Below are 58704 nucleotides of genomic sequence, written 5' to 3'. Positions count from 1 at the left end.
GTATATAGACCGTCAATTAACTGTGTAACATCAATATAAACCGTCTGCTAACTGGAATATCATTACATCATTACCCCAATCCGCCGTCTGTGTCAATGTGTAAACGTATCCAGGTCGTAGGTTTACGTCTGTAAACAAAATCCTAGTCGTTTGTTTACAGTTAGTATACGTATACCTGTCGTCTGCTGACGAGGCATAGTATTATCTATAAATAAACCTGACTATGACGTCAGAAATCGTACACCAGTCGTTTTACTATCATGGTATAAATATAGCCGGGGTTGTCTTTGTGGACAGACACAATGAGACAGGTGGACAACGAGGTACGTAGACCACTTTATATTTTTGTTTTTATGATATTTTGAAAATGGAAAAAGTTTTGGCTTGATTTTTTTATCTTGGAAGTGTATAATTAATTGTTTGTGCTTTTGTTGGGGATCTTAATACCAAAACCCTGTTATATGTATGTTAATCAAAAATGATCATTCTTCTCCATTTCAACCACTCAGTTTTGTCTATTCATTAATAGATGGTAATTTTAAAATAACATGTAAAGGTTATTATTTTCCAGAGTTAGAATACTTTCATAAATTCTGTATCTTAATAAAATAAGAACCATATATTTCTGTCTAACATCTTCTTGTTGTTTTAAATCAATTGTATATGACGAATGTTTTAACATTTTGAGTGAAAAATATTTTTTAGAAAGTCTGAATTTCAAAACCTATGTGTAATACATTTTAGCCTTTCTATTACGTTGCAACAAATCATTTTCGTTTGGGTTTTTAATTGCGTTGGGTTTGTATGGAAGTCTTGAAAAGCCATTACAGCTTTAATTTTCAATTGAATTATTGATGAAAATTATTTGTATTAAAGTCAGTATCGTACATCATATCAAGAAACCTTATTATTAACATAATGCATTTTAATTTCCTTTTGTTATAACATTTTTTTGAACGATCGTTTAATTTGATACGATTATTACAATTTGATACATATATTTTGGAAAAAGTCTGAATATTAAAAAGTATGGCTAATATTTCAGAGGTGTCCACTAGATGGAGCCCGTGGTCAGGTCAATCGCTTGACCTCCTCGGATTCGTGAATAGCCACGCCCACTTTGACGAGGAACCAAGGCACGTGAGCTATGAAATATTTGGGTACAAAGGTCACACTGGTACCTCCTGTTTCTGTCGACGTGTGTCTCGACCCCTTTACCGCCGGGGTAGAGAAATCGTGGATGGAAATGGTATGGACAAAGCAGTGACATTTGTCAGACAAGGTGATATATGTTATGACAAAGAGCTTAAAAACAACGATAAATCAAAACATTTTAGGATGAAAAACGTTAAAACAATGAAGGACAAGGGAGAAAGTAATTTGCAGAGTGAACGTGAAAACACAGACATGTTGGATAGATAACGATAATGCACATTTCACATAAATTTTATTATTGTCAGCAATGCACGTTCTGTGGAACGATTGTGTTCGGGATGAATTGATGTTTTCATAACTTTGCTAAGAAAGAATTCAAGGATATTTGCACTGAGTGACGTTTAACACTGAATAGCATCAAAATTATGGAATTTTACACGATGAATCCAGTAAAACATTTTCATCGTCGGCATGGCAACCATAACTTTTAGGATTTATCTTCTTTTTGATGACAACACTAACATTTCATCAACTACCAGCGAAATCATCAGCACGTTGGGATACAACATTATGTACATTAAATCTCAGCCTATGATCATGAAGTGTACAGTCAAGATATGAACATGTCTGAGCTCAATACAGAACCATCGAACCATTTTAATGCAACAAGCAAAGGATTTCTAACATACTTTCAAATATAACTGAAGAAAAAGTAACGCAGAAATATGGAATTGACCGTGTAAGAAGACGTGTCTGTCAAAGATGACAATTTCATTATCATTATTATCGATTCCTTGGATTATAGTTGGATTATAGAATAATTACATGACAACAACATAGGAATAGATTCTTTATTTGATTATTATTTACATACTTTCATTTCCTTCGTACTTCAAGGTTTATATTTGCATTCGCTCTACCAAGACAATCATAGAGGGACAAACTAACCTGAACTGAGTTGGAGCTAACTGATTATCTTAAATCTCGTAATTCGTTGTTTGCATGTCGATGTGATGACCTTTCGGTTTGCGTTAAGAATCAATTCGTATTTTGAGGTACACAAACCACATGTGGAATGAATCCCTTCTACACAATTGTTTGTCCGTGTTGTAGATTATTTTTTTATTCTAAGTTGAAAACAAATCAAGTGTTAAATTATATTTCCAACAATCAGCCAGCTAGTGCAATCAGTGAAAATATTTACAGCGTTATTTCTAATAATTTTCTTCGTGTTGGAAAGCATGAATTATACAATGATATTGTTACAGAACCAGTGAACATTGTATGTGTGTGTCGATTCGATGTCTAATACGATGTATACGATGTTACATTCCTCAGACAAAGGACAAGGCAGCATAAACTTAAACAGAAAGGTGTAAAAGTGTACGAGTTGTCTTTGAAATGAAAGTCAAACATGTATGCTCAACGTCGGAAGTTTGTGTACATACATCACAATGCTCTACCGTTATATAATGGTTGCTTAATATCTTGTGATATTTGTGCGATAATCTGGAAAAATCCAGATCAGCTGACTTCCACATCAACATCACCGATGCCAGTAATAACATTGAACTCACTTATGAAGAAGAAACCGACAGCAATATGGCTTTCCTAGACACCTTGAAAAGAAGACCGAAAAAGTATTGGTACATAGGGAAAAGACTCACTCAAAATATCTAAACTTCAATACCAACCATCTTTTAATCAGAAACTAGGCGCAGTGCGTACATTGCTCCATAGATGTGAGACCGTTGTCACAGAACAGCAGGACAAGTTTGAAGAACAAAACCATATATCTAGGACAATAAAAACTTTTTATCATTTTATCCCTCAAACGGGTACATAAACAGTGTCATAATACAGAGAAAACCAAAAGAAAACCAACAAAGGATAACACCAAAATCAAAATCTAAGTCGTCACCTCGTAGATCAGAGGTATGTCTGAAACCTACAACGAATAAGCATACCCTGCCTTCACTCCATTTCTAACAGGAAATGTCATCCGTGAGAAATATTCTGTCCATCATCCAGAGTTACGTCATCGCAGCTATCTGAAACCATCCAGAGAATATACTGAGACTATGACATAACAACAGTCATGACACTACTCAGGACAATCCACATCATCCTATAGTACATCCTAAGGATAAAACATGTTACAGAGTGTGTCTACAAGATCGGATACAAAAACCGCGATGCATCGTGTATAAGAGAGAAAAAGAAAGACGCTTTGAGGTCGGCCTTGAAGAACAATTGTAAAATGCGGAATCCCAGACTCAATCTGAAAGAAAACAACAGTTTCAGTTCAACAAATCGACTGCTTTAGACCATGTCACATAAAACCATGTGATGGACTGGGAGTAATGGACAACGAGAAAGATATCTTCAAGTGAATACGCCGCAGTAGCCCAGTATTAAATCGAGACGAGGGGACACACAGTCTTCGCACATATATGATCAGATATTAGACAAAGAGTAGCGAGATAGAGTCATTTCGGCCCATTACAATTCTACATCATAGTACTGTATACTCTGCAGTGCCGAAATATTTATTAGGCAACGGTGTTAGAGTTTCATTTTAAATACAGCTCGTACACTTATACACCTTTGTGGTCTGATGAAAGTGAAAGGGTACGCATCGTTCTAGTCACCGGAACGCCACACATAACATTATAACGGGTTGTTTACCAATACCATTACACATTTTATGTTAAGATTTGAGTATTTCCGAAATTATAAATTTTATGTGATGACGGGAAATCATGTTGACTTTCACTTTTTCATATAGCATTGAGTAATTTTAATGTTTTTATTCTGTTTGTTAGCAGGGCCCAGTTTCATGAACATTCCTAAACTATAGAAAATCATTACAAAAATTAAAGAAAAAATCTGAAGTTAAGGAGCCTTCCTTAAATCTGTAATGTTTTTCTATGAAGAATTTTAAATTAATGAATTCCTTAAAATTAAGGAATGTTCATAAAACTGGGGGCAGTTTACAATTTATTTTGCATGTGAGGTGTTGCTTTATTTAGTTATAGTTGTTTTCCAGTACAGGAACATCAAGTTCCTCTACGCCGGAATTGTAACATTAATCTACAATGTATTTAAAGTTCGTTTATGGTGCCTTATAATAATCTTAAAATGGTTTTGTATCCCCTTTTAAAAGTAATGAAATAACATTTTTAGTGCACATTTCATATAAGCTTGTGTAAATGTATAATGAACCTCAAATACTCCCCTATTTTTACAGAGATTAGAGAACATTTACAGATCAACAGAAATTAAATTAACATTCACTTTGTTTTTTATAAGATTTAACTTTCTGTATCTTTTTGTATTTTCGTTTTATACACCTGGATTACCGTGGTACACAAACATGTCTGTGCTTAGTTGGAGTAAATCGTTCATACCAGTTGAACTGATTGATCCATGTCCACCTTTCATCTTGGTGTTTTAACATATATTTTGTATTTTGAGATGTATGATTATATAGAGTAAATATGGGCGAAATCCTCCATGACAATAATACAAGGCGACTGTAGTTTAACATTGTTATTTGTCATTATTTTATCCAGATTTAAATTGTATTAAATTTGATGCTGCAAACAATCAGCCTCTATGTGGCGATAGTGAAAATGTGTGATATGGCGACTAAGAATATGTCTGAAATCATTAATAATGTAACGTCCGGAAATGATATCACAAATCTTACAACTATTAATGATATCTTAAGCTGTAGATTGGCTTAAATCGAAAGGCAATGAACTGACGCCGAAAATGTTGACAGACCATAGGTCGATGATTCTCCAACCCCAACATAGTTAGACATTTATTTATCATAAAGTCTAGTGTATATAATACTTACAACACTTTGTTGTCATTCACCAAAACCAAACTATTAATATTATTGCATCCTCAATACCTCAGGGATCACTATCACTGTCGTTATATCCACCAATGGACAATGTCATAACAGTTCATGGAAGGACTAATACTCCTGTCACATCTGTTGTCATCCACAGGACTGTGTCATTGTAATTGTCATCTACAGGACTGTGTCATTGTAATTGTCATCTACAGGACTGTGTCATTGTAATTGTCATCTACAGGACTGTGTCATTGTAATTGTCATCTACAGGACTGTGTCATTGTAATTGTCATCTACAGGACTGTGTCATTGTAATTGTCATCTACAGGACTGTGTCATTGTAATTGTCATCTACAGGACTGTGTCATTGTAATTGTCATCTACAGGACTGTGTCATTGTAATTGTCATCTACAGGACTTGTGTCATTGTAATTGTCATCTACAGGACTGTGTCATTGTAATTGTCATCTACAGGACTGTGTCATTGTAATTGTCATCTACAGGACTGTGTCATTGTAATTGTCATCTACAGGACTGTGTCATTGTAATTGTCATCTACAGGACTGTGTCATTGTAATTGTCATCCTTTAAACCAGTGTCATTGTAATTGTCACCCTTTAAACCACTATAGGAACCGCAGAATCAAACTTAAAATATATTATTGAAAATCTCCATCCGGGCAGAAGGTGAATGTTTCAGAGCCTACTGCATGGTTGGTTATTCAGAGTGCATCAGTTTCAAATGTTTAATGTGTAGGTTGGGCAATACATAGATCTTACGTAGATGTTAAATGCATAAAGATTTTGAAATTCTTGTCTGTTTCTGACAGGGGAGGAAATCAAGAATTTTTATTAGGCATCCATATATTGCAATGCAATACATATGAATTATAGCGACCTAGTTACCACGGCAACTAACATAGGAGGAGTTTACGGGACAGCAAAACATGTGTATAACTATAAACCAAAATCAAAATGTCATCTGATGTATTGAAAACTATGACCGTTCTATTTTTCATCCTTAAAACAACTACTGTATATAGCAATTATCAGATCAATTCAATATTATCAATTTTTTAACCTGTCAGTGCCCTCCGTTATATTTCCACTGTAACCATGTTATTTGCAACACTGGTCCAAAGACTAATGGGTTATTGACAAATGCAAAGTCTTTGTAATGATCTGGTTTCCTTAGTCATCAAAGTTGTCATGAAATAAAGTCTTCTTACACATCTACACACCGCCCAAAACATCACTTTTAAGTTTCATTGAAATTATAGACAAGATTTCCGGACGACAAACTCAAAGAAAACAGACAGACACACAGACAGATCAATGAGAAAGTGATAAAAATAATACCAGAAATGGCATATCTTATCAGATTTCTTCAGAATCAAGAAGCAATTAAATGAGCTCCACTGAAATATTTAATATCATGGTTGAGACTAAACAATATTATAGTTGATAAATGATTGAACTTTCCTAATGTTGATATTATTACGGCACATTCAATACAAAGTCACAGTACCATCCTCGAGACTCCAAGGGTTACTATCACTGTCGTTGTATTCACCCTTTGAATAGGTCACAGCAAACTTGAAAGCTCTGTGGATGTAATCGGTAAACTGTTGACTTATGGTTTCGTTCTATGTAACATGTTATAGTCAAAGGAAGTCTGTGCGAGTCTGTGATTGATCAGTTGTTTTCTCCTGAACTGCCTTCAGTGATAAGGAAAGTGAACAATTGTAAAAAAAACTGAGGTATCGAGGATGGCACATTGCTAGTTTGCACAGATGATGACACCGGGGAAGAGGAGATAACTTACATGCTTGTGACTGATATTTCATTAGAACGACAGGGGTATGTATATATGGATGACGGAAGTCAAAAACAGACTTTTACCTAAGTTACATAATAACTGATGAATACCACATCGTTCCAAGCACATTCTTTGGAATGAAGAAAAGCGATAATATTACTCCGAGATTATGTCTTTTCCAATAAGTTGATAATATAAAAGTTAGCTTTAAAGTTAATTTATTGTGATGCAGTTAAAGATGCTCCAACGCTGATAAACAGTATTGTTTCACCATCAAAAACAAGAGCAGACGATTTACACCATTACCACTATTGGAAAGTTTGAGCTTCTAATGTTAGTTCAAATAAAAATTACAAAATACAATTAATTGCATCCCGAATACATTCCATGGCACTATATCCTATATGGAATGAAGTACTGATTGCACATGTACCAAAGTGAAGCATCTTTAAACAGAGGTGACTTAATTAGATATTAGCATGCATTATGACATATAACAATAATTGATAAGGTCACGAACAGATTGACAAGAAAAAATAATTAATAATTCGTTTATTTCCCATTTTCCAATGAGTTTATGATGTCTTTGTATCACTACTGGTTTTGTTTGTACTGATGAAAAGCTTAAAATCAATACAATTAATTAAACATAAATATCGTTATGCTGCACAAATGTGTCAGAAACAATCTGGTGGTATGAAGGTCCTAAATGATGATTAATTGACTGAGATAACTACGTGTGTACGTGTTATGTCAGTCTTTGCTAAGTTATAAAAAATCACCGGTAGAAATATTTAACTGATTAGAAGTGAAAGTTTAACAGTTCTGTGACACTAAGCATTGCCAAACCGCCATACTTCGATAGTTGCTAACTAAAACTTATCTAAGTCTGCGTTCTTCTCTAAATGGACTTCACTTCAAACCTATTTCGTAACTAACCACAAAAAAAACAGCTAGATACAAATAATTCATGATATTAACAATATTGAAAAGTCACTTCTAAATTATATCATATCGGAAAGCGCTAAAATAAAACTACCGCTAAAACAAGTCTGATATTTTATTAGAACGACAACGGACTGGAGTAGATCTACAGCACCATGCCGAAAGTGAGTCAATTATGTATAATCCCTGAATATTCTATTCTATATAACTACTACAGTTACTTTTGAATTTCTTCTGAATTTCCCCGGTCTCGATCATCAAAAAATGGATAATGAATATATGATTGTTTAATATCATTCTGTTACAAAATTATCTTATGTAGCAAATAGACAGGAAACAATTATTCTTAACTCAAACAATTTGTTACATTATGGTATTCATTTATTAAAGATCAGATATAACACTGTTTTAAGAATCAACAAAGTCATGTTATTATGCTATGCGGCCAAGATTCCCATAAAATTGGATGACGGAAGTCAAAAACGGACTTTTAACTAAGTTACATATAATAACTGAAAAAAGTGATTATAAGTCGGCGCTTTTTGTTTCGAGAAATTTGGATCCAATTTTAAAATGGGGATCTAAAAATAGCACATCGTTCCAATATACACTCAAAGGTGGTCAATACTCTATGACCAAATAATGACTGAAGCTTAGGTATTCTAGGATTAAAAGAGCTTTGGAATGACGAAAAGAGATAATATTGCTCCGAGATTATCTCTTTTCCAATAAGTTGATAATAAAATTATTAGCTTTAAAAGTAATTTATTGTGATGCAGTTAAACAGAGGTGACTTGATTAGATATAAGTATGCATTATACCTATAATAACCATAATTGATAAGGTCACGAACAGGTTGACAAAAAAAAATCAATAATTCGTTTATTTCCCCTTTTCCACCAAATTCATGATAAAATGTCTTTGTATCACTACTGGTTTTGTTTGTACTGATGAAAAGCTTAAAATCAATACAATTAATTAAATATAAATATCGTAATGCTGCACAAATGTGTCAGAAACAATCTGGTGGTATGAAGGTCCTAAATGATGATGGATTGACTGAGATATCTACGTGTGTACGTGTTATGATAGACTTAACTAAATTATAAATTATCATCGTTTTTTTTTTTTTTTTTTTTTTTTTTTTACTTGAATGGACTTTAATTTAAAAAACTATTTCGCACTAAATTACAAAATGGACTGAATACGAATACTTCAATTTATAAACGATATTGAAAAGTCATTTCTAAATATATCATATTGGTCATACTTAACGTCTTAAACTAGAAATAACTCATTAAGTAACGGATTACAAATATAAGTGCTCAAAGTTGCAAATAATTGGCGTTTTCAAGAGAAGCTTCGATATTTATCCCACCTTTTCCTATCCTCCTCACCAATAATGGAATTGTACGGTCAATTTTTGCGGTTTTCATAAATTCATGTACAGCACCTGTAAACCTGGAAATTTTTTTTTCTTCATACTGTTCGTAAATGTTCATTACATTTTTTCATGCTTGTCATTTGTAAATAACTAATATCACAGTGCAATTGCTGAAAAATATCCCAGATGATAGGTTACCTCTGTCATTTTTCATACTGTTCGTAAATGTTCATTACATTTTTTCATGCTTGTCATTTGTAAATAACTAATATCACAATGCAATTGCTGAAAAATATCCCAGATGATAGGTGTGAAAAAATTCCACTACTATATGTTTATCCAACAGTCAATACATGTACTTTACTGCTTTGTTACTGCTATGTTGCCGATAAAATGTAACAGCACTATGTATATGACTTGTAATGTAAGATTTCCAACATAATTGGTATCATGATTAATTCGTCAACTTCACTATTTCCGTGTAGATATCAACACAACACAAAATAACACAGCGATTACAGACTGCATATTAATATTCCCTCAATGTTTTCATGTTCAAATAGTATACAAGTACAGTTTGTATGACTTTCTTTTCTTTAAACAAGCTGAAACAAATGAACAAAGTTCCGTTCTGATTCATTTGTGATCACTACTTTATCCCCCCACACGGAAATCGCCCTTGGTCGTTCTATTCCATCTGATGACGTCAGCAGTTCCCTGACGTTGGTTCCGTCCCCAGACATCTGTATGACGTTGTGGGAGTTACACCCACAAACATACACGTTACCCTCCCGGTCTACGTCTATACCGGTTGTATCCTTCACGACCCCGACCTTCAGTACATCTGTGTGTGTCCCGTCAGACAGTCGGGTGACGGCTACAGCGTCAGGGTCAGAGGTGTGGATGCTGCCAAAGACACGTCCATCCCTCTGATCACTGGCGAGATGCAGACATTTAGCTTTAATTTTAAGAAGCATGGTAGCTTCACCTCCATTTTGTGGTACACTGAAAAGTGATGTTACTGTACCAACAACAAACGTGTTGTTATTGTATGTGACACCAAAACAATTTTTAGTAACGTTTTGAATCTTTATTTTAGATAGGACGGTCAAGGTTAAATCCGTTACATTGACTGTACATATGGATTTATCTGTGTACAATGTCACTGCCACGGTGTTGTCATCAACACGGCAAAGGTCGCACAATTGTTCACTTATTTCTATATCACATTTAAAATCACCGTTTTCCGTAAATAGTTTTACTTTGTGATTTGCATGGTCTCCTACAACAATACGACCACCAGACAGGAGGACTACTCCATTCAGAGTACAGTCTTTCTCGTCAGTGGGAACTTTGATGTTGATCTTTCTGGTCATCTTCAACTGACGTTCGGACAATGGCTTACATACCACAGCAGTCGGTAGTTTCCTCTGTTGTTGATGGACGAGTATCGTCCCCAGGGTAAGACTGGTCTTTGTGTCCAATGTGAGTATGTCAGGGTTATACTCGTGTCTCAGACTGGTAGACCTTGACGACTTCTCCAACTCCTGTATCAGTCCCTTACACGACTCGACCTCCGCCTGACCTCTCTGGAACAGACTGATCGTTCCCACGGTGTCCTCCTTCAGGCCGGGATCCTGTGATGACGTCAGAGTCTTCTGCATAGCGAACATCAGCCGTTCACACTTCTTCCTCGATATATCTAGGTTTCCTTCTCCTCTTTGAATGATTATGTGAGTTTGTCTGTAAGTTCTTTCTGAAGTACATCAAACCGCTCGTTAATCTTCGTACGTAGATCTATTAAACTTTCTAGTGCGGTGACTTGGTCTTCTGTCATGGACTGTAGCTGTTCCTCGACATCTTTTATCAGTATCTCCATGGAATTAACGCATTTTCGAAGTTAAGTAAGAAGATCCTCAATTTTCGTGGTTTGTATCTTGTCCCGGAAATCGTCTGCTGATGTCACCGCCTCACATTTCCGATGATCGACGATGATACACTTGTGACATCCAAGGATCTGATGATCCTCACAGTAATACTCCAGTTTCTCCTTATGTTTACCACACCCAGTAGCCGACATCTTACGTCGAATTGTGGCTGATTTGTTCCTTTTGGTGATATTTTCGGGTTCACAATTCTCGTGAAACAGGTCATGGAAGCCGACTTTACAAGATTCACAGAAGTATGATTTGTTTTGCTCGCACCAAAACTTTGCCGGAATGTTAATGTCTCCTTTCTTCTCACAAGGTTTACACATGATCAGCGTGCTTGTATTTTGTAAATGTTGGATCATCTCTACCGCCAGATTGTTGGTAGGAAATTGTTCGGCCCAACGTTGTTTGTCTTCTGACTGGTTTAACGGCTCAGTGTCCCTACGACATACCGGACACGAGAAAGAAGACGCCGACGCCATCTTACCTGACGATTCATTGATGATGTAGCTAGCGAGACACTCTTGGCAGAATGAATGAAGACAGGGGAGGGACTTGGGATGTCGGAGCTGTTCTAGACAGATAGGACATTCAAGCATCAAAGTGTCGAGAGATGGACTACCGACGGCATTGTCTGATGTCTGGTCCTGAACAAATCCACCTTCCGCCATATTAAGTTGTTGTTTGGGTAACCTAAAACGAAACTTTATAAGTCAAAATAGTGATATGATATAGGATCTTGAACGCGTAGTTATTCAAACTTTAAAATCACAAGACTAATTAAATAAAATCTCGTGAAATGAACAACATAAACATATATTATTTTTTATCACAAGCACTGTAGAATCGAAATTATTTAGAAAATCAAAATATGCTGTGAAAAAGTATCCGCGGAGACAGCCATTTTTATCCTTATTGTTATTGGTGTATGCCTCTCAAAACGCTTACTGTAACATATGCCACTAGTGAAACATGCAAAACATTTCATGGGATAATTACATGTATATTAATCCAATATGTACTCTTTCATTCAGAGAAATGTCTACAGTATATTTGAGGCAAAACATTTAGCACACGAAAGCAGGAACATTTTTGCATGTTCAGATTTTGTGAAGCACATTTAAAATCAAATAAATCACGTTTTTGTTTTATGTTTATTGTGACATGCATCCAATCAAAAGAACTCAAAAACATACGAAATGAAACAGATGGATGATCCCCGTGTTTCAGTTTTAAATCTGCCATGGCACCAGGATTTGTGGTCAAATATGTTTTAAGTTTTAAGCATTACCAGGGATATCCCAAATCAAACATCTTAGTCTGTGTTTCCGGTAAATAAATTAAACACATACAATTATAAACCGACTCCTACACGTGTATATATATGGACATCTTGTGTCACTATTACCCTCTTCTGTACCTGTTGCCCTTTCTAATAAATATTAATACATATCATCTCAGAAATGTGCATGGTCTTTTTTATCTTATCTAAATTCCTCTTCCGGTATTAGATTCACAAGATAATGATACTTTTAACTGTATTTAAATCAGTCACGACAAATTGGCAATGTCGAAAATAAAAGATCGATGTTTTAAAAACCTCAAACGAAATCACGTAGTGAAATATGACTTACATAATGTATTACCCAAATAATCAATCTAAACATAAAATTGAATCTATGTCAGAACGTTTTGATATCCCAGTTAGGTCACCCAGTACATTGTATCTTATCTGTAAATACACGATCTGTAGATACACAGAGGTATATTTGTCTCAATGTTAAACCAATAAGAAACGAAAGTAACACCAAATACCCTAGCATAACGTTATATGAACGAATAATTGATATAGGGTCTAATATTTATCTACTAAGATACAACGATTAAATGGTTTTCATTATGCAAATTAGTGCTTTCTCTTTAACTACCATTGTCTACTTTCGTTTTAGCCTATATAAGTACACCGTTGTCTTCGTGGTTTAAAGTAACAATGTAATTTCCCTAATTTTTTTCTAATATTAGGTTTTTTAGTATCCTAGTATTCATACTTCTTTAATAACATGTCGATATTAAATTATTACCTCACAGATAGGCCGACTCCAAACAGCTTTCTTTGCTTACACAAAAGACCGCATTTTATCTGTTTATCTTCCTCGTGAAATCGTAACGCCCATCAGGACTATTCTAATATTCAAAACAGATGGACTGACACCAGGTCCGGATGTTATCTTCACTACATTGCAGACCACGGCCTACATTGTTTACATAGTTTTACACTGGGAATTTTACATTTCGAGCTATCTATATAGATGTTCTGACATGGTAAATTGTTTTTCATAAACTTTAAGTTTTTGTTTCAATAATGATATGGATCCTCGGCATTCCAGGAGTTGCTATTTCTTTCATTGTATCCGCCCCTGGAATATGTCATAGCAAAAAACTGACCAATCACAGGCCCGTAGAGATTTCTACTGAAGATTACAGAGACAGCGACGACCAACTTCATAGTCATACGGTCAACCACAGTGTACCATTATTCAATACTTTCTATGACAAAAAAAAAAAAAAAAAAAAAACACAAACAAACAAAACCTAACTACAATTTACCTGTCTTTGTGATCGCATACAGAGCATTCAGTGTTGCTATGACATAATCCAGGGATGCATATCACGACAGTGATAGTAACCCCTGGAAGGACGACGGTTTTAATTTAAATTTAAGTTTAAATTGTAATTGATCTGCAGTCGAATGCTCTACCACTGAGTTATATCCCCTTGACAATCGCAATTGAAAAATATATCATATATATATCTGATGCAATAATATCGGATTCAGAGGTCAGCATAATTATTAACTTCTTCAATAATTGTATAAGCTATTTTTCAGATGTCAGAACTAAAATGAAATAAAACATAATAATGTAAATTATCACACTTTTGTCCTTGATAATGAACGTTTTGCCCATGCGATATTAGTGTTGTCCGTGCCGTCATATCAGCGCCCGGGCTGATATCACATTATGACGTCATAATTTGATATCAGCCCGGGCTGATATCAGTTATCAGCCCGGGCTGATATCAGTTATCGGCCCGGGCTGATATAAGTTATCGGCCCGGGCTGATATCACGTCATCCGGGGTTTTCACTCCGGATTTTAAAGTTGCCGCTTCGATTCATTTTCCTACAGACGATAAGTTGAATACCGGATACAATTTTCAATTTCAAAATAGCTCTCGGATAAACGTATTGAGAAAGATATCAGAAATCAGAAATAGTCTGTTTCATGATGATTTTACTGGAGATATTGTCTTAAGTAAGATCAGGTTGAAATGAGTTTTGTCCACAGTGCCGAAAACAAAGCATCGCAATTCACATAATTATAACACGAAAAGAATGTATTCGGTATAAATGAAATCAACGACATGCGTTTGTCAACAAGAAGAGACACAGGAATAAATTAGACAGTTTAATACGTGTAGTTTAATTTTCCCGTCGAATTCATAATTCATGTCCGTTGTAAAACTGATCATTCTGAAATGAACCCGCTTTGCCGGAATTTGTTGAACATTATCATTTTTTAAGTGATAGTTAGCCTTCAATAGGATCTTGTTAATTTTGCTTAAAATATATGTTTCACTTCGTTCATTTAACCAGGGACTATGTATTTGTTAAAAACATATACATGTACATGTAATGAAGTTTTTCCACTGTTTCAATATTAAATTGGACTATTATGACTAGTGGAATATCGGTCGATCAATACGTTTTAATACATGTTTTTAAATTGTTAAAATTTCTTTCTCTTTTTTTCAAAATGTGTGATAAAAAGGTTATGATATGTCAATTTTGATATCGCACCCTTTATCAGCCCTTGACCTGATATCAGCCCTCGGGCCTGCGGCCCTTGGGCTGATATGGCGGTCTCGGGCTGATAAAGGGTGCGATATCAAAATTGTCATATAATAACCTCTAAGTAATATTTGTATTGTTTACTAGCTGACACCCTTACACACACGTATATAGACCGTCAATTAACTGAGTAACATCATTATAAACCGTCCGCTAACTGGAATATCATTACATTATTACCCCTATCCGTCGTCTGTGTCAATGTGTAAACGTACCCAGGTCGTAGTTTTAGTCTGTAAACAAAATCCTAGTCGTTTGTTTACAGTAAGTATACGTCGTATACCTGTCGTCTGCTGACGAGGCAAAGTATTATCTATAAATAAATCTGACTATGACGTCAGAAATCGTACACCAGTCGTTTTACTATCATGGTATAAATATAGCCGGGGTTGTCTTTGTGGACAGACACGGGGAGACAGGAGGACACCGGGGTACGTAGGCCACTTTATATTTTTGTTGTTATTTTGATATGGAAAAAGTTTTTGCTTGATTTTCTTATCCTGGAAGTGTATAATTAATTGTTTGTGCTTTTGTTGGGGATCTTATTACCAAAAACCTGTTATAGGTATGTTTATCAAAAATAATAATTCTTCTCCATTTCAGCCACTCAATTTATTATTTTCCAGAGTTAGAATACTTTCAAATTCTGTATCTTAATAAAATATCAAGAACCATATCTTTTCTGATACAGTTTCTGTCTAACATCTTCTTGTTGTTTTAAATCAATTGTATATGAGGAATGTTTTAACATTAAAATAATTTTTGAGTGAAAAAAGGCTTTAGAAAGTCTGAATGTCTAATACAATGTGGCATACATGTTAGCCTTCCAATTGCGTTGCAATAACTCATTTTCGTATGTATTTTTAATTGCGCTGGGTTTGCATAGATGTCTTGTAAAGCAATTACAGCTTTTTCATGATTAATTTGCATAATTGCATAAATTGCATTATTGATGAAAACCATTTGTATTAAAGTCAGTATCTTAAATCATATCAAGAACCCCGATTAAAACAATGCATTTTAATTTTCTTTTGTTATAACATGTTTTGAACGTTCGTTTGATACGATTATTGCGTTGTTGAAAAACATATATATTTTGGAAAAAGTCTGGATTTTAAAAAGTATGGCTTATATTTCAGAGGTGTCCACCAGATGGAGCCCGTGGTCAGGTCAATCGCTTGACCTCCTCGGATTCGTGAATAGCCACGCCCACTTTGACGAGGAACCAAGGCACGTGAGCTATGAAATATTTGGGTACAAAGGTCACACGGGTACCTCTTGTTTCTGTCGGCGTGTGTCTCGACCCCTTTACCGCCGGGGTAGAGAAATCGTGGACGGAAATGGTATAGACAAAACAAGTGCATTTGTCAGAGAAGGTGATACTTGTTATGACAAAGAGCAACGATGAATCAAAACATTTTAGGACGAAAAACGTTAAGACAATGAAGGACAAAGGAGAAAGTGATTTGGGGATTGAAGGTGAAAACGCAGACGAGTTGGATAGATAACGAAAATACACAACTCACATTAATTTGATTATTGTAAGCAATGCATGTTCTGTGAAACGATTGTGTACGGAGATCAATTGATGTTTTCATAATTTTGCTAAGAAAGAATTCAAGGATATATGACGTTTACTCTGAAAAATGCATCAGAATTTTGGAATTTTACACAATTAATCCAGTAAAACATTTTCATCGTCAGCATGGCAACCATAACTTTTAGGATTTATCTTCTTTTTGATGACAACACTAACATTTCATCAACTACAATACCAGCGAAACCATCCGTATGTTGGGATACAACATTATGTATATTAAATCTCAGCCTATGATCATGAAGTGTACAGTCAAGATATGAACATGTCTGGACGAAGCTCAATACAGAACCATCGAACCATCTTAATGCAACAAGCAAAGAATTTCCAAACATACTCTCAAATATAACTGAAGAATACGTAACGTAGAAATATGGAATTGACCGTGTAAGAAGACGTGTCTGTCAAAGATGACAATTTCATAATCATTATTATTGATTCCTTGGATTATAGAACAGTTACATGACAACAACATAGGAATAGATTCTTTATTTGATTATAATTTACATACTTTCATTTCCTTCGTACTTCAAGGTTTATATTTTCATTCGCTCTACCAAGACAATCATAGAGGGACAAACTAACCTGAACTGAGTTGGAGCTAATTGATTATCTTAAATCTCGTAATTCGTTGTTTGCATGTCCACGTGATGACTTTTCGGCTCTGTGTTAAGAAACAATTTGTATCTTGAGGTACACAAACCAAATGTTAAGGGAATCCCTGCATGCTGACGATCTTTTCTATACAATAGTTTGTCAGTGTCGATTTTTCATTCTAAGTTGAAACACATCACGTGTTAAATTATGTTTCCAACAATCAGCCTGCTAGTGCAATCAGAGAAAATATTTACAGTGTTATTTTTAATAATTTTCTTCGTGTTGGAAAGCATGAATTATACAATGATATTGTTACAGAACCAGTGAACATTGTATGTGTGTGTCGATTCGATGTCTAATACGATGTATACGATGTTACATTCCTCAGACAAAGGACAAGGCAGCATAAACTTGAACAGAAAGGTGTAAAAGTGTACGAGTTGTCTTTGAAATGAAAGTCAAAGATGTATGCTCAATGTCGGAAGTCTGTGTACATACATCACAATGCTCTACCGTTATATAATGGGCCGAAGATAACTCGACCTTACTACTCTTTGCCTAATATCTTGTGATATTTGTGCGATAATCTGGAAAAATCCAGATCAGCTGACCTTCCATATCAACACCATCGACGCCAGTAATAACATCGAACTCATTTATGAAGAAGAAACCGACGGCACTATGGCTTTCCTACATGCCTGGAAAAGAAGACCGAAAAAGTATTGATACATAGGGAAAAGACCCACATAAAATATATAAACTTCAATACCAACCATTTATTAATCAGAAACTAGGCGCAGTGCGTACATTGTTCGATAGATGTGAGACCGTTGTCACAGAACAGCAGGACACGTTTGAAGAACAAAATCATATATCTAGGACAGTAAAAACTTGCTATTATCCGGAATTAATTTTATCCCTAAAACGGGTATATAAACAGTGTCATAATACAGAGAAAACGAAAAGAAAACCAACAAAGGATAACACCAAAATCAAAATCTAAGTCGTCATCTCGTAGATCAAAGGTATGTCTGAAACCTACAACGAATAAGCATACCCTACCTTCACTCCATTTCTAACAGGAAATGCCATCCGTCAGAAATATTCTGTCCGTCATTCAGAGCTACGTCATCGCAGCTATCTGAAACCATCCAGAGAATATATTGAGACTATGACATAACATCAGTCATGACACTACTCAGGACAATCCACATCATCCTATAGTACATCCTAAGGATAAAACATGTTACAGAGTGTGTCTACAAGATCGGATACACAATCGCGATGCATCGTACATAAGAGAAAGGAAGACGCTTTGATGTTAAAATGTTAGAATCCTAGCCTCAGCCTGAAAGAATAAAAATATCAGTTCCAAAGCAACAAATCGACGGTTTTAAACCATGTCACAGTTTGCAAAGGTGTTGCTTTATTTAGTTATAATTGTTTTCCAGTACAGGGGCTGTCACGTTTCTCTACGCCGGAAGTGTGTTATCAATCTACAATGTTTTTAACCCCTTAACTCCCAGATACGCCAAACTACGCCAATAACGTGTCGGTGTTGAACAAATCGTCGTAACTCCCTTATTTTAGGAGCTATCGAGATACTGATTATACCTGCTAAAACTAGAGATAACAAGTAATATTTTGTGTTCTTAAAAAAATTTCATTTAACAATGTCTTCATGATGTTTTATTGAGTTTAAAAAAATGCAGACTGAAAAACGGAACATTTTAAATTGATGACGTCGTCTTTCTGTCGGCGTAACATTCAGTGCACTGACCCGATATGGAATCCCTTGTTAATCAAAAAGTACTGAAAAATAATGCTTGAACTTCATACTGTTGATAACTTAGTATCCCAATTTTATATTTATCTTGCAATACCTACAAACATTTTTTTCAAAAACAAAGATTTCATCTAAAAAGTACGTGTGATGTGTGGTTTTACGCGATACATAGCAATATGTGGTCAGTTTTAACCATTTTTTCTCACCAATCTGGCATAACTTATAGATACGATGAAAGTCAGGAAAATACTGAACAATATACACAATTCTATCATTCATAACATACCATATTAACAATACAACGACTCCATAAATCAACAGATGCATCCACAGAAAATTGCTCAATCCCACGACTTGTTGATCGGTTTCACAAGCACCTGTGCGAAACCGATCGGCGACTTTACCAGAACACACGGATAATGGTCCTCAATTTTGCAGTTAAAAAACTCTAAACTCTTACGTAAAAATGTCAAGAAACATGTTTACAGTGATTTCTTTGACTGTATTCAAAAAATAAATTAATTCAGCAAATAAATCTTGCCGACGACAGATAAAACTATTTATAGTAACGGGGATTTCCCCGGACTTTCATTTCTAAAAGTTACATGTATTGAAGCACACGTGTCCGACGCCGATTATTTTCTATGGTGGCCCGCATGTTTATAGCTAAATTGTTAGTATTGATTGACTAGGACATCTTATGAGTGACACTGTCATAATCACTGAGTACCTAATTAACATGGTTGTGTTATCAGCCGATATACATGTAGATCTACTGTACGTACGTGACACATGTACAATGTGCATGCGTGTAAGTATGCCGGACACGATGCGAAGTTTCCTGAACACAAAAATACGAAACATACATTGTACCTAATATGCCGTAACCTCATCGTAAATATTAATTTGTATCAATACCAATAGAACTAAACACATATATACATAAGCTACATGTACATGCCGTGTGAATATAAACAAAACATTGATACGATATATATACCCATACATATTTTTTGGATTGGAATACTAGATTGGTGTGTCTCGGCCAGGGGACAGAACCCAGAGCCTTCCTCACAGGGGCGAACGCTCAACTCAAGGCCAAAAGTGAGGCGGTGCCAAGGGAGGCATTAGGAAAGAAAAAGTCAGTTAGGAAGAAGAGAAAAATAAGATCCTAAATTTAGTCGCTTTTTACGATCATGCAATAGGGGTAGCAAGTACAACCCATTATATACAATTCTAACGCCCTACCTGCAGGGCCTATATTTGTATGTAAATACTTTACTCTTTGACCTTCAAATACTGACTATGATATCTTATCTTTATTTTGAATATACACATTTTGTTTGATATTTAGAAAATTACTGATTACAAGTAATGGAAATAAACAATTCAAGTGTCAATGACAAAATATATTAGATAATCTATAATGATATTTAATATCCAGATCATTTTTATATATAATTTTTTTTAAATATGATTCTTCAAATTTTACTGTAATGAATTTGTTCTTCAAATACAAACTAGAAATGTCCTCCAGGAGGAGGTCAACTAATTAATCCAGTACAGTTTAGCAAAAATAGTCTATTGACATGTAAACAAAACATATGAAATGAAAACAAAGGAATCTATGTTTTGATATTTTACAATTCTTCAAAAAGAGTTCCAATTTGGATAGATCATGTAACTTATGTAGTGAACGTTGCAGAGATACAATCATTTAGAATAATGACACCTTTCATATACATACCTATACATGTACATCATGTATAGTACAGATAGATTCAGAATCAATAAAAATTCTGCTCTTAATCTCAAATCAAAGATTGACACATGCAATGTACTATTTGCACTAAAAAAATAAAAATGCAGGTTGTCTGATCATACAAACGAGTCAACTGAATCTTATACATCATCTTCTTTATACTGCATATGCATTTACATGTAATCCAAATTATGGTTTTCTGATGGGAAATGACAGGGCAACTTGAGCAGAGATACAAAATGTATAAACATATTTTGCCTGTAAAGTTCTTCATGCTTCAATTGACACAAATGTAAAATATTATGCTTTGTGATAGAGATACTATTGATATTTGTCCAGAAAAAGATTAGGCTAAAAAATGTACATGTATGTTACACAAATGTAGGGAAGTTAATTTTAAAATTACAATTTGGAAAGGGGTCAGATGTATTTAACATAACCCTGTAATGAGACTCAGCATTTTCATCATGTCTTTCTGCTTTCTTTATTAAAATAATCATATATGATTTTTGAATTGTTTCTTGTTGAAATAATACATTTTTTTTATCTTTAGCAAATCATTTGTAAAAAGAGCATATGTCAGAAAACAATGTTCAGATACATGTTTATGGATTTATTCATAGCTATATCAAAAGTGCACATGTAGTAAAAGTGAAGTCAATCCTTTGGCATTGTTATCACACAAGTATGACTAAACAAAGACCACATACGTGTATGACAATACATAAAATATATACAGGTAGACACTGCAGTGTGTCTACAATCTGAATACGACATAGTACATGCAATGCACATTCTTATGTAGATACTGTAATATGGTCAAGACATAACATTCATATATGGCAAAGATATGAATCATATATGTAAACACTGCAGCGTATCATTCATGTGTAGACACAGCAGTTTATCTACAATATGGTCAATGCATAAAACATATACATGTATAGACACACAGTGTATCTACAATATGGTCAGTACATAACACACATATATATGTAGACACTGCAGAGTACCTACAATATGGTCAGTACATAACACACATATATCTGTTGACACTGCAGTGTATCTACAATATGGTCAAGACATAACACACATATATCTGTAGACACTGCAGTGTATCTACAATATGGTCAAGACATTAGACATATACATGTGTAGTCATTGCAGTGCATCTACAATAGAATATGGTAAATACATAAAACATACACATGTATAGACACGACAGTGTACATGTAATTACACTATGGTCAATACATAATTTAACACATATACATATGCATGTTTGTAGACATTGCACTTGTATAACCAATATGGTCAAGAGATAACACACATGTATATGTAGACACCACAGTGTATTTACAATATGGTCAAGACATATAACATATACATGTATGTACACACTGTATGCAGTGTATCTGCAGTATGGCCAAGACATTTCAAATATGCATGTATGTACATGCATGTACACAGTGTATGCAGTGTATCTACAATATGGTCAAGAGTCAATAACACACAAGTATGTGCATTACATGTAGTCCGCTAAACCTGCCTATATTATTAGGCTTCTTTTTTATTTTGCCAAATATACAGACAAAAAAATTCATTAAAAAAAGCCTAACAATATAGACAGTTTTAGCGACTACATTACATGGTATCTACAATATGGACAAGGTATACATCACATATACACATATATGTACGATGCATTTTTTTGCTAATGTATATAGATGTATATCTGGGAAAAAGTGAGGGCTTCCACCATAATATATATATATATAAGGTTGTCTTTTTGGTAACAAAGCAATATAGAACTGGACATAGAACACACAGATAATAAATGATTAATAGAGATGGTTTGTATTTCTATCAAATATAAAATATGTATATGCGTTTTTGTCTTTAAAAAATAACATGCAAATTATTATGAGTACATGTAGAATACACAAATTTTGTCAAGAAAAAACAAAAGCTGTCTGCTAGTCTTTTACTCTGTATTCATTTATTATCTTGATGGATATTGATACTTTTGTGTGGATAAACTAATGAAACTGGCATTATACAATGTTGGTAAGTTACAAATTACTGCAGTATACTATGAGAGTACCGCATTGCATTTTTTATTGTGTACAAATATATATGTAGATATATTATCTAAACATCTTGATAAATATTTGTAAGCCAGCTTGCTACAATGACATACAGGTTATGATGTTGGTTTTTGGCGCTCCAAAAAATTGAAATGATCTGAGTATGAATATAAATATTTAATATTATAAACAGTAACATGTCAAACAAACGATTTTGCAACACATTACATTTTTTTTCGATATTTTAGTAAACTGGAAGCCCGTGAAAATGGTTCTATCAGTGTAAAATCGCATTTTTTCGTAGTTTATATTTTGGTTGCCATGGTAACAATTTTTACGCAAAAGATTAATGATTTGAAACCAATTCTGACCACGTTCTCTTTCGAAATTAATACGAAAGGTAAAAGATTACCAAGCCTGTTAAATATAGAACAAACTTTCTCTAGATGAAGCAAGACAGGTGAAACACTAATTTAAGCATTTTCAAAAATCATCGGTTTTTAATTTTGTTGGTAACCATGGTAATATTCAAAATTAAATTAAAATTATGGCATTCGATAAAAATTTTAACCCTTCTGCAATAATATACTTGATTGTTAGGTTGATAAATTAACATCTAGATAACTTTCATTGTCTTAAGAGTTATAAATGTAAGAAACTTTAACTTTTTTGTAAAAGTCCAAAATTTCGGTTGCTATGGTAACGTAATTAATGTGAAAACACCATTTTTCTTACAAAATTTGAAAAGCTTGTGATCTGAAGTTTCTAAATATACATGGGTTGATTACCAAAAATATTGCTGCAAAAGGGTGAAAAATCACTTTGAAAGAAAATGTCAGATTTTCGAGAACTCTACTAAAAATTCTTGGGAGTTAAGGGGTTAAAGTTCGTTTATGTTGCCTTATAATCATCTTAAAATTATTGTTTATCCTCCTTTAAAAGTAATGAAATTACCTTATTAGTGCACATTTCATATAAGCTTGTGTAAATGTATAATGAACCTCAAATACTCCCCTATTTTTACAGGGATTAGAGAACCTTTACAGATCAACAAAAATAAAAGTAACATACACTTTGTTTTTTTTTATAAGATTTAACTTTCTGTATCCTTTTGTATTTTCGTTTTATACACCTGGATTACCGTGGTACACAAACATGTCTGTGCTTAGTGGGAGTAAATCGTTCATACCAGTTGAACTAATTGATCCATGTCCACCTTTCATCTTGGTGTTTTAACATATATTTTGTATTTGTATGATTATATAGAGCAAATATGGGCGAAATCCTCGATGACAATAATACAAGACGACTGTAGTATAACATTGTCGCTTGTCATTATTTTATCCAGATTTAAATTGTATTAAATTTGATGCTGCAAACAATCAGCCTCTATGTGGCGATAGTGAAAATGTGTGATATGGCGACTAAAAATATGTCTGAAACCATTAATTATGTAACGTCCGGAAATGAAATCACAAATCTTACAACTGTTTATGATATCTTAACCTGTAGATTAGCTTAAATCAAAAGGCAATGAACTGACGCCGAAAATGTTGACGGACCATAGGTCGATGATTCCCCATCCTCGATACTCCAGGGCTTCCGATCACTTACGATCTCTACAACCCTGGACTATCTCATAGTGAAATTGAAGGCAGCTCAGCGGAAAACATTTGACCAATCACAGGCTAGCAAATATTTCCTTTGAAGACTACAGAGAGAGCGAAGCCTAACATCAATGTCACACAGTCAACCACAGTGTACCGTTATACGGCTCTTTTGATGTACATCAAATGACTAAATTATCTGTTCTATTCTGTTGCCTCCAGTTATACTATGAGATAGTCCAGGGGTGTAGAGATCGTAAGTGATCGGAACCCCTGGAATATCGAGGATGATGATTCTCCAACCCCAACATGTCATAGTTGGACATTTATTTATCATAAAGTCTGGTGTATATAATACTTACAACACTTTGTTGTCATTTACCAAAACTAAACTATTAATATTATTGCAAAACTTAGGATACATATGTTTTGTGATCCTCGATACCTCAGGGAGTACTATCACTGTCGTTATATCCACCCCTTGACTACGTCATAACAGTTCATGGAAGGACTAAAACTCCTGTCATATCTGTTGTCATCTACAGGACTGTCTCATTGTAAATGTCACCCTTTAAACCACTATAGGAACCGCAGAATCAAACTTAAAATATATTACTGAAAATCTCCATCCGGACAGAACGTGAATGTTTCAGAGCCTACTGTATGTTTGGGTATTCAGGGTGCATCAGTTTCAAATGTTTAATGTGTAGGCTGGGTAATACAAAGATTTTACGTAGATATTTAATGCGTAAAGATTTTGAAATTCTTGTCTGTTTCTGACAGGGGAGAAAATCAAGGTTGCAATTTTACGAGAATTTTGGTCTTTTTTGGTGGGGAATTACCATACTTGAAACTTTGACAATGGCAAACGTTTTCATTGTCGCCTATGAAAACTCGTTTGGTTCAGTGATTCCTCTATAATATAAGCAATAGCAGATTAATCAAACATGATCTCAATTTTTATTAGGCATCCATATATTACAATGCAATACATATTATCCAACTTTGAACAATAACTAATGAATTATAGAGATCTAGTTACCACAGCAACTAACATTATCGGAAAAATAAAGCCCATTACTGTGTTATTGGACCAGTAGTTTAGGAGGAGTTTACCGGACAGCAAAACATGTGTATAACTATAAACCAAAATCAAAATATCATCTGATGTATTGAAAACTATGACCGCTATATTTGTCATCCTTGAAACAACTACTGTATATAGAAATTATCAGATTAATTGAATATTATCAATTTTTTAACCTATCAGTGCCCTCCGTTATATTTCCACTGTAACCATGTGATTTGCAAAGTCTTTGTAATTATCTGGTTACCATAGTCATCAAAGTTGTCGTGAAATAAAGTCTTCTTACACATCTACACACGGCACAAAACATCAAGTTTTTAAGTGTCATTGAAATTATAGGCAAGCTTTCCGGACGACAAACACACAGAAAACAGACAGACACACAGACAGATCAATGAGAAAGTGATAAAAATAATACTAGAAATGACATATCTTATCAAAATTCTTCTGAGTTAAGAAACAGTAAAATAATCTCCACTGATTATAATTGAACTTTCCTAATGTTGATATTATTACGACACATTCAATACAAAGTCACAGTACCATCCTCGAGACTCCAAGGGTTACTATCACTGTCGTTGTATTCACCCTTGGAATACGTCACAGCAAACTTGAAACTTGAAACTTGAAAGCTCTGTGGATGTGAATTATGGTGTCGTTCTATGTAACATGTAATAGTCAAAGGAAGTCTGTGCGATGATAATACTCTATATAGAGAGGGGAAATGTATAAAAATAGTCATACAATGTTGAAAAACATTCTTATTTGCATTTAGCTATGAAATGTTGCTTATTACCATACATGGTAGTATGTAGTAAATACCAATATCTCTATACATGAAATGTAATGGTACCAGTTTCCAGTTTTAAAACATTGTAATTTACAAATTTTATTATGTTTTGTTTAAATTGTTAATATAAGTTTATGTAAACTTATATAAACTTATTTTGTTTGTTGATAGAATAAAGAATAAATCTTTAACATCTGCAGAAAAAATACACTTCAACAGTCAATACTTGGCAACGTCTTTCCTTTGTCCAGGTCCCAGTTTTATGAACAATCCTTAGGCTTATTGAAAATTGGTAAAATTGTAAAATTTTGCTTGCAAACTGTGAATCTGTTAAATGATCTGAAAGAAAAAAACGTGACATCAATGCTTATAATGAATATTTCGTAGTACATGATGAATAAAAGCGTTTAAATGTACAATTTCATTGATTTTGCAAGTGATCATTTTTCCAGATCAACATGCAACATTAAGTTCTTTTTTTAACACTGTCACAATAACATCAGATTTTCGCACTAAGCTATTCTCCGATGTTTGTTTTTTTCATGGAGATATGAAGAAAAAGAAACGGACAATCAGTAGGTCGGATCTAGTATGAAAACGAACAAAAATTATTATATTTTGAATAAAAAAGCAGAGTTCATAAAGATATTTCGCACAAAAAATATTTACATTAACAATGAAAATAACTAAAGATACTGGCCTTAGATGGTTTCAATATAGATTATTACATAGAATATTGCCTACTTATTATTTTTTTTACAAAAGATACATATAGCTGACTCTCCATTCTGCAGTTATTGTTGTAAATACGATGAAACGTACAAACATATATTTTCAGAGTGTAGTGTTGTTAAAAGATTTACCTTATTTTTTGGAAGATCTAGATTTTGAAAATGTTATATTTGGAAATGTAAAGGCAAGCTCATCTTCTAACTTCATAATCCTTTTGTTAAAGATGCTCCACCGCCGACAGAGCATAAATGATATTCATCATTTGAACAATAATTGGTGCTTAATCGTGTATATATATGTCTAAGTAACACAAAAAATAAAATAAAAAAGATTATTTTGCCTTTGGTGTAGGCGCAATCAGTACTTCATTCCATATAGGATATAGTGCCATGGAATTTTTTCGGGATGCAATTAATTATTTTTCATATCTTTAACTTGAAGTAAAATTAGTAGCTGAAACTTCTCAATGTTGGTAATGGTGTAAAGTAGGTAACTTTTTTAACTGAAGAAAAATACTAAATAGTCTGCTACTGTTTTTGATAGTGAAAAAATACTATTTGTCAGCGGTGGAGCATCTTTAAAAAGATATATATATACTTTAAAATTCAAAAGCAAATTTTTAAGTCTGAAAGTTTTTAAAGATATTATTTTACAATACTATAAATCAGAAAAACTTAACTAAAATAATGAGAAAGGGTTTTTGGAAAGATGGGGATCCATTCCTACTATTATTAGGGGAAATCCCCCAGAGGACAGTTCTTAACTGTTTTAGATACAAAATATTCTTGCTTTCATGTACATTGTTTTATGTTGAAAAGATATATTTGTCAGTTTAGTGATTTGTTTCACTTTTCTGAAGCATATTGTATTCCATAAGTTTGTAAAATTCTGATACAGTCTGTAAGTGTTGAAATGTTTGTATTGTCATGTTTTAGTCAATTAAATGAAACAGTAATAAGGTAAAGACGATTATCGATATCTAGTTCACCTATATGTTCAGGTTTTTTTGAAGTTATGTAGAATACAACATATATATATATACATATATATCAGATGAATAAAACTGAAAGTAGTATTAACATGTCTATATCATTTGTGCAGTCCCTTATCTTTAACTTGAGCTCAAAATATGTATCATATTTGTAAAGTATTGCCATTAATTACACTTGTACTAGATAACATTTTTAATTAATTGTCTTTGCTGAAATAATGCCTTGTATGTAGTGTCTTGTTATCAGCAATTTTATTTCATGATTTCCAATTTGCAAAAGAATGTTTTATGTAATGTCTTATGTTTGTATTGTTGATGTACATGTGTTCACAATGAAAACCAATAGAAATTCAATGATAAAAAAAAAAAGATATTTCGCACAAGTTTGAAAAATGTAAATACTCCTTAGGATATTTATTGTTAGAAAAGTAGCATTATATACATGTTCTTATGATATTTATAATATTAAAGACATTTTTTTAAAAGTGTATAGTTCATACGGTCTAAGTTAACTCTTGTTAGACAATTTTGTAAATACATGAAGTTGTTTACATCAACTACAAATAGTCTGAGCCAATTTCACAGCAATAATGTGTACACATGTGCATTTGTATTGACTATAGATACAGTGAAGCTTTAAATTGTTTAAAAATCAACAAAAAGTGAATGTTATATTGATCAATCAATCTTTTATTAACCAATATATTCTTTAATTAAATCTAGAAAAAAAAGATATTAATTATAAGAGCATCAACTCAAGGTATCTGAGGATTGCTAAATGTAGAAGGTCATAAGGAAAATTGGAACCTCATTCAACCTCTATGTCTATAATGAAGTGATAGTTTCTGTATAAAAAAACATGGTCGCTATAATAATATAGAAAGGCAACAGAGAAAATGTGAAACTGTGGATGTAATGAAATTGAAGATGAGATTCACTTTATACAGCAATGTCCTATGTAGAAATCACACAAAGATACATTAAAAGGTATTATTATAAATCTCCTAATGTTTTCAAACGTGTGCAGTTATCAAGTGTTAATAATGTTAAAGAATTAAACATTCTTGGTAAATACATAATATGATGCTTTTAAGAAAAGAAAATCACACTATAATTTTTTTAAACAGACATATGCTTGCATCTTATCTATACATTTGTATATATTTAATTGTAATGTGAAGACACTTATCAAACATGAATTGCGATGTGTATAAATTAGTGTCAATTAAGTCATAATATGATGGTCAAAATGATAGGTACATCTTCTATATTTAAACATATGTCTCTGCATGTTCTGAACAAAACATTAACTACCGTATAGTTAGATGTTTTTGTTAGTATATATATAAAAAAAACCATGCTCATGTTCATTTAAAATTTGTATTAATAGTAATAATATAACTATTCGAAAGGGAAATCGGAGCAAACCAGTGTATATTGAAGTATCAATTATGTTTGATATATATACAGACATATGTATAATGTCATAATTACAATTACTATAACGGTTGAATTTTGCATAATTTAATTATCACTCTCCTTTATTAACATGTACTGTATACTGTAATGGCCGTAAGGCCCGCGGAATAAAGAAACTTGAAACCTGATGAATCAACATACATCAGCATCGTTACTGTTTTCTGGTAAATTTTAATATACATTCAATAGATTGTTTTAAAATTTCATTAAAAATATAATTTGAAAAGCGCAGGACTCGTCTTCCTATTCAAATCTTAGTCAAAATTTCCTAAGCTCGTAAGTACTCTGATTCAGCTAACCTGTATCGGTCATCGTAGCACTTTATTATGTTTTATTTCAACTAAGACTTTGATTCTGATGAGCAAACTTCATAATTGTCTTCAAGTGTATGTGATTTCCTGCACACCTCAATTCCTAAAGTACAAAATCAAACTCGGCTTATCAAAAGCAGGTATTCTCATATGAAGTAGAGACCTTTGTCATCAAAACATGGGTATACTCGGAGCGGCAGATTTACACTAATCCTTTAAATAGTATAGATAAAATAATGTTATATAAACATCTTGGAGTCAAACGTACTATAATACAACAGAGGTCGGATATAACTCATGGTCATCTTTCTTTATGATCTACTGATATTTCTCTGGAAATTGAGGTAGGTACCCCAAGCCTCTAATCGTATGATACCTAAGAAACGTCCAGATATTTACGATACCATACCTGTAACAAGATGCTTATTCCTTAATTAATTGTGTGGGAGGATGTTGGTAAATACATCACCAGACATAATTTACCAAATCAGTGCTACCAAACAGAGTAGGATTTGGAGGTTGTAATAAGAAGGATTGTCGTTGAGGAATTGGACAGTTTTAATGAAGTCAGATGGGCCCAGTTTGATAAACTTTTTGAAGAGATAGAATATGAATTATTTATTTTGAATTGATAGAGATTATTAAATTATGAATATGCTGTTATTTTGGTTTTTGTCATTTATGTTCCTACTAATTATGATCTTGAGATATAACGAGTTGGTAAGTATGTTTAATGCGTGTTTGGTTCAAAATCCGTTATACATAACAGTGTAGTATTGGTGTTGCAACTTGCACCGTCTAAGTCGGTGGGGTGAACTTCTTACAATGGTAATGGTTCATTGCTACATGACCGCCATGATTATTGACAATATATCTGAAGCGTAGTTCAATATCGTGGTGACTAGGTTGCACAGCAACGCTGTAGCACGATACATTTTGTCAGGCTTTTGGTTTTGTTTAAAATGGCTTTCCTAGTTTTGAATAGCAACGTATTGCCGTATTTGCCTCCATGGTAAATGTAATATGTGTATATAACAACGTATTGCCGCATGATATCAAGTCACGCTGCATAACCGCCATGACAGTCTTACGAAATCCAATACGTAGTTCAAAATCGAGGTCACTAGGTTACTTAGCAATACTGTATGCCTATATTTACCGCACTCTGTAAACTTTTGAAATTGTTTAAATATGGTTTCCCGCTCTGTGACGTCATCTGGATGGGCTGTTTTAAAACTCCCGCGCTGTGACGTCATTTGGACGGGTCGGGAGGGGCTGTTGAAATGTTTTCCCGCGCTGTGACGTCATCGTTTAAAAATAGTTTCCCGCGCTGTGACGTCATCATAGAGGGGCGGGAGGGGGGAGGGGCAGTTGCGCCCTTAGTTTTATACTACTGCTATACAAATTCCTTTGATTTCTTGTTGTTGGATTGACCGCGGTAATTATATCTGCTTGTCACTTAAAGTTAATTGAGTAATTATTTTACGTACACTGGTCCCCCAGGTGGTGTATAATTAGCATCTGAGTTATCAAATTTAGCACAATACATTAAATTATGTAATGAAATAAGAAATAACATGTTATAAGCTAAAATTAGCATAATCCCTCTACACTAGTCTTATGTATACTTAAGAGGGTTGTTGTGTTTCAGTGTACATGTATGTATGGAGAGAGTGCACGTGAGTGTGTGTTGCATGGATGCAAGTGTGTATTCTGTGTATTGTGTTTGTATATATGTTTTGTTTCAAACCGATGCGCCGAAAGGCTGAAGGTAATAAAATAATTGAATTGAATTGAGTACTGACCGGTAGGATTAGAGCTGTAAATGTCAGGTGTTGATCCACGACCACCGAACGGACAACACGGCACTATTTTGGAATATCCAGGATATGCCTACCGTTCACGGCCAAAGTACTAGTGTAATAAACACTGGAACCTGGAATTTTTACCTCTGTCATTTTTCATACTGTTCGTAAATGTTCATAACATTTTTCACGCTTGTCATTTGCAAATAACTAATATCACAATGCAATTGCTGAAAAATCACCCGGATGATAGGTGTGAAAAAATTCCACTTCTATATGTTTATCCATCAATCAATACATGTACTTTACCGCTTTGCTGCCGATAAAATGTAACAGCACTATGTATATTACTTGTAATATAAGATTTCCTACAGGATTAGTATCATGATTAATTCGCAAAATCAATTCCACTATTTCCGTGTAGATATCAACAAAACACAACATTACACTGCGAATACAGACTGCATATTAATATTCCCTCAATGTTTTCACGTTCAAACAGTATACAAGTACAGCTTGTATGACTTTGTTTTCTTTTAAACAAGCTGAAACAAATGAACAAAGTTCTGTTGTTTTGTTGATGCATTTGTGATCACTACTTTATCTTCACACACAGATATCGCCCTCGGTCGTTCTATTTCATTTGATGACGTCAGCAGTTCCTTGACGTTGGTTCCGTCCCCAGACATCTGTATGACGTTGTGGGAGCCCCGTCCACAAACATACACGTTACCCTCCCTGTCTACGTCTATACCTGTCGTACCCTTCACGACCCCGACCTTCAGTACATCTGTGTGTGTCCCGTCAGACAGTCGGGTGACGGCTACAGAGTCAGGGTCAGAGGTGTAGATGCTGGCAAAGACACGTCCATTCACCTTATCACTGGCGAGATGCAGACATCTAGATTCAATGTTATGGAGCATTGTAGCTTCACCTCCGTTTTGTGGTACACTGTAAAGTGATGTTACTGTACCAAAAACAAACGTATTGTTATTGTATGTGATACCAAGACAGTTCTCCGTAACGTTTTGAATTTTAATTTTAGATATGACGGTCAAGGTTAAATCCGTTATATTGACTGTACATATGGTTTTATCTTCGTACAATGTCACTGCCACAGTGTTGTCATCAACACGGCAAAGGTCGCACAATGCTTCACTCAGCTGGACTTCACATTTAAAATCACCGTTCTCCGTAAAAAGTTTCACTTTGTGATTTGCATCGTCTCCTACAACAATACGTCCACCAGACAGGAGGACTACTCCATACAGAGCACAGTCTTTCTCGTCAGTGGGAACTTTGATGTTGATCTTTCTGGTCATCTTCAACTGACGTTCGGACAATGCCGCAGTATTTGGTAATTTCCTCTGTTGTTGATGGACAAGTATCGTCCCAAGGGTAAGACTGGTCTTTGTGTCCAATGTGAGTATGTCAGGGTTATACTCGTGTCTCAGACTGGTAGACCTTGACGACTTCTCCAACTCCTGTATCAGTGCCTTACACGACTCGACCTCCGCCTGACCTCTCTGGAACAGACTGATCGTTCCCACGGTGTCCTCCTTCAGGCTGGCATCCTGTGATGACGTCAGAGTCTTCTGCATAGCGAACATCAGCCGTTCACACTTCTTCCGCGATACATCTAGGTTTTCCTTCTCCTCTTTGAATGATGCTGTCAATTTGTCTGTAAGCTCTTTCTGAAGTTCATCAAAACGCTCGTTAATCTTCGTACGTAGATCCATTAAACTTTGTAGCGCGGTTACTTGGTCTTCTTTAATGGTGTGCAGCTGCTCCTCGACATCTTTTATCAGTATCTCCATGGCATTTACGCATTTTCGAAGTTCTCCAAGAAGATTCTCAATTTTCGTGGTTTGTATCTTGTCCCGGAAATCGTCTGCTGATGCCACCGCCTCACATTTCCGATGATCGACGATGATACACTTGTGACATCCAAGGATCTTATGATCCTCACAGTAATACTCCAGTTTCTCCTTATGTTTACCACACTCAGTAGCCGACATCTTCCGTCGAATGGTGGCTGATTTGTTCCTTTCTGTGATATTCTCGGGCTCACAATCATCGTGAATCAAGTCATGATGACCGACTTTACAGGATTCGCAGAAGTAAAATTTGATGTGATCACACCAAAACTTCGCCGGAATGTTCACGTTTCCTTTCTTCTCACAAGGTTTACACATGATCAGTGTATTCGCATTTTGTAAATGTTGGATCATTTCTACCGCCAGATTGTCGGTAGGAAATTGTTCGGCCCAACGTTGTTTGTCTTCTGACTGGTTTAACGGCTCGGTGTCCCTACGACATACTGGACACGAGAAAGAAGACGTCGACGCCATCTTACCTGACGATTCATTGACGATGTAGCTAGCGAGGCATTCTTGACAGAATGAATGAAGACAGGGGAGGGACTTGGGATGTCGGAGCTGTTCCACACAGATAGGACATTCAAGCATCAAAGTGTCGAGAGATTGACTACCGAGGACATTGTCTGATGTCTGGTCCTGAACAAATCCACCTTCCGCCATGGTGAAGTGGTGTTTACCAACCTTAAAACAAAAGCAATAATGTGCAAATTAAAATCGCACAGCACTATCAATAGATTAATGGAACGTGTAAATGCATGGTCATTAACTTTTAATTAAATAGCATCCCACTACTTTGCAAACATGGGTCTAAAAATGTTAATGCCTTCCTGTGTCTGTCTTGAACTGAAAAGAAATGAATGAAAATAGAAATCGCGCCCCTTTGAATTCCCCAACATATTACTAAAAAGGATGTTTAGAAATAAAATCACCGGGGCCAATCGTGTAAAACTTTTTACGCTCTGGACGCGCTACATGTATATTTATAACTTAAGGGAAACACCAGTTTAGATAGAAAAAAACGTTTTGAGAAATAGACATGATAAATATGTTGTGTTTAAATCTCGTGAAAAAAAAATAAAACGCAAGTTTTCCAAGGAAGAGCGTAGTAATTCGTCAACATGTAGAAATAAACTAGTTTTAGTGTCTTATATTAAGCCTTTAACCTGAATTTTGACAGGTAAATAAAACCGTGGCTGAATAGTATGATATTCACAATTTCAAAAAATAGTCAAAGCTCAAACTGGATTCAGAGCATATAATCATTACATTAATTGATTGGTTATTGTAAATGTGGCTGTTCTAATTATTTTATCTCAATTACGCACGTGGACTTGTAAAATTACATTTGATATCACTCCATACAGACCGTGTCAAAATACATATAACTTTGCTGATATTTTATTACGTTACATGATTATTAAAACTGTTAAAACAAACGTTAAAACTCAATCAATTTCTTATCGAGATATAAATATACGCAAGTTTCTTTATTTCAATAGTCCAAAGAATTTAACAAAAACATTTAACCGTTGATGGACTGCTTTTGATTTGCAATCTGATCAGAAAAAGGTAACTTAACATATCATTCGAAAAGATGAAGTAAACCAATCGTAAAAAAACTTGATACCCCGAGCTTGATTGATTTTTTTTCAGATATGATTCTCTTTATTGTTAAATAATTAAACAAATGAAGAACAATTATACAGTCTGCTGATCGTGAGAAGGTCGGTATTAAATATGGTTTATCAACCAATCATTTCACGACTGAAAACAAAGATAGCACTATAAAATGACAAGGGTTCAGCTATCACAAAGAGCCACAACATGAACATACTACAGTCTCCTAAACACGCCTGCATGGACGTCACACACGCAACAATCCTCTTACACGGGAGTCCGTCTTTAAGATCCCGGATGTTAATAGGACGTAAATCTAATCAAGCAAGAAACCAACCAACAAATCGAAGACGATCCATCGCTGAGCAGACATTTAGAACATTTCGGAGGTATGTCGCCGCTCATTTGTGTGAAAGTTGGGTGCACAGATATATCAAATACTCTAAATATATCTTCTTGATTCACGAAAAAAAAAAAATTATTTATTTTAACAACATTGTAAAATTCTACATTTATATATATTACTTTCGAGTAGAAGAAAGAACGATTTTCAAATTGGGTTTCTCCTTGATTGCTCATTATTTTGTGGAGTGGAGTGGAGTTCTCTTTACAAAACTGTAGATTGATTAAACTGTATTGCTATTTAACATTGATTGCATAATTTTCTTGTCATTATGAATAAAGTAATCAATAAAAAGATATTGCTATAATGGTCGATATATTGGACCCATTTAAGCGATACATATCGCATGTCTTATTTACACAAATATACTATAGCCACATGTATAAATAGTAGAAAATAACCGTAGCCTCGTGAATAATTTAAAAGTAAATAAATAAATAAACATCATTTTGATAGTTAGTTCATTCCATGAGGCACTGCATTAGCAAAAAAACAGCATGTGTTCAATTAGTGCTTATATGGACATGATGGAGGGAATGGTGACAAATATCGAATTTTGAGCATCGTCTGCCCATATTGTGCACGCAATAAAATCAATCTAAACGAATAGATGTGTTTGCCTATTATAAAACAAAAGTAAACACGTAGTTGTCATCCAAATATTATATGCACCAACATTTGATTAATAAAATATTCTCAATATTAATATATTTACACATTTATGTTGTCTACTTTCGTTTTAGATTACAGATATACACCATCACAGATGTTTATGCATTCCGGTCGGGTACGAAATGGTCCCTACAAATGTGTGCTAGTGGAACACTGCCGCTGTGAACCATTTGATTAGTTAACATCCATGTATCAATATGGCGGCCAGGTCACCACAATCTATTCGGTGGTCCCACTTAAATGTCTCGCAGATCTATTATTTGGCGGCTACCACATATCTAAATGACGACCACATTATATCTAATTGACTGTCGTCGGATAATTATATATAGCGACCGCCAAGTAACCTCTATTGTATTTGCATAAGCATGATCTGGTTCACTAGGTTTCCCAATGGATATCAGTGTTTACCCAATAGAAAACGAAAGTAAACACGAAAATGTAATCCAAATGTGACATCAATCAATATTTCAAATATGTATCAATATCTAATAAAAATATTTATAAATATTTAAAATATACATACACATGTACGTTATTTCAACACAGATACAATTGTCTACTTTCGTTTTAAACATATTACTATACAGAGGTTAAATCAAACAATATCACTTCTTAATTGTCAGAGGTATTGTCACATAAATAACCGTACATATACCTTTTCAAATTTATTGTCAGTATAGAATTAATAAGTAATAGGCCTACTTACTTAAAGTAGCAGTTTTCACAGGAACATCGTCATTGTTGTTACCCTCGACCACCTGTTGTAACGCTTCGTTTCGAAGAAAGACGATTCTAATATACAAACACGGTCATAAATTAATCTAGTCCGGAATATTTTACACTCTTATTTTGCATTACACGAAATTTTCGAGTTAAAAGTTAAATGCTATTGTACATTAATAACAAGGGCGTACTTGTGAAATTACATGAATGAAGATCAATTATGTATAATTACCATTTTAGTTTATAATATTATAGTTTAATATTATAAACGTGATCTGTAATAGACGATCATTTTCCTTCATTTTCCTATTGAGATATCAATAAAGTGTAGAGGTCAAAACGTTGTTAAAATCGTCGATATTTTTAACAATGGTTGTCTTGTGTTATTTCCATGAACATTTTGAGTGTGTAATCCGGCACACTTGTCATAGTGTCCGTGAAACTCATTCAGTGACGAAAAGACAGTAATAGAACTCACGTATAGTAGCCATGCTTGTATTGCTATTTAATGACATAAAGAAACAAATGACGAATACATTTTTAATGCTAGGAATTTTATCAATATGCAAATTTTGAAATCAAAAATTGTTTTTACTTCATTTACATATCATATTTTAGTTTTTACTTTTAATTATCACCCGCATGATAAACAGCATTAAGCAAATAAGCATTGCATGTAGGGATTTTTAAATCAATAAGCATGTAAAGAATGTAAAGACTTTAAGTTTTTGAACTTTTTTCTTTCGATTTTAACTTTCGATTCATAGACAAACGTATTGGCACAGTGAGAATATCTGTCCATGTTATACATTAACAGAGCCCTGTCCATTTTACAATTTTGCTACCATATAATGATGAATTTCGTTTTATATAGTAAACATTAGAAATACATTGTTTATCTGTTACCTCAGAAGTATATGACACGATATGACACGATTAATTAATTAATTAATTACTTAAACATTTATGTCAAATTATGAAATTAGCTAACGTTGTCAATATTTTATATATAACAATAAAGTAAAAAGATACTATCACTACTAAAATCAAAACAATTCTTCATCGATAATACTACAGGAATGAAAGTGCGATAATTCTAAATTATTGAGCACATCTTGATGTATGGAGAGATCCAAGAATTGACAAATCAGCGTTAATCCAGATCTGTAATGTGACGCTAAAAATAAGGGGACACCCGGGTTCGAACCAGGGACCTCTCGATCTGCAGTCGAATGCTCTACCACTGAGCTATATCTTGACAACCGCGATTGAAAATTAGATGATATATATTTCTGATGCAATAATATCGGATTCAGGTGTCAACATATTTATTTACTTCTTCCATAATCTTATAAGCTATTTTTAAACGTCAGCACTAAAATAAAATAAGACATAATCATGGAAAGTTATATTTGTATTGTTTACAAGCTGACACCCTTAAACACACGTATATAGACCGTCAATTAACTGTGTAACATCATTATAAACCTTTATTACCCTAATCCGTCGTCTGTGTCAATGTGTTAATGTACTCAGGTCGTAGGTTTACGTCGACAAACAAAATCCTAGTCGTATGTTTACAGTTAGTATACGTTAGTATATCCTGTCGTCTGTTGACGAAGCATAGTATTATCTATAAATAAATCTGACTATGACGTCAGAAATCGTACACCAGTCGTTTTACTGTCATGGTATAAATATAGCCGGGGTTGAGACAGGAGGACACCGAGGTACGTAGGCCACTTGACATTTTTGTTGTTATGATATTTTGAAAATGGAAAAAGTTTTGGCTTGATTTTCTTATTATGGAAGTATATAATTAATTGTTTGTGCTTTTGCTGGGATCTTTATACCAAAACCTGTAAAAAGTATGTTTATCAAAAATGATCATTCTTCTCTATTTCAACCACTCAGTTTTGTTTATTCATTAATATAATTATATTAACCTTTAAATGAAATTTGAAAGGTGATTATTTTCCAGGGTTAGAATACTTTCAAATTTTGTATTTTAATAAAATATCAAGAACCATATCTTTGAATAGTTTCTGTCTAACATCTTTTTGTTGTTTTTAAATAAATTGTATATGACGAATGTTTTAACATTAAAATAATTTTTGAGTGAAAAAAACGCTTTTAGAAAGTCTTAATTCAAAAACTATGTGTCATACATTTTAGCCTTTCTATTACGTTGCAACAAATCATTGTCGTTTAGTTTTTTACTTGCGTTCGGTTTGCATGGATGTCTTGAAGGCCATTACAGTTTTAATTTTCAATTGAATTATTGATGAAAATTATTTGTATTGAAGTCAGTATATTATAAACCCTTATTATTAATACAATGCATTTTAATTTCCTTTTCTTATGACATGTTTTTGAACGTTCGTTTGATAAGATTATTTCGTTGTTGAAAAACATATATTTTGTGAAAAGTCTGGATTTTAAAAAGTATGGCTAATATTTCAAAGGTGTCCGACAGATGGAGCCCTTGGTCAGGTCAATCGCTTGACCTTCTCGGATTCGTAAATTGCCACACCCACTTTGACGAGGAACCAAGGCACGTGAGCTATGAAATACTTGGGTACAAAGGCCACACGGGTACCCCCTGATTCTGTCGGCGAGTGTCTCGACCCCTTTACCGCCGGGGTAGAGAATTCGTGGATATAAATGGTATGGACAAAGCAATGACATTTGTCAGAGAAGGTGATACATGTTCTGGCAAAGGCCTTAAAACCAACGATAAATCAAAACATTTTAGGACGAAAAAATGTTAAGACGGAAGAGGACAAAGAAGAAAGTGATTTGGAGAGTGAAGGTGAAAACACAGACATGTTGGATAGATAACGAAAGTGCACAATTCACATTAATTTGATAATTGTAAGCAATGCATGTTCTGTGAAAAGATTGTGTTCGGGGATGAATTGATGATTTCATAACTTTGCTAAGAAAGAATTCAAGGATATTTACACTGAGTGACGTTTAACTCTAAAAAAAAGCATCAGAATTATGGAATTTTACACAATTATCCAGTAAAACATTTTCATCGTCAGCATGGCAACCATAATTTTTAGGATTTATATTCTTTTTGATGACAATTCTAACATTTCACCAGCTACAATACCAGCGAAATCATCCGTATGTTGAGATACATTATTTATGTATATTAAATCTCAGCCTATGATCATGAAGTGTACAGTCGAGATATGAACATGTCTGGGCCAAGCCCAATACAGAACTATCGACCTCTTAACTTAACATGACAGTGGCGAATGCAACAATCAAAGGATTTCCAAATAAACTATCAAATATAAACTGAAGAATAAGTAAAAAGCAGAAATATGGACTTATGTATAAGAAGACGTGTCTGTCAAAGATTACAATTTCATAATCATTATTATTGATTCCTTGGATTATATAACATTTACATGGTAACACCATAGATATAGATTTTTGTTAGATTATTATTTACATACTTTCATTTCCTTCGTACTTCAAGGTTGATATTTTCATTCGCTCTACGAAGACAATCATAGAGGGACAAACTAACCTGAACTGAGTTGGAGCTAATTGATTATCTTAAATCTCGTAATTCGTTGTTTACATGTCCACGTGATGATCTTTCGGCTTTATGTTAAGAAACAATTTGTATCTTGAGGTACACAAACCAAATGTTGAGGGAATCCCTACATGCTGACGATCCTTTCTATACAATAGTTTATCAGTGTTGTAGATTGTTTTCTGAGTTGAAAACAAATCACGTGTTGAATTATGTTTCCAACAATCAGCCTGCTAGTGCAATAAGTGAAAATATTTACAACATTATTTCTTATCATTTTCTTTGTATTGGAAAGCATGATTATGCAATGATATTGTTACAGAACCAGTGAACATTGTATGTGTGTCGATTCGATGACTAGTACGATGTATACGATGTTACATTCCTCAGACAAAGGACAAGGCAGCATAAACTTGAACAGAATGGTGTAAAAGTGTACGAGTTGTCTTTGAAATGAAAGTCAAACATGTACATACATCATAATGCTCTACCATTATAATGGGCCGAAGATAACTCGACCTTACTACTCTTTGCCTAATATCCTGTGATATGTGTGCGATAATCTGGAAAAATCCAGATCAGCTGACCTCCCACATCAACACCATCGATGCCAGTAATAACATTGAACTCACTTATGAAGAAGAAGCCGACAGCACTATGGCTTTCCTAGACACCTGGAAAAGAAGACCGAAAAAGTATTGGTACATAGGGAAAAGACCCACATAAAATACCTAAACGTCAATACCCACCATCTATTAATCAGAAACTAGGCGCAGTGCGATCATTGCTCGATAGATGCGAGACCGTTGTCACAGAACAGCAGGACCAATTTGAAGACCAAAATCAAATATACGGGTACAAAAACAGTGTCAAAATACAGAGAAAACCAAAAGAAAACATACAAAGGATAACACCAAAATCAAAATCCAAGTCGTCATCTCGTAGATAAAAGTTATGTCTGAAACATACAGCGAATAAGTATACCCTGCCTTCACTCCATTTCTAACAGGAAATGCCATCCGTCAGAAATATTCTGTCCATCATCCAGAGTTACGTCATCGCAGCTATCTGAAACCATCCAGAGAATATACTGAGGCTATGACATAACAACAGTCATGACACTACTCAGGACAATCCACATCATTCTATAGTACATCCTAAGGATAAAACATGTTACAGAGTGTGTCTACAAGATCGGATAAAAAATCGTACATGAGAGAAAAAGAAAGACGCTTTGAGGTCGACCATGATTAACAATTGCAAAATGCGGAATCCCAGCCTCAATCTGAAAGAAAACAACAGTTTCAGGTCAATAAATCGACTGCTTTAGACCATGTCACATAAAACCATGTGATGGACTGGGAGTAATAGACAACGAGAATGATATCTTCAAGTGAATACGCCGTAGTAGCCCAGTATTAAATCGAGACGAGGGGACACACAGTCTTCGCACATATATGATCAGATATTAGACAAAGAGTATCGAGATCGAGTCATTTCGGCCCATTACAATTCTAAATCATAGTACTGTATACTTTGCAGTGTCGACATTTACATTCGGTAACGATGTTCGAGTTTCATTTTAAAGACAGCTCGTACACTTATACACCTTTGTGGTCTGACGAAAGTGAAAGGGTACGCATCGTTCTAGTCACCGGAACGCCACACATAACATTATAACAGGTTGTTCACCAATACACATTTTATGTGATGATTTGAGTATTTCCTAAATTATAAATTTGCGTTTGGTAAGGTTATATTATATACCTATAGGCAAGAATTCACTTGTAACACACGAGTAGCAAAATTCAGTTTCATCAACGTTTCTTATAAAACATGTAATAAAAGTTCATAAAACCTGTTCAGAATGATTACATAATTTATATGCATGTATATACAGTGTAACATGACCAGGGAAATCTTAGATTTGTACATTCTGAACAGGTTTCATGCTCCCAAAATACGACAAACTACTTAGCGCATACTTTAACACCTATATACATGTATTTGAAATGACGTTAAACTTGATATGTTAGATCACCCTTTATCATTTCATAAATGTATTTCGGCAATGGTTTAGAGACATGTAAATCTACATCAGGAGTAAACACTTCTCCAGCAGTCCTTTCTGTGTAATCCTTATATCAGAAACTGATCATTTTCAATTCAAATAAATCTTGTTTTTCTTATGAAATAATCGGCTACATGCAGTGTTTACTAGTTATCCGTCTTATAATCTTCAAACAAAACTAGACTAGTTGTGAATTTTCGATGGGCGTCCTCAAACAAAAGCTCATGATCATATATATATATATGGTTCTACTGTAACATATGTATACATCCTCCTAATTTTTCAGATGTCCCCGTCAACAATATGTTCGTGATAAACCTGTCCTAAATAACTTTGAACATATAAGTTAAGTTTTGTTTTCTTGGTGTATACAGGTAATGTTTTTCCCCAGAATATAATTGGATTTAATGACATACGTTTCACAAATATGCAACACCTGTTCCAACGTACGCGTACGATAATAAAAGTCGAGCGATGAGAAGAATGAGGATTTAGTATTGTGCAAAACATGACCAATTCAGCAGCTAACTGTTTAATCTGCGTCTTTCTACTACAGAACAGAACTATGGAGTAAAACAACGACTTCAAAACAATGACTGGCGTTGGAGCGTAAAGAGGACGCCTGGTATACATGTACATGTAAAACACCTGCCCCCGGACATGCACATCTTGATATGTACATGTACATACAGATGCTTAAACATGTAGGATAAAATCAAATTTAAAGTAATAGTATTTTACACCAAACGGAAATCTATGTTTTAAAACCATGATTTAACACTCAGGCCAAAAAAAAAATGTATGTTTAGGGTTACGTTGGCAAAAAAATAGTGTCTGTTGGTCAGGACGATTTTTTTAGTGTCTTTCACTCTAAAAGAATGGCCGGAACCGGAGTCTGAAATCGAAATCCTGACTTTTATTTTTTTCGTAGTGGGGAAAAATTAGGGTCGGGGGTAAAAAATTAGGGGCGGTAGGGTAACCCTAAACAGACATATTATTTTTATGGTCTCATCTTAATACTGTATTGTAACGTTTAAGCTGATTACAGGATATCTCATATGATTTTTGAATATTAATATTCATAACTTAACAAACCAATTGTCTGCCTCAAAATGCCTTGCTGTGATAAGATTTTGGAACAATATGGTCTATATGTAAGGAGACCATCTGAAAAGGTGAAAAGGGGAGACAATCATACTTCTGATAGCCATCCTCGAGATTTCAGGGGTTACTACCACTATCTTGATATTCCGCAATCCCGGAGCTATATACCATAGCAAAAAATACAGGCGTGTTCAGGAGGAGAAAACGAAAAACCTGTAAGACAATCACAGGCCTACAAAAACTTTCATTTTTAAGATACAAATGGAACGACATCTGAACTTGAACGAAGTAAAACAAGTGAACAGTTATTGCTATATAAATCAGGTAAACTTATCTGGTCTCATCTGGTCAGTACAGCACATGATGTCTGTCAGTTTATGCTATAAACAAATTCCCAGTGCGGGTTGTGATATTACGACAGAGATATATTAAACCCGCTTTAATGATCAAAAGATGACTGGATATCAAAATTGTCTGTTCTAAACTTTACGCATGGTTCTAACAAAAAGAAAGTATGTTCAATGCATATATTAATATAAATGGGAGTCCGTCCTGAAAGTTCAGAATCCAATATATCAACAATTAGTTGGGGGATCAAATTCCTGTGTTATTCAACTATTAGACCTGGTATACTATGGTAACGAAAAATCAAAATAGACATCTGATGTCTTCAAATCCCTCTCACTACTGTATTTGTCTATCTTATCCATAACAACTTTATCGACAATGTTCAGCTTAGATCGAATCATTATCATAATTTCAACCAATCCAGCAGCCTTACCGTTATAGTTTCTGCTTGCAATGCAGGGACGTGTAGAAGAATGTACCTGTTGCCCCCTATTGGCGATGACCGTTGAATAAGGCGACTAAATTTAGGATAAATCGTTTTACTTCTCTTCCTTACTGACTTTCTGCTTTCTAGCTCTAGGTTATTTTTTTTCTTGCTCTGAACTGCCGTCATTCATATTATAACGGATAGTTGAGTAATCGAGGATGGGCACAGTGCTCTTTGGAGATGAGGGACGGGGGGAAAAGGATAAAGAAAACTCTAACATGCTTGTGACCTGATATTTAATTAGAACGACAACAGAATCCAAGTTTTACTGGATTGGAGAACCTAGATCTACAAATGTATGAAATTTGAGACATTTTTCATTTTCAATTGTTTTAAGCATAAACGTGTATTATTAGTAAGTCAAATTGTGTAAGTCTGATAAATGCCTAAATTTTCATGGTAAATATTAGGGTAACATTTTACTATTATAATCAGATATGAAACAAATGGACATGAATTTCTAGGACAAAGGTGAAAATTCACATTTTTCATGAATTTCATAACTGAATTATCCCAAATTATCGAACATCACATAATATGTATATAAACCTTTGATATAAAAATCGATGCGCTGTGGTTGTTTTATAGTTTTGATATGTTTATATATCATTCTATTGCAAAATTATCATATATGTAGCAAATAGACAGGAAACACTATTCATAACTAAAACAATTTGTTACAGTATGGTATTCATTTAGTAAAGATCAGATATAACACTATTTTAAGAATCAACAATGTCATGCTATCATGCTATGCGGCCAAGATTCCCATCACATTGGATGACGGAAGTCAAAAAACGGATTTTTTACCTAAGTTACATATAACTGGAAAAAAGTGATTATAAAGTCGGCGCTTTTTGTTTCGAGAAATTTGGATCCAATTTTAAAATGGGTATCTAAAACTAGCACAATCGCTTCCCATATACACTCAAATGTAATTAATGACTGAAGCTTAGGTATTCTAGGATTAAAAGAGCTCGTTTATTTCCCTTTTCCACCAAATTCATGATAAAATGTCTTTGTATCACTACTGGTTTTGTTTGTACTGATGAAAAGCTTAAAATCAATACAATTAATTAAATATCAATATCCGCAATGCTGCACAAATGTTTCAGAAACAATCTGGTGGTATAAAGGTCCTAAATGATGATGGATTGACTGAGATATCTACGTGTGTACGTGTTATGATAGACTTCACTATATTATAAATTATCATCGTTTTTTTTTTTACTTGAATGAACTTTAATTAAAAACTATTTCGCACTAAATTACAAAATGGACTGGATACGAATACTTCAATTTATAAACGATATTGAAAAGTCATTTCTAAATTATATCATATTGGCCATACTTACCGTCTTGAACTATTAGAACTAACTCATTAAGTAACAGATTACAAATATAAGTGCTCAAAGTTGCAAATAATTGGCGTTTTCAAGAGAAGCTTCGATATTTATCCCACCTTTTCCTATCCTCTCACCAATAATGGAATTGTACGGTCAATTTTTGCGGTTTTTCATAAATTCATGTACAGCACCTGTAAACATGGAATTTTTTACCTTTTTTCATGTCATTTGTAAATAACTATTCACAGTAAATGTTCATGATACATTTTTTTCATTTTTCATACGTCGTTGTCATTTGTATAAAAACTAATATCACAATGCAATTGCTAAAAAATATCCCGGATGATAGGTGTGAAAAAATTCCACTTCTATATGTTTATCCATCGATCGATACATGTACTTTACTGCTTTGTTACTGCTTTGTTGCCGATAAAATGTAACAGCACTATATATATTACTTGTAATATAAGATTTCCAACAGGATTAGTATCATGATTAATTCGCAAAGTCAATTCACTATTACCGTGTAGATATCAACACAACACAAAATTACACAGCGAATACAGTCTGCTATTAATATTCCCTCAATGTTTTCACGTTCAAACAGTATACAAGTACAGTTTGTATGACTTTGTTTTCTTTTAAACAAGCTGAAACAAATGAACAAAGTTCCGTTGTTTTGTTGATTTATTTGTGATCACTACTTTATCTTTACACACAGGAAATCGCCCTCGGTCGTTCTATTCCATCTGATGACGTCAGCAGTTCCCTGACGTTGGTTCCGTCCCCAGACATCTGTATGACGTTGTGGGAGTAACCCACAAACATACACGTTACCCTCCCTGTCTACGTCTATACCTGTTGTACCCTTCACGACCCCGACCTTCAGTACATCTGTGTGTGTCCCGTCAGACAGTCGGGTGACGGCTACAGCGTCAGGGTCAGAGGTGGCGATGCTGGCAAAGACACGTCCATTCCTCTGATCACTGCCGAGATGTAGACATTTAGATTCAATTTTATGGAGCATTGTAGCTTCACCTCCATTTTGTGGTACACTGTAAAGTGACGTAGGTGTACCAACAACAAACGTGTTGTTATTGTATGTGACACCAAAACAGTTCTCCGTAACGTTTTGAATTTTAATTTTAGATAGGACGGTCAAGGTTAAATCCGTTATATTGACTGTACATATGGTTTTATCTTTCATCAACATGTCACTGCCACAGTGTTGTCGTCAATACGACAAAGGTCACACAATGCTTCACTAGCTACTCTCACATTTAAAATCACCGTTCTCCGTAAAAAGTTTCACTTTGTGATTTGCATTGTCTCCTACAACAATACGTCCACCAGACAGGAGGACTACTCCATACAAGCACAGTCTTTCTCGTCAGTGGGAACTTTGATGTTGATCTTTCTGGTCATCTGTAACTGACGTTCGGATAATGCCGCAGTAGTCGGTAGTTTCCTCTGTTGTTGATGGACGAGTATCTTCCCCAGGGTAAGACTGGTCTTTGTGTCCAATGTGAGTATGTCAGGGTTATACTCGTGTCTCAGACTGGTAGACCTTGACGACTTCTCCAACTCCTGTATCAGTCCCTTACACGACTCGACCTCCGCCTGACCTCTCTGGAACAGACTGATCGTTCCCACGGTGTCCTCCTTCAGGCCGGCATCCTGTGATGACGTCAGTGTCTTCTGCATAGCGAACATCAGCCGTTCACACTTCTTCCTCGATATATCTAGGTTTTCCTTCTCCTCTTTGAATGATGCTGTCAGTTTGTCTGTCAGCTCTTTCTGAAGTACATCAAACCGCTCGTTAATCTTTGTACGTAGGTCTGTTAAACTTTCTAGTGCGGTGACTTGGTCTTCTGTCATGGACTGCAGCTGCTCCTCGACATCTTTTATCAGTATCTCCATGGAATTAACGCATTTTCGAAGTTCTATAAGAAGATCCTCAATTTTCGTGGTTTGTATCTTGTCCCGGAAATCGTCTGCTGATGTCACCGCCTCACATTTCCGATGATCGACGATGATACACTTGTGACATCCAAGGATCTGATGATCCTCACAGTAATACTCCAGTTTCTCCTTATGTTTACCACACCCAGTAGCCGACATCTTCCGTCGAATGGTGGCTGATTTGTTTTCTTGCGTTATATGCTCGGGCTCACAATCATCGTGAAACAAATCATGATGACCGACTTTACAAGATTCACAGAAGTACGATTTGGTTTGCTCGCACCAAAATTTTGCCGGAATGTTCATTTTTCCTTTCTTCTCACAAGGTTTACACATGATCAGCATGCTTGTATTTTGTAAATGTTGGATCATCTCCACCGCCAGATTGTTGGTAGGAAATTGTTCGGCCCAGCGTTGTTTGTCTTCTGACTGGTTTAACGGCTCGGTGTCCCTACGACATACTGGACACGAGAAAGAAGATGCCGACGCCATCTTACCTGACGATTCATTGATGATGTAGCTAGCGAGGCATTCTTGACAGAATGAATGAAGACAGGGGAGGGACTTGGATATCGGAGCTGTTCCAGACAGATAGGACATTCAAGCATCAGAATGTCGAGAGATTGACTACCGAGGACATTGTCTGATGTCTGGTCCTGAACAAATCCACCTTCCGCCATGGTAATGTGGCGTTTACCAACCCTTAAAACAAAAACAATAATATACAAATTAAAAAAGCGCAACAAAATCTTTCTGTCTGTCTTGAACTTTAGAGATGAATGAAAAGTGTCAAAAGCGCCCCTTTGGATTCCCCAACATATCACTAAAGAGAATGTTTAGAAATAAAATCACCGGGTTTTACGCTCTGAACACGCTATATACATAAGTTATGGGAAAACACTAGTTTAGATAGAAGAAATCGTTTTGAGAAGTAGGCATGATAAATATGTTGTGTTCAAATTTCGTGAAAAATCAAGGAAGAGTATAATAATCCGTCAATACGTAGAAACAAAAATAGTTTTTTATTGTGCTGTACTTTATCCTCTATTTCGCACACAGTACAGACAGGTAATATAAATTACAAAAAAAAATACAAAAAAAAGCGAAACTAATGCATATAACCATAACATTAACATAACTATACTATTTTATCTCAATTACGCAGGTGGACTTGTAAAATTATATTTGATATTACTCCATACAGACCGTGTCAAAATACATATATCTTTGCTGATATTTTATTACGTTACATGATTATTAAAATTGTCAAAAAAAACGCTAAAACTCAATCAATTTTTTATCAAGATATATATCTTATGCGATGAGCAAGTTTCTTTATTTCAATAGTCCAAAGAACTCAACTAAAACATTTAACCGCTGACGAACTGCTTTTAGTTTGCAATCTAATCAGAATAAGGTAACTTAACATATCATCCGAAAAAATGAAGAAAACCAATCGTCAAAAACGCGATACTCCGCGCTTGATTTCAATTTTTGTCAAACATGGTACACTTAGCTGTTTAATGATTAAACAAATCAAGATCAATTGTACAGTCTGCTGATCTTGAGAAGGTTGGTATTAGATATGGTTTATCAATCAATCATTTCACGACTGAAATCAAAGATAGCACTATAAAAAGACAAGGGTTCAGCTATCACAAAGAGCCACAAAATCAACATACTACAGTCTCCTAAACACGCCTACATGCACGTCACACACGCAACATTCCTCTTACACGGGAGGCCGTCTTTACGGTCCCCGGATGTTAATAGGACGTAAATCAAATCAACCAAGAAACCAACCAACAAATCGAAGACGATCCATCGCTGAGCAGACATTTAGAAATATTTTGGAGGTATGTCACCGCTCATTTGTGTGAAAGTTGGGTGCACAAATATATCAAAGACTCTAAATATATCTTCTTGATTCACGAAAAAACGAAGTGGTTATTTATTTTAACAACATTGTAAAATTCTACATTTATATATATGACTTTCTAGTAGAAGAATGAACGATTTTCAAATTGGGTTTCTCCTTGATTATTTTTAATTTATTTTCAAAGTGGAGTTTCATTGTCTTTACAAAACTGTAGATTGATTAAACTATATTGCTATTTAACATTGATTGCATAATTTTCTTGTCATTAAAATAAAGTAAAATTAATAAAGTAATCAGTACAAAGATATTGTTATAATGGTCGATATATTGGACCCATTTAAGCGATGCATATCGCATGTCTTATTTACACAAATATACTATAGACACGTGTGTAAATAGTAGACAATAATCGTAGCCTTGTGAATAATTTAAAGTAAATAAATAAATAAACATCATTTTGATAGTTAGTTCATTCCATGAGGCACTGCATTAGCAAAAGAAAAAAAGCATGTGTTTAATTAGTGCTTATATGGAGGGAATGGGTTGTCAGAAACAAATGTAATTTGACAAATATCGAATTTTGAGCATCGTCTGTCCATATTGTATGCGCAATAAAATCAATCTAAACGAATAGATGTGTTCACCCAATAGTAAACGAAAATAAACACATCCAAATGGTATATGCACCAATATCTGATTAATAAAATATTATCAATATTAATATATTTACATTTATACCATTATGTATTTCTATACAGTATACGATTGTCTACTTTCGTTTTAGATTACAGATATACACCGTCACAGATGTTTATGCACCTACACATGTGTGCTCATATAATGGCGGCCAGGTCACCACAATCTATTCGGTGGTCCCACTTAAATGTCTCGCAGATCTATTATTTGGCGGCTACCACATATCTAAATTAATATTTAAACTAAACTTTATAACTAATTGACGGTCGTCGGATAATTATATATTGCGACCGCCAAGTAACCTTTATTGTATTTTCGTTATCCTGAATAATCTGCGTAAGCCTGATCTGGTTCAGTAGGTTTCCCAATGGATATCAGTGTTAACCCAATAGAAAACGAAAGTAAACACTAAATGTCATCCAAATGTGACATGAATCAATATTTCAAATATGTACCAATATTTAATAATAAATATTTATCATTATTTAAAATATACATACACATGTACGTTATTTCAACACAGATACGACTGTCTACTTTCGTTTTAAACATATTACTATACAGAGGTTAAATCAAACAATATCACTTCTTAATTGTTAGAGGTATTGACACATAAATAACCGTACATATACCTTTTCAAATTTATTGTCAGTATAAAATTAATAAGTAATAGGCCTACTTACTTAAAGTAGCAGTTTTCACAGGAACATTGTCATTGTTGTTACCCTCGACCACCTGTTGTAACGCTTCGTTTCGAAGGAAGACGATTCCAATATACAAACACGGTCATAAATTAATCTAGTCCGGAATATTTTACACTCTTATTTTGCATTACACGAAATTTTCGAGTTAACAGTTAAATGCTATAGTACATTAATAACAAGGGCGTACTTGTGAAATTACATGAATGAAGATTAATTATGTATAATTACCATTTTAGTTTATAATATTATAGTTTGATATTATAAACGTGATCTGTAATAGACGTTCATTTTCCTTCATTTTCCTTTGAGATATCAATATGAAAGGTCGGTAAACGTTGTTAAAATCGTCGATATTTTTAAACAATTGTTGTCTTGTGTTATTTCCATGAACATTTTGAGTGTGTAATCCGGCACACTTGTCATAGTGTCCGTGAAACTCATTCAGTGACGAAAGACAGTAATAGAACTCACTTCTAGTAGCCATGCTTGTATTGCTATTTAATGATATAAAGAAACAAATGACGAATACATTTTTTAATGCTAGGATTTTTATCAATATGCAAATTTTGAAATCAAAAATTGTTTTTACTTCATTTACATATCACATATTTTTACTTCTTAGCACCTGTCACCCGCATGATAAACAGCATTAAGCAAATAAGCATTGCATGTAGGGATTTTTAAATCAATAAGCATGTAAAGAATGTAAAGACTTTAAGTTTTTGAACTTTTTTCTTTCGATTTTAACTTTCGATTCTATATATCTATCCATGTTATACATTAGCAGAGCCCTGTCCATTTTACAATTTTGCTACCATACAATGATGAATTTCGTTTTATATAGTAAACATTAGAAATACATTGTTTATCTGTTACCTCAGAAGTATATGACACGATTAATTAATTAATTACTTAAACATTTATGTCAAATTATGAAATTAGCTAACGTTGCCATTATTTTATATATAACAATAAAGCAAAATGATAAAATACTATCACTACTAGAAATCAAAACAATTCTTCATCGATAATACTACAGTAATGAAAGTGAGATAATAAAGCTTTACATTACTGAGCATATCTTGATATATGGAGAGATCCAAGAATTGACAAATCTGCGTTTATCCTGATCTGTAATGAGACGATAAAAATTAGGGGACACCCGGGTTCGAACCAGGGACCTCTCGATCTGCAGTCGAATGCTCTACCACTGAGCTATATCCCCTTGACAATCATTATTTGAAAACAGATTATATATATATATTTCTGATGCAATAATATCGGATTCAGGGGTCAACATATTTATTTGCTTCTTCCATAATTTTATAAGCTATTTTTGAACGTCAGCACTAAAATAAAATAAGACATAATAATGTATATTTATATTTGTATTGTTTACTAGCTGACACCCTTAAACACACGTATATAGACCGTCAATTAACTGTGTAACATCATTATAAACCGTCTGCTAATTACTGGAATATCATTACATCATTACCCCAATCAACCGTCTGTGTCAATGTGTAAACGTACCCAGGTCGTAGGTTTACGTCTGTAAACAAAATCCTAGTCGTTTGTTTACAGTTAGTATACGTATACCTGTCGTCTGCTGACGAGGCATAGTATAAAAATAAATCTGACTATGACGTCAGAAATCGTACACCAGTCGTTTTACTATCATGGTATAAATATAGCCGGGGTTGTCTTTGTGGACAGACACGGGGAGACAGGAGGACACCGAGGTACGTAGGCCACTTTATATTTTTGTTGTTATGAGATTTTGATATGGAAAAAGTTTTGGCTTGATTTTCTTATCTTGGAAGTATATAATTAATTGTTTGAGCTTTTGTTGGTGATCATAATACCAAAAACCTGTTAAAGGTATGTTTATCAAAAATAATCATTCTTCTCCATTTCATTCACTCATTTTTGTTTATTCATTAATATAATTATGATAATTTGAAAGGTGATTATTTTCAAGGGTTAGAATACTTTCAAATTCTGTATCTTAATAAAATATCAAGAACCATATCTTTTAATAGTTTCTGTCTAACATATTTTTGTTGTTTTTAAATCAATTATATATGACGAATGTTTAACATTAAAATAATTTTTGAGTGAAAAAAAACTTTTAGAAAGTCTGAATTTTAAAAACTATATGTCATACATTTTAGCCTTTTTATTACGTTGCAACAAATCATTTTCGTTTGGTTTTTTAATTGCGTTGGGTTTGAATGGATGTCTTGAAAGCCAATTACAGTTTTAATTTTCAATTGAATTATTGATGAAAATGATTTGTATTAAAGTAATTATATTAAATCTGATAAAGAACCCTTATTATTAAAACAATGCATTTTAATTTCCTTTTGTTATAACATGTTTTTGAACGTTCGTTTGATAAGATTATTTCGTTGTTGAAAAACATATATTTTGGAAAAAGTCTGGATTTTAAAAAGTATGGCTAATATTTCAGAGGTGTCCGACAGATGGAGCCCTTGGTCAGGTCAATCGCTTGACCTCCTCGGATTCGTGAATAGCCACGCCCACTTTGACGAGGAACCAAGGCACGTGAGCTATGAAATATTTGGGTACAAAGGTCACACGGGTACCCCTGTTTCTGTCGACGTGTGTCTCGACCCCTTTACCGCCGGGTAGAGAAATCGTGGATGGAAATGGTATGGACAAAGCAGTGACATTTGTCAGAGAAGGTGATACATGTTATGGCAAAGACCTTAAAAACAACGATAAATCAAAACATTTTAGGACGAAAAACGTTAAAACAATGAGGACAAAGAAGAAAGTGATTTGGGAGTGAAGGTGAAAACACAGACATGTTGGATAGATAACGAAAATGCACAACTCACATTAATTTGATTATTGTAAGCAATGCATGTTCTGTGAAAGATTGTGTTCGGGGATGAATTGATGTTTTCATAACTTTGCTAAGAAAGAATTCAAGGATATTTGCACTGAGTGACGTTTAACTCTAAAAAAAGCATCAGAATTATGGAATTTTACACAATTATCCAGTAAAACATTTTCATCGTCAGCATGGCAACCATAATTTTTAGGATTTATATTCTTTTTGATGACAACACTAACATTTCACCAACTACAATACCAGCGAAATCATCCGTATGTTGGGATACATAATTATGTATATTAAATCTCAGCCTATGATCATGAAGTGTACAGTCGAGATATGAACATGTCTGGGCCAAGCCCAATACAGAACTATCGACCTCTTAACTTAACATGACAGTGGCGAATGCAACAATCAAATGGATTTCCAAATATACTCTCAAATATAACTGAAGAATAAGTAAAGCAGAAATATGGAATTGACCGTGTATAAGAAGACGTGTCTGTCAAAGATGACAATTTCCATAATCATTTTATTGATTCCTTTGGATTATATAACATTTACATAAACACCATAGATATAGATTCTTTGTTTGATTATTATTTACATACTTTCATTTCCTTCGTACTTCAAGGTTTATATTTTCATTCGCTCTACCAAGACAATCATAGAGGGACAAACTAACCTGAACTGAGTTGGAGCTAATTGATTATCTTAAATCTCGTAATTCGTTGTTTACATGTCCACGTGATGATCTTTCGGCTTTATGTTAAGAAACAATTTGTATTTTGAGGTACACAAACCAAATGTGGAGTGAATCCCTGCATGCTGACGATCCTTTCTATACAATTGTTTGTCAGTGTCGTAGATTTTTTTTCTAAGTTGAAAACACATCATGTGTTGAATTATGTTTCCAACAATCAGCCTGCTAGTGCAATAAGTGAAAATATTTACAACATTATTTCTTATCATTTTCTTTGTATTGGAAAGCATGGATTATACAATGATATTGTTACAGAACCAGTGAACATTGTATGAGTGTCGATTCGATGTCTAATACGATGTATACGATGTTACATTCCTCAGACAAAGGACAAGGCAGCATAAACTTGAACAGAATGGTGTAAAAGTGTACGAGTTGTCTTTGAAAATGAAAGTCAAACATGTACATACATCATAATGCTCTACCATTATAATGGGCCGAAGATAACTCGACCTTACTACTCTTTGCCTAATATCCTGTGATATGTGTGCGATAATCTGGAAAAATCCAGATCAGCTGACCTCCCACATCAACCCCATCGATGCCAGTAATAACATTGAACTCACTTATGAAGAAGAAGCCGACAGCACTATGGCTTTCCTAGACACCTGGAAAAGAAGACCGAAAAAGTATTGGTACATAGGGAAAAGACCCACATAAAATACCTAAACGTCAATACCCACCATCTATTAATCAGAAACTAGGCGCAGTGCGATCATTGCTCGATAGATGCGAGACCGTTGTCACAGAACAGCAGGACCAATTTGAAGACCAAAATCAAATATACGGGTACAAAAACAGTGTCAAAATACAGAGAAAACCAAAAGAAAACATACAAAGGATAACACCAAAATCAAAATCCAAGTCGTCATCTCGTAGATAAAAGTTATGTCTGAAACATACAGCGAATAAGTATACCCTGCCTTCACTCCATTTCTAACAGGAAATGCCATCCGTCAGAAATATTCTGTCCATCATCCAGAGTTACGTCATCGCAGCTATCTGAAACCATCCAGAGAATATACTGAGGCTATGACATAACAACAGTCATGACACTACTCAGGACAATCCACATCATTCTATAGTACATCCTAAGGATAAAACATGTTACAGAGTGTGTCTACAAGATCGGATAAAAAATCGTACATGAGAGAAAAAGAAAGAAGACGCTTTGAGGTCGACCATGATTAACAATTGCAAAATGCGGAATCCCAGCCTCAATCTGAAAGAAAACAACAGTTTCAGGTCAATAAATCGACTGCTTTAGACCATGTCACATAAAACCATGTGATGGACTGGGAGTAATAGACAACGAGAATGATATCTTCAAGTGAATACGCCGTAGTAGCCCAGTATTAAATCGAGACGAGGGGACACACAGTCTTCGCACATATATGATCAGATATTAGACAAAGAGTATCGAGATCGAGTCATTTCGGCCCATTACAATTCTAAATCATAGTACTGTATACTTTGCAGTGTCGACATTTACATTCGGTAACGATGTTCGAGTTTCATTTTAAAGACAGCTCGTACACTTATACACCTTTGTGGTCTGACGAAAGTGAAAGGGTACGCATCGTTCTAGTCACCGGAACGCCACACATAACATTATAACAGGTTGTTCACCAATACACATTTTATGTGATGATTTGAGTATTTCCTAAATTATAAATTTGCGTTTGGTAAGGTTATATTATATACCTATAGGCAAGAATTCACTTGTAACACACGAGTAGCAAAATTCAGTTTCATCAACGTTTCTTATAAAACATGTAATAAAAGTTCATAAAACCTGTTCAGAATGATTACATAATTTATATGCATGTATATACAGTGTAACATGACCAGGGAAATCTTAGATTTGTACATTCTGAACAGGTTTCATGCTCCCAAAATACGACAAACTACTTAGCGCATACTTTAACACCTATATACATGTATTTGAAATGACGTTAAACTTGATATGTTAGATCACCCTTTATCATTTCATAAATGTATTTCGGCAATGGTTTAGAGACATGTAAATCTACATCAGGAGTAAACACTTCTCCAGCAGTCCTTTCTGTGTAATCCTTATATCAGAACTGATCATTTTCAATTCAAATAAATCTTGTTTTTCTTATGAAATAATCGGCTACATGCAGTGTTTACTAGTTATCCGTCTTATAATCTTCAAACAAAACTAGACTAGTTGTGAATTTTCGATGGGCGTCCTCAAACAAAAGCTCATGATCATATATATATATATGGTTCTACTGTAACATATGTATACATCCTCCTAATTTTTCAGATGTCCCCGTCAACAATATGTTCGTGATAAACCTGTCCTAAATAACTTTGAACATATAAGTTAAGTTTTGTTTTCTTGGTGTATACAGGTAATGTTTTTCCCCAGAATATAATTGGATTTAATGACATACGTTTCACAAATATGCAACACCTGTTCCAACGTACGCGTACGATAATAAAAGTCGAGCGATGAGAAGAATGAGGATTTAGTATTGTGCAAAACATGACCAATTCAGCAGCTAACTGTTTAATCTGCGTCTTTCTACTACAGAACAGAACTATGGAGTAAAACAACGACTTCAAAACAATGACTGGCGTTGGAGCGTAAAGAGGACGCCTGGTATACATGTACATGTAAAACACCTGCCCCCGGACATGCACATCTTGATATGTACATGTACATACAGATGCTTAAACATGTAGGATAAAATCAAATTTAAAGTAATAGTATTTTACACCAAACGGAAATCTATGTTTTAAAACCATGATTTAACACTCAGGCCAAAAAAAAAATGTATGTTTAGGGTTACGTTGGCAAAAAAATAGTGTCTGTTGGTCAGGACGATTTTTTTAGTGTCTTTCACTCTAAAAGAATGGCCGGAACCGGAGTCTGAAATCGAAATCCTGACTTTTATTTTTTTCGTAGTGGGGAAAAATTAGGGTCGGGGGTAAAAAATTAGGGGCGGTAGGGTAACCCTAAACAGACATATTATTTTTATGGTCTCATCTTAATACTGTATTGTAACGTTTAAGCTGATTACAGGATATCTCATATGATTTTTGAATATTAATATTCATAACTTAACAAACCAATTGTCTGCCTCAAAATGCCTTGCTGTGATAAGATTTTGGAACAATATGGTCTATATGTAAGGAGACCATCTGAAAAGGTGAAAAGGGGAGACAATCATACTTCTGATAGCCATCCTCGAGATTTCAGGGGTTACTACCACTATCTTGATATTCCGCATCCCTGAGCTATATGCCATAGCAAAATTAAAGGCGTTTCAGGAGAAAACGAAAAACCTGACCAATCACTTGCCTACAAATACTTCATTTTTCACAGATTCACAGGGAACGACATCCAACTTGAACGAAGTAAAAAAAAGTGTACTGTTATTCTATTTAAAGCAGTGAACTATCTGTCTCATCTGCAGTACTACACATATTCTTCATTTATGCTATAACATAGTCCAGGGGTGGATATTACGACAGTGATATTAACCCCTGAAATATCAAAGATGACTGGATATCAATATTTCTGTCTAACGTTACCAGGTCTACAAATGACAGTATGTAAATGCAATATTAATAAATGGATCCGTCTGAAAGTTCAGATACAATATTTCAACAATTAGTTGGGGAGCAAATCCTGTGTATAACTATAGACCTGGTTACTATGGTAACGAAAATCAAAATGACATTTGATGTCTTCAAATCTCTCACTACTGTATTTGTCATCTTTCAAACAACTTTATAACAATGTTCAGCTTAATCGAACATTATCTTAATTTCAACCAATCAGTAGCCTCCGTTATATTTCTGCCTTGCATGTAGGGCGTTAGAATTGTACCTGTTGCCCCTATTGCATGACCGTGAAAGGCGACTAAATTTAGGATGTTATCTTTTCTTTCTTCCTAACTGACTTTCTGCTTTCTAATTCTAGGTTTTTTTTTTTTGCTCCTGAACTGCCTTCA

The 58704-nt window shown here is 34.3% G+C and overlaps 1 protein-coding gene, 1 long non-coding RNA gene, 1 other non-coding gene and 2 pseudogenes across 3 annotated transcripts; 1 reads left to right on the top strand and 4 right to left on the bottom strand.

Annotated features, from left to right (window-relative positions):
* Positions 1-8905: 8905 nt before the first annotated feature.
* LOC138336550 (tripartite motif-containing protein 2-like) lies at positions 8906-13322 on the bottom strand (annotated as a pseudogene).
* A 2051-nt stretch (positions 13323-15373) lies between these two features.
* LOC138336546 (uncharacterized) lies at positions 15374-16636 on the top strand. Its single transcript, XR_011210439.1, has 2 exons — positions 15374-15441; positions 16150-16636. It is a non-coding gene; the product is annotated as an uncharacterized lncRNA (long non-coding RNA).
* Positions 16637-25383: 8747 nt separating this feature from the next.
* Positions 25384-37036, bottom strand: LOC138336545 (tripartite motif-containing protein 2-like). Its single transcript, XM_069286059.1, has 3 exons — positions 36923-37036; positions 31642-34202; positions 25384-26662 (listed from the first exon to the last, which is right to left on the bottom strand). Exon 2 carries the CDS (start codon positions 34179-34181, stop codon positions 32178-32180), a length of 2004 nt encoding a protein of 667 aa, XP_069142160.1. The 5' UTR covers positions 34182-34202; positions 36923-37036; the 3' UTR covers positions 25384-26662; positions 31642-32177.
* A 9119-nt stretch (positions 37037-46155) lies between these two features.
* LOC138336543 (uncharacterized) lies at positions 46156-51159 on the bottom strand (annotated as a pseudogene).
* A 1083-nt stretch (positions 51160-52242) lies between these two features.
* Trnac-gca (transfer RNA cysteine (anticodon GCA)) lies at positions 52243-52314 on the bottom strand. The gene has a single exon. It is a non-coding gene; the product is annotated as a tRNA-Cys (tRNA).
* Between the last annotated feature and the right edge of the window lie 6390 nt (positions 52315-58704).

This window comes from Argopecten irradians, chromosome 12 (genome assembly GCF_041381155.1).
Source record: "Argopecten irradians isolate NY chromosome 12, Ai_NY, whole genome shotgun sequence".
Classification (NCBI taxonomy): domain Eukaryota; kingdom Metazoa; phylum Mollusca; class Bivalvia; order Pectinida; family Pectinidae; genus Argopecten; species Argopecten irradians.
The sequence above is the reverse complement of the archived record's forward strand: the minus strand, read 5'-3'. Positions and strand labels throughout refer to the sequence as shown.

Bases quoted from the DNA above. Each gene is read 5' to 3' on its own strand.
- LOC138336545 (XM_069286059.1), bottom strand. From the start codon at position 34,181: ATGGCGGAAGGTGGATTTGTTCAGGACCAGACATCAGACAATGTCCTC.